The following is a 71,549-nucleotide window of genomic DNA, read 5'->3' as shown; positions in this document are numbered from 1 at the left end:
TGTGCGCGTGCCGCGTGCACGGCTCGTTGGAAGATTTTTACCCTAGCAACACTCGGCGGGTCGGCTGGCGCCCCCTGGAGTGGCGCCGCTATAGCGCTGGATATATACCCCAGCCGACCCGTCCGCTCCTCAGTTCCTTCTTGCCGGCTACTCCGACAGTGGGGAAGGAGGGCGGGTCTGGAATGGATAGGAGCAACACATCTCGAAGAACAACAGTTACAACGGTGAGTAACCATCTTTTCTTCTTCGAGTGATTGTTCCTATGCATTCCATGTAGGTGATTCCCAAGCCTTACCTAGGCGGCGGGGTCGGAGTGAGACGTGGCAGAGTGTAAGACTGCTGAGCCGAAGGCTGCATCGTCTCTAGATTGTTGCACCAATGCATAGTGGGAAGCAAAGGTGTGGACAGAAGACCAGGTAGCCGCCCGACAGATGTCCTGGATGGGGACATGGGCCAGGAAGGCGGCAGAAGAGGCTTGCGCTCTCGTAGAGTGAGCGGTGAGACGGCTAGCTGGCACACGAGCAAGCTCGTAGCATGTCCGGATACATGATGTCACCCAGGAGGAGATCCTCTGAGAGGAGACCGGCTTGCCCTTCATGTGATCGCTGGGGCGAACGCCGGAAGGGTTTCGTTCGCGCTATGTAAAACGCGAGGGCCCTGCGGACGTCGAGGGTGTGAAGCTGTTGTTCACGACGTGAGGCGTGCGGCTTCGGGAAAAAAAACGGGAGGAAAATGTCCTGGTTCACATGGAAGGCCGACACCACCTTAGGGAGGAAGGCCGGGTGTGGCCGAAGCTGCACCTTGTCTCCATGGAAGATGGTATACGGTGGACCAGCCGTTAGGGCATGAAGCTCGGAAACTCATCTTGCTGAAGTTATAGCGACGAGAAAGGCCGTTTTCCATGACAAATAGAGAAGGGAACACGTGGCCAAGGGCTCAAAGGGGGCTCCCATAAGCTTGGCTAAAACTAAGTTCAAATCCCAGGAAGGTGTAGGATGCCGTATCGGCGGGTACAAGCGACTTAGTCCCTTAAGGAAGCGGGAAACCATCTGATTGGAAAAGATGGACCGTTCTCCTACGCCAGGTCGAAAGGCGGAAATGGCCGCCAGGTGCACCTTCAAGGAGGAGACCGCGAGACCTTGCTCCTTGAGAGACCAGAGGTAGTCCAGGATCATAGGAATAGGGACCACGAAAGGATTGAGACCCTTCTGATCGCACCAGAGTGCGAAACGCTTCCATTTCGCGAGGTAGGTCGACCGAGGGGAAGGCTTCCTGCTTTCCATCAGGATTTGCTGCACCGCAGCAGAACAGTTACGCTCCGCTCGGGTCAGCCACGTAGGAACCAAGCTGTAAGGTGTAGGGACTGCAGGTCCGGGTGGCGAAGCCTGCCGAAGTCCTGCGTTATCAGGTCCGGCCATAAGGGGAGGGGAATGGGCTCCTGTACGGAGAGTTCGAGCAGCAGGGTGTACCAGTGCTGTCTCGGCCAGGCCGGAGCGACGAGTATGAGGCGGGCCCTGTCCCTCCGGCGCTTGAGTAGCACTCGGTGTACAAGGGGAAACGGAGGGAAGGCATATAGCAGGTGACCCGTCCAGGAGCGGAAGAATGCGTCCGATAGGGAGCCCTGGGAGCGACCCTGGTAAGAGCAGAACTGGTGGCATTTCCTGTTCTCTTTGGAGGCAAACAGGTCTATTTGGGGAAAACCCCACCTCTGGAAAACTGTGTGGATAACATCTGGGCGAATCGACCACTCGTGGGAGAGGAATGACCTGCTGAGACAGTCGGCCAGCGTGTTCTGCACTCCTGGAAGAAACGATGCTACCAGGTGAATAGAGTGGGTTATGCAGAAGTCCCAAAGGTGCATTGCTTCCGTGCAAAGCAGGGAGGAACGAGCCCCGCCCTGTCTGTTGACGTAAAACATCGCCGTCGTGTTGTCCGTGAAAACGGCCACACAGCGCCCTTGGAGATGGGCGTGGAAGGTTTGACACGCCAAGCGAATCACCTGCAGCTCCCTGACATTGATATGTAGGGAGAGCTCTTGGGGCGACCAGAGACCCTGGGTGTGCAGGTTGTCGAGGTGCGCACCCCACCCCAATGCCGAGGCATCCGTGGTCAGTGTGACGGAGGGGTGGGGTGGGCGGAATGGAACTCCGGCACACACTACCTCTGGGTTCAGCCACCAGTTGAGCGGTTCGAAAGTTGATCTCGGGACTGTGACCACCATATATATGGAGTCGCGGTGTGGGCGGTACACCGACGCAAGCCAAGTTTGAAAAGTGCGAAGACGCAGCCTTGGTCATGAATGTGCATGCCGCCATGTGGCCCAGGAGGCGGAGGCAGGACCGCACCGTTGTTGTCGGAAAGGACTGTAGGTCTCGGACGAGGGAAGCCATAGTCTGGTGCCGAGGTCAAGGGAGGCAGGCCCTGGCTAAATTGGAATCCAGGACCGCACCGATGAACTCCACCCTTTGTGTTGGAGCTAAGGTAGACTTCTCGGCGTTGATCATAAGGCCTAGCCGTTGAAACAGGCCTAGGATCTCGGCCATTTGACTCGTTACAAGTTGGCGGGATGATCCGCGGACCAGCCAGTCGTCGAGATACGGGTAAACATGTATGCGACGACGGCGAAGGGCCGCGGCAACCACTGCCATGCACTTGGTGAAGACCCTCGGTGCTGTGGAGAGGCCGAAGGGGAGCACCGTAAACTGGTAGTGCATGCTGTTGACGACGAAGCGCAGATAGCATCGATGAGGGGGGTAAATCGCGATATGGAAGTATGCGTCCCTCATGTCGAGGGCGGCAAACCAGTCTCCCGGATCCAGGGAGGGAATAAAGGTCCCCAGGGTTACCATGCGGAACTTGAGCTTGAGCAGATATCTGTTGAGCTCTCGGAGGTCTAGTATGGGTCGTAGACCTCCCTTCGCCTTGGGGATTAGGAAATATTGGGAATAAAATCCCCTGCCTCGCATGCCTTCCGGCACCTCCTCGATGGCACCCAAACTCAACAGAGTCTCGACCTCTTGTAAGAGGAACTGCTCGTGAGAGGGGTCCCTGAAGAGGGACGGGAAGGGTGGGTGGGAGGGAGGGGGCGAAACAAACTGGAGTCTATAACCAAACTGCACCGTGTGGAGTACCCAGTTGTCTGTTGTTATCTGGGACCACGCCAGTAGGAAGTGGGAAAGATGGTTGAAAAACAACGGGGAAGGATCCGGTAAAGAAACTGGTGGGCCGTCCTCGGGCGTCCCATCAAAAGTTTTGTTTAGGCCCCGGGGGGGGGGGGCTTGGAGGGCGCTTGGGGCTGATTTCCCCGGTTGCCCGACAGTCTACGCCGATTCACTCTGCCCCTGCGCCTATTATTGGGGCGCGGTCTGGGCTGGTTGAACGGGCGGTATGGCTGTGGCCTGAAGGATCTCCGCTGGGTAACCGGCGTGTGCATGCCCAGGGAGCGGATAGTGACTCGACCATCCTTGAGGGTCTGCAGCCTTGAGTCTGTTTTTTCGGAAAATAGACCCTGGGTATCAAACGGTAAGTCCTGGATAGTGTGTTGGACCTCAGGCGGCAATGTGGAGGCCTGCAGCCATGAAATTCTCCTCATGGTCACCCCAGAGACCAAAGTCCTGGCTCCTGAATCCGCAGAGTCGAGAGAGGCTTGGAGTGCCGACCGGGAGGCTTTCTTACCCTCCTCAATAAGGGCCGTGAATTCAGGCCGGGAGTCTGATGGCACCAGCTCAGTGAACTTTGAGAGAGACACCAAGGTGTTATGGGTGTATCTACTGAGGAGAGCCAGCTGGTTGGCAATCCTCAGTTGGAGGCCACCGGCTGAATAGACCTTCCGTCCCAAAAGATCCATCCGTCGCGCCTCTTTAGATTTCGGTGCTGGAGCTGGCTGTCCATGGCGCTCACGGTCATTAACGGACTGCACTACCAGCGAGTCTGGAGCCAGGTGCGTATACAGATACTCATACCCTCTGGAGGGGACCGAGTATTTCCTTTCCACCCCCCGAGCAGTGGGAGGGATGGAAGCCGGCGACTGCCAAATAGTATCTGCATTTCGCTGGATCGTGCGAATAAAGGGCAAAGCCACCCGAAGAGGCGCATCAGCCCCGATTATGCTGACCACAGGGTCATCATCCTCTGCCACCTCCTCAACGGGCAGGTTAATGTTTTGGGCCACCCGTCGAAGTAAGTCCTGGTGGGCTTGGAGGTCAATCGGGGGAGGGCCCGATGACGACGCCCCCGCCACCGCCTCATCCGGCGAGGAAGACGATGACAGGCCCGGGACTAGGGTGTCCGGTGGGGGCTCGTCAATGTGCTGCGAGGTCTCCGCGACAGGGGGATGTTCCGCAACTACAGGTGGCAGAGGTTCCTCTACCAATGACGAGGGAGGAGGTCGGCTGACCGTAGCCTCAGGCGCCCTGTGGTCGGAAGTTCTGGGGCACTGAGAGGGGGGTACCCCTTGAGCCTCATGATAGGCCCATGTGGTCCAGAAGCCCCATTGGGGGGGACCCTGGTCCTGCCCTTGAGGGTCGGTGCGTGGATTGGCTACACTGTCCGCTTGAGAGGAGACAGACGGCTGACGCGAAGGCCACGGCGGGGTGGAGAGACTGTGGGACTGCGCCATCGACACTGCCGGTCTGTCCCTGGACGGTCACGGTGCCGGGAGCGAGATCGGGACCATCGACCGTGCCGGTGCCGGGAGGTCGACCGGGATCTCGATTCCCGGCGGTGGGAGCGGCTGTGGGATGAACGGTACCGGGAACGGTACTGAGATCCGGATCTGCGTCGTTACCGCCGGTCAGGAGAGCGGGACCGGGATCGTTTCCGGGAGTGCAACTGGTACCGCGATGGAGAGCGGTACCGGGACTGCGACCGGCGCCGAGATCTGGAGCGGCGTGAAGGAGAACGTCTCCGGGATCGGGACCGGGACCTGGAGTACCGTCTCTCTCGTCTGTCAGGGGAAGGAGGCCGCATGATAGCTGGCTTACCCACTGACTTCACAGTCCGCACCGGCTGTGCCGGGGACTGGATACGCGGTGGCTCGGTGAGTGCTATCAGCTCTCTCACCGTCGAAAAAGTTTCAGGTGTCGACGGGAGAGGCAGCTCGACCACGGTTTGCACCGGGGAGCAAGGCGGTACCGGACTCAACGGCTCTTGCGGTGCCGGAGTCGACAGTACAGTGCATGGTTTGGGCGCCGGCTGAGTCGGTGTCGGAGCCAGTGGTTGGGCAAGCGGTCCTGGTGCAGATGCCTTGGAGGCCGTCTGCGCCGGCTTACGCTTCCTCGCAGGAGAGAGGGAACGGTGCCGGGACATCGGCGCCGGTTGCTGTTTTTTCATAGTCTCGGTACCGGACCAGCCAGGAACCGCTGGGGCGCTCCGTACCGAAGAGGACTGTGGAGCGGCTGATGTCGGCACCGCAGGGCTAAGTGCCGACTCCATCAAGAGCTGCTTTAAACGAAAGTCTCGCTCTTTCTTTGTCCTCGGCTTAAAAGACTTGCAAATAGGGCACTTATCTGCACGATGAGACTCTCCTAAGCACCGCAGGCAGGAGTCGTGAGGGTCTCCAATCGGCATGGGCCGCTGACAGGCCGAGCAGGGCTTAAATCCCGATGCCTTGGGCATGAGCCCGCACCGGTTCGGGAAAAGAAGGGCTAGGCCCCCCGATTTCCCCTAACTAACTAACTAATGAACTAATCTAACTATTTTTAAGAACTATATACAATAACTACAAAGAAGAAATCAGAGAGAAGCTAGGGCTGTGGAGGTCAAAGGAGCACTCCACCGTTCCAACGACCGTCACGGGCGCTAAGAAGGAACTGAGGAGCGGATGGGTCGGCTGGGGTATATATCCAGCGCTATAGCGGCGCCACTCCAGGGGGCGCCAGCCGACCCGCCGAGTGTTGCTAGGGTAAAAATCTTCCGACGAGCCGTGCACGCGGCGCGCGCACACCTAACTGGAATGCATAGGAGCAATCACTCGAAGAAGAATAATCATGTTACAATATGTTAGGATTGGTTAGTTAAATTTCAGTAAAATGGTTGGTTAAGGTATAGCTAAGGAGAACTCAAGTTTTACTATATAGTCTGCAGTCAATCAGGAAGTAAGGGACAGAGGGGGCATGGGAACAGGGAATAGGGGTCGGGGAATTGGAATCATGTTTTGCTAAGGGGGGGGAAATGGCAACAGGGATACAGGCAAGGCTCTGTGGTGTCAGAGCTGGGAAGGGGGACACTGAGGAAGGAAACTGGAATCATGCTTGCTGGAAGTTCACCCCAATAAACATCGAATTGTTTGCACCTTTGGACTTCGGGTATTGTTGCTCTCTGTTCATGTGAGAAGGACCAGGGAAGTGAGCAAGTGAAGGAATAAGCCCTCTAACAGGTGATTCAGCAAGACTCTAGCAAGAATCTTCCCAGCGATGGAGAGGAGGTCAATGCCTTGATAGTTGCCCCTGTCTCCCTTTTTGAAAATGGTGATGATGTTAGCGTTACGTAAGTCAGCAGGGATTTCTTCAGTGTGCCAGATTTTGAGGAGCAGCAAGTGAAGCTTGTTAGTCAGTGTTTCTCCCCCCCACTTTCAGTACTTCAGCTGGTTTCCCATCAGGACTTGGTGTTTTATTGTTCTTCATTTGTTTAATTGTTTTGCAGACCTCAGATGTTGGTGGGTTGGCAAGAGTTTCCCAGATTGGGTGCTGAGGGATGGAGTCAATGGTGTTGTGAGTCACAGTCAATTCTTGATTTAGAAGCGTTTGGTAATGTTCCTTCCAGCAGTCTTTGATGGATTTGTTATCTTTAAGAAGGGCACTACCATCTTCTGATCTCAGAGATGTGAGGCTACATGAGTTTGGTCCGTACAGGATTTTTGTCTCACAAGAAAACCTCTGCATATCATGTCTGTCAGCAAATGTTTGGATTTCTTTTGCTTTGTCCTCCCACCATTTGTTTTTGATTTCTCACATCTTCCTTTGAACTTCAGCTTTGAGCTGATGGAAAGAGCTCTGCTTCTGACTGGATAGTGGTTGGTTTTGCCAGTCGCAGAAAGCTTTTCTCTTCTGGATACGGTGGTGGGGAACTGATACGAAAAGAGTGAAAACAAAGCAATCCTGAGAAGGGAAAAAGTCAGGGGGAAGCGGGAGGGGAAGGAATAAGATCAGGGGAGAAAACTGGGAACCCAAGTTGGAATGATCTATGATATTTAGGGGGAGACAGAGAAATAAATGAATGGCAAACACATGCTAGAGATAATGATATACAAAACTGGATTAAACGAAATAAAATGGAGAAGGAAAGAGAATGTGAGGGCGAGAGGAATCTCAGTCCCACCTGACACACATGGGATCCCTGGAAAGGATTTTGCTAATATGGCGGGGGGAAGGAGCCCTGCTGAGCTAAAGGGCTAATTCCATCTCCAATATCTATGTGTCTGTAATTCTTCAAAGAACAATAGTAATTCACATTTCAGGAATGCCCACACTGAGTTACACTGCAATCTCTGACTGTCCTGTCCCTGTGTTGGGATCGTGGATGTTTCAAACACAGTCTCACCTGCAGGAATTTGCCCACTGGCTTCTGATACTTCTCCCTTAGTTCACTGATCAGCTTCCTGAGACAAGAAATCTCCTCAGAGAGTTTCGTGATTTATTTTCATTCTGGATCTTCAGAATGAGCTTGGTCGCTCTTGTTCCTCAAGACACAATCTTTCACCTCTGGTTTGTTTCTGTTTTAGTAAATAAAAATAGGGAAAGGACTGGGCAGGGACATGGAGGGAGCTGGAGTCCTTTCATGGATTGGTGAGTGTTTAACAGGAGAATTTCTTTTCAAACCCTAACATTTCGGATTTTCTCACACCATCCTGTTTGACCCCAAGTGTTTTTTACTCAAATTAGCTAAAACTTGGAAACACAAAGCCATTTCAAACTGGAAAGCTGGGATCTTTGGGTCTGACCAGGTTGAAACAAAACATTTAAACAACGTCAAAACTTAAAAATTGAAATCAGGTGATTTGTCAAACTCAGTCCTATTGTGTGAATAGTTTGGTTTTGATTTATCAGCATTCATTAACAACAAAAAACAAGTTTCATTAAAAAATTCCTGCTCAGCTCTACCCCGATGACTCCTTCCTTGGTCTCTTCCAAGCCCTGTTCCTGGGTTTCAGTGGCTGGGCCTGGACAGACCAAAAGGAGTTACAGAAAAGGGATTCACTTCTCCTCTGATCCACAGTGAGGAGCCCTCACGCAGCCCCTGTACAGCAGCAGCAGGTCAGGACAGGCACTTCTGGCTGTGAGATCTGAGATGATGACAAGCTCCTTGTCTTGTGGGATGAGGGAAGGAGAGAGTTTGACAGCAGGGAGCACAGGTCCCTTGTCAATGAAGGTGACTGTGTGAGAGATGTGGCACTGAGAGGAGGAGGCAGAGTTGGTTCTCAGACATTCACCTCCCTCATCCTCACTCCCAATGTATGGGGTCTCACTGCACATGCTCTGCAATCCAGCCACCCATCTGCTCTCCTTTCTCTGAGTAGGGGATACTGTCCCTGAACTTAGCTGTCTTCTCACCCACAGCTTCCCCAACACAGGCTCTGTCTTTTCACCCCCAGAGGCTGGGTTCTAGGCTATTCATGGCTGCTGTTCCCTCTCCCCTCCCCTCTCCCTCTGGAATGCAGAGTACCCCAGTGCAGCCTGGCAATGGGGAACCATGTCCGTATTGGTGTTTGGGTCATGGATTCCACCCCTGAAATAGATCAGGAGATACAAATGACAGAAAATACCCTCCACATAGAAAGGGAAGTTTTAACTGATTTATTTATGATCATGGAAACTGAGGCCTAACCCAAGTAGACAATGAGTCTTGCCTATTTGTGTGAATTTTGGTGGCTATGACTCAGTTGTTCCTCTCGACACCTTAATCACAGACAATGAGACCATTCTGCATTAACATCTCGCTGCACTGACACAGCGGAAACTGGGCCCACAAGCTGTGTTCGTTGGATTGTTGGACAGCTCCAAGCAAAGGGAGCAGGTCAGTTGAGCTTGGAAGGTTTTTGCTGGATTCTCAGAAGCCCCATTGCAGGGAAGAGAGGAGCTGAGTTTCATTTTCCTCATCCCACAAATGGGCTGCACCTGAACCTTGACCAGCAGCATTTGGAGATTTCTGTGTGAGGGAGGTGGAAAGGGTCAGATTCACAAAGGGGACTCAGACCCAGCATTGCAGCACCTATTTTTAACCTATTTTTAGGCACCCAGGCTCCCTGTAGAATGCACTGGGAGAGCTAGAGGCCTAAGAATGGGATTCCACAAAAGACAGCGCTCTGAGTGGGAAGCTGCCTCAGCCAGACAATAGGACATGCCAAGGACAGCGGTGTGGCCTAAGCCCCGTCCATCAAAGGGACTTAGGTGCCTGGCTGTAAAATGGAGGGAGGCAGTTCTCCCTACTTGGGATTCACAGCCATGAACCCTGTTCCAGGGCGAGGGGCCTACACCAGGTTAACCCCTTCTCATGGGAAATGAGAGGGATGGTACCATTGCCTGCCTTGCAGAGATGAAAGTAAGGTGGTATGGTCCGGTACAGTGTACCAGCAAGAGCCAATACACCGTGCCGGACTGGACCAGCTTCTCCGGCAGTGATTAAAGGGCCCAGGGCTCCAGCCGTTGTGGGGTGCCCCGGGCCCTTTAAATCACTGCCGGAGCTCTGACAGCTGGGTTCAGGCGGGAATTTTAAGGGCCTGGAGATCCAGCCCCTGCGGGGAGCCCCGGGCCCTTTAAAGTGCCGCCTGAGCCCCGCTGCCAGAGGTCCAGTGGCGCTTTAAAGGGCTTGGGGCTCCCCGCAACGATCGGAGCCCCAGGCCCTTTAAATCACTGCTAGAGCCCTGTCCCTGCTCTGGCAGCGATTTAAAGGGCCTGGAGCTCCTCGCAATGGCAGGAGCACTGGGCCCTTTAAATTCCCACCCAAGCCCTGCTGCCCCAGGGTAGCGGCAGCAGGGCTCCTGCAGTGATTTAAAGGGCCCAGAGCGCCGTGGCGGCCAGAGCCCCAGGCCCTTTAATTTTCCCTGGGGCTCCCGGTCACCTCTGCAGCTGGGAGCTCTGGGGTGATTTAAAGGCCCTGGGGCTCCGAGCCACAGCCGGAGCCCCAGGGCCTTTAAATCTTGAAAGGCCCCACCTCTTCCGGTTGAGGCCATGCCCCTGCTCGGGACTCCGGCATACCAGTAAGTCCTTTAAGTTACTTTCACCCCTGCTGCCTTATCATCTATGGCCCAGCAGTGAGGGCACTCAGCCAGGCTGAGGGATGCACAGCCTCAAATCCCTTCTCTGCCTGGCCTGGAGCAGGGGCCTGAGCCCAGGTCTCCCATTTCTGAGGGGAGTTCCCTGGCCACTGGGCTCTGGGAGCTGGGGCTCTCGCAGTCTCTCCTTTTGGAGCTGTTCCACTTTTTATAAAATAGTCATTGGAGCAAGGTCTGGAGCCATGGTCTCCCCAGAGAGAACACTAACCAGTAGGCCGGAAATCGCTTTTATTTGCTTCCTGTTCCACTTATCTCTAGCCACAGGAACCATAAATACCTCAGACATGACAGTAATGAAATACCAGCTGCTCTTCAATTAAAGGCTCAGGTACTGCTAGTGCTAAAGGTGCATGTTAACCCTTTGCTTGCTAAGAATTATTACCCTTGGGGTGCAGAAAGAAAAAATCCAAAATGGCTTTTCTTTCTTTAATCACAGTGATAGAAAACAACAGAGTTTGTTGCTGAAACTTTGTTTGCAAAAAACTCTTTCACCCTAACTGAGAGCCCATCGTCATTGCCCTTAGTATGAGCTGGCCACCAGCAGAGAGCCCTGGAGCCCTGAAGCCTTCACGTGTCCCCTGCATTGCACAAGCCTGCTCCTGAGACTCCTCTCTGTGGGGACACAGGGGCCAGTGCAACCTGCCTCTGAGGTTCTAGCAGCACAGCCTCTGCACAGACCTGCTCCTCAGGTCAGACAGCAGAGCAGAGCAAAGGACCTCAGCAATGATCTCCATTCATTGCCTCCGGCATATCCCTCTTCCCCCAACACAGATCGTGGAAACCATGGGTTTGGGACAGTGGGACAACACCCCTGACATATCCATGGAGTAGAAACTCCCATCTGTAAGAATAATTTCAAGGAAACCCTTTGATGTGAAGTTTGCTGAGTTTCATTTCCCTGCTGTATCTGGGAATAGACCACAGTACTGCTTACATTGTCTCAATGGGCTCTGAAATCTTTGTTCAGGGAGAACTCCCAACATAGCCATTTCTCTCTTACCCCATGTTTAGTGTCAGGGGACAGGAGAGGTGAAAGGGGGCTTTAGCATGTGTGCTGACTCCTGGCTCTGATATGAAGAAAGAATAAATAAATGCAAAGTTGCCAGATGCAAATTCTCATTTTTTTTAAAGTGACCATTCAGTTTCCCCCCTGCAAACCCTTCTCCATGTGCGTAAATTTGAACTCAAAGGGATAACTCACATACACAAAAATCAGCATGTTCTTAAGAGGCTTCAGGATCCTTATCCTCAAAATGAAGCTCCCAACTAACGACTGCAATTTTCAAAAGTACCTAAGGGAGTTAGGAGTACAAATCCCATTGACTTTGAATGTGACGTATGCACCGAACTCACTTAGGTGTTGTTGAAATTCCACCTTAAGTACTTAATTAACCACAGACCAAAATAATAATAATAATAAAAAAAAATAGTCTGGAGTGAAGGTTGTGGCTACATTTCTGTGGTTTGCTTCCTTTACATGAGTTACAGAAGCAGTGAGATTCTTGCTGATTTGGGTGTCCAAAGCCCTTAGGACTGGAGGCTTTGAAAATCTCATTTTGCCACATTGGACATAGAAGACTGACAAACCACCAATGGATCACCACTGAGAACATGCTAGCCCATTGTGAGCTATGAAAAGAAATGGAAATGCTTGGCAGGCCTAGATAACCTATGGAAAGGTTCATGGGATGGCCCTATGAGTAAGGCTGGTTGAAATTTTTGTATAAAAACTGATTTTTGATAAAATTTCGGTTTCAATTAAACAAAAATTTTACATAAAAAGTGTCTGCTTTCCATTACTTTTTTTTATTTTTCATCAAACAAATGTCCCAAAACAGAACTATTTCAGCAGAAAAACAAAATACTTTGATGGGGGCATACCACCATGACTGAGTCTGTTCTATTGTTTCACAGCTATCTCTGATTACATTGGGACTGTCTGGTACGAAAAGAGTCTCCACTGATCTGACTCACGACTGTGTCTTTACTTTCAGATGTAACAGAGTGCATCGACATTAACGTGTTCTCTGAAGGACTTTTCTATGAGGCCACGCTAATCCAGGCAGCCAGGTGCAGGGCCGCGGCTTCTCTCCGGCTTCGAGAGGAGCCGCGGCCCCGTGCCTGCCAGGGACAGAGAGCACCGGCGTCCACAGCCTCGGAGTTCTCTGTCCCCGGCAGACACGGGGCCACGGCTTTTCTCCCCTGCTGGGCACTAGGGGCACTAGGCGGTGCACATCAATGCACCGCGTTGGGGACCACTGACTTAAACTGACCAGCTTGAAACCCCACTATACAGCGACACCGCATTTATCGCGATGGAATTTTTTGGACCCCAAACATCGTGTTATAGTGGGGTTTCACTGTACCTCCAAAATAATGTCTGGTATCTCAGTCTCTCTTCTGGATTCCTTACCACAGAACATAGCGTCTCTCCTGTATTTCTCATGATGACATTTCCTGAGATCACAAATGGGACAGCAGGACTTTCAAATGTTTGTTTTTATTTGAGGTTCAAGTTCATTTGGACAAAAAGTGAACATGCTTCTTTTTCTCATACTGGTCACAAAAGACGCGCTCTGCAGCAAACCAGAATTTTTGTATTTTTTTTTTAATCTTGATTCAAATTCCCCTCCCAGTGCCCCCAATTGCCAGCAGCAATGATGCTGAAGAGGTTGATCACAATGGCTGAATTTCGCCCACTATGTTTATATTATGCCATGCCTTGCTGGGGGTTGGGGGGGGGGAGTTATTGTTAGCTGGAAGTGGTGCTCTCTGGATCTTAAAGCATGAGCCACCACGGCCTGAGCTATGAGATCCAGCTCTGATAGCTAAGGCTGTAGCAGGATCATCAATCTCTCCCGCTACTGCTAGAAGTGGACAGAGCACCATGCTGAATGGAGGTGGGTGACAGTCAGAGCCAGACATGCCAGCTACTAAAAGGCAGAGTGTTAACTGAACTGCCAGAACTTATTTTAACATTAAGATCTGTTGAAATGATACAGACAAAGCAAAGTACAGTGAAGATAAAATTGGCTCAAAGAAGGATTTTCTTTCCTAATTTCTTCTTTAAAACATTTTCCATTCCTTTTTGCAAGAGAATTACATTTATTCCATATTGGTTTCCCCTTCTCCAATGCATGTTAAGGTTTGTGTATTTTGTTCTGCAGGGTAACTGACCCTCCCCTCCTATCTCCTTAGCCAGCTTCACCTCTCCACTCCCAAACATCTTCTCTATCGGTTTGCCCGTCTCCACACTCCACCTTCACACTCCCCACAGCACCTTCTCTCCATGGACTCCACCTCTCTCATTTTCTGCCACTGAAGACTGCTAGAGTCCTCCACCTCGTGACATTCTTGAGTCATTGGGGTATTTTCCCCCATGTCTCAGGGACACACTGTGATATGGGATGGCCCACACAGGTATGAGAAAGATGTGTATATTCCTCTTTCCCCAACTGAGAAGAAAGGGCGGATTTTGTCCCCAGAGAAAGAGGCCGGTGGGAAAGTGAAGATCAAGGCCTCATTATCAACATCAAAAAATGTCACCTGCCCCCGTTCGTAGTCCAGAGAGACCCGGATCCTCCTGGGTTTATCAGCAAAAGGGAGGTGGGTCCCCTCAGGGGAAGTGTAAGCCACCAACCACCCTGCCCCGCTCCGCCGCAAAGCCCAGAAGCCCTGCTCAGGGCTAACACTGATCCTTCCCTTCCTGCTCACAGACTCTCTGGCAACCCCCAAAACCCAGCTTCTTGCTTCCCCCACCTCCACCTCCCAACAATGTCTCCCCGAGGTGAATCCCTCACAACCCAGCACAAAGGGATCATTGTCAAATCTCTCCAGATTGTTGGGCAGATTCTGCCGTGTGAATCCCCATCTCACGCTTTTCTGATCCTCAGAGAGGACGAGTCGGGGATGAGCCGTGTCTGGATCCAGAGTCACATTCACTGAGGAGAGAGAGAATCAGAGCGTTAGAGGCAGAGCTTAGCCCTGGGGGTGGCTGGGGGCCATTTCTCACACTCCCTAGCAGCTCTGTTCCAACTGGAACACTGTCTGATTTTCTCCTTCTGTCACAGGGAGCTGCCTCCCTGGTTGGCTGGGCAGGGATCTCACTGCAGCTTCCATCCCACAATCAATAGGGGTACTGTTGTTGCTGCTGTTATGAGTGCAGAACCCTTCCAAGCTGCTCCTTGTTCCCCTTGTGGGGCTGCCACACCCCTAGCTGCAGAGACAGAGCTGGGAGGTAGCAGAGCTGGAGTTGCCTGCAACATTCAGTGAAGCCACCAGCAATACCTGGGGCAGGGAAAACAGCCGAGGAAATGGCACAGGGGAAAGATCCTTTCCCCACTCCAGAAAGCAGTGACTCCAAGCTTCTCTTCCAATCCTAAGGGAAAGAGAGAGAGAGCAGGGGAGAGTCCAGGAAGGGGACTGAAGGATGTAGCAGACCTTGAGAAGCAAGACTCTGTGCTCATTTGCCCCAATGCTCTGTCAGAAGCAGAGGGACAGAGTTAAGGTTGTTTGGGTGCTAGCTGAGTCTGTTACTGTGGGAATTTAACTGATGATTGCCTTAACATTTAATTTTTTATGTTTTCTTTTTAATTTCAGTGGGGTGTTTTGCTCTGTTTCAGCTTAATTTGTATTTAGGGAATTTATAAATTAATTAGGATTTTTGTGAGAATTTTACCAGATTTTGAAGAAAAAAATCCACATGAGGACTTACCTTTCTCATCTGGTCCCATAGATTGAAATATTTTTTTCTCTAATTCAGTTGTCAGATTGTCTGGAGAAAAAAAATATTGACAGAAATTAGATATTATGTCGATACATTTGTAATTATATCCCCTCTATTAACAAACTTGTCTTTTGGAGGCCCATAGATAGGAGCATAGAAAGAAACAGACAGAGATTGAGAAATGAAGAAAGACAATTTTTTCTAGTGAGGCCGGATTAAAATTAAACAATTTTTCATTTCTATTTCCCCATTCGTCCTAGCATCCCATAGATTTAATATGCCAGAGGGGCCCATTAGAATGATGTGGTCTCACTATCTGCAGAACTCAGGCTAGAGAACATCACCCAGTTATTCCCACTTGGGGTTTAATAACTTGTGGCTGAACTATAGCATTCTCTCTTCTGCTGATGGAGAACCCACCCCACCCCCATGTTAAATTGTTCCACTGAGGAAGAACATTGGATTATTTTTAGGGCTGTCAAGCAATTAAAAAATTAATCACAATTGTGAGATTAAAAAAATAATCGTGATTAATCTCAGTTTTAATTGCACTGTAGAATACCATTTATTTAAATATTTTTGGATGTTTTCTACATTTTCAAATATATTGATTTCAATTACAACACAGAATACATACTGTACAGTGCTCACTTTATATTATTATTTCTGATTAAATATTTGCACTATAAAAAGGAAACAAGAGAAACAGTTTTTTTTCAATTCACCTCATACAAGTACTGTAGTGCAATCTCTTTATGGTGAATTGAAAAATACTATTTCTTTTATCTTTTTACAGTGCAAATAATAATATAAGGTGAGCACTGTACAACTTGTATTCTGTGTGGTAATTGAAATCAATATATTTGAAAATGTAGAAAACATCCAAAAATATTTATAAAATTTAAAGTGGTATTCTATTATTGTTTAACACGGTGAATAAAAGCGATTAATCACAATTAATTTTTTAATCGAGTTAACTCAAAACAAATTAATCCCTTGTGTTAACTGCGATTAATTGACAGCCCTAATTATTTTACAATTATGTCTTATTTTGTTTTATTGTTAGTTATTTGTTAATATAGCAGAAGTGAAGCAAGGCACATTACAGACAGAGAGGAGCAGATAGGGACAAAATACACAGAGAGACTCTGGAGCAAAAATGGAGATAGCTTTGGTGAGGGGAAGCATGGCCCAGTGGTTAGGGCATGAGCCTCGGACTTGGGAGATCTAGGTTTAATTCTCTGCTTCGCCCTAGACTTCCTGTGTAGTCTTGGAATGCTATGGGTACATGTGCACTGCAAACTAAGGTATAACTGTAGCATGAGTAGGCTAGCTAACATGGACAACAAGAGTAATTAAGATGTGGTCGCATGGACTTCAGCATGGGCTCCCCACCCAGTACAAGCCTGCTGGGGATCCTAGGTATGTACTCAGGTTGCTGGTCCATGGTGCTGCGTTTTCACAGCTATTATTACCTGCGCTTGGCAGATTAAAGGTACATGGTGTAGCAATGCACACTACAGGAGCGTAATTTCTAAAGTGTACTAATGTGTGTTGCACAATAACTGGTGTGTGCAGACCCTGCTGGTGCACACTAAACGTTCCCTAGTGTGCTTTAGTGAACTATTGTTTCAAACTGCATTACTTTAGAGTGCTCTAGGGAACATTTACTGTGCACCAGCAGGGTCTGCATGAACCAATTAGTGCACAACAGAGCATTGGTGCGTTTTAGAAATCACAGCCCTCTTCTGTGCATTGCTACAGCATGTAGACATGCCCTGAAGCTAGCACAGGTATGTCCAGGGGCGGCTCCAGGCCCCAGCACGCCAAGCACATGCTTGGGGCGGCATGCCGCGGGGGGCGCTCTGCCGGTCGCCAGGAGGGCGGCAGGCAGGGTGCCTTCGGTGGCATGCCTGCGGAGGGTCCGCTGGTCCCGCGGCTTCGGTGGACGCCTGCGGGAGGTCCACCGGAGCCGCGGGACCGGCGAGCGTTAGAGCACCCCCCGCGGCATGACGCCATGCTTGGAGCAGCGAAATGTCTAGAGCCGCCCCTGGGTATACCTGTCCATGCTACAGTTCCACCTTAGTTTGTGGTGTAGCCATACCCTTAGTCACTCTGTGTCTCAGTTCCCCATCTGTACAGAAGGAGATAAGAGAAAGTTACTCACCTTGCAGTAACTGAGGTTCTTCGAGATGTGTGTCCCTGTGGGTGCTCCACTCTAGGTGACAGTGCGTCCCGGTGCTGTCGATCGGAGATTTTCGGTAGCAGTGCCTGGTTGGGGCGCACGCACCCAGATGGTATCTTCCGTCTAGTTGGAATCTTCCTGAGTGCATGCGCCCCACACCCTCCTCAGTTCCTTCTCTACCGTGGAGAGTAATCTTAGTACTCCAAAGTAGAGGGGAGGAGGGCGGGGAGTGGAGCACCCACAGGGACACACATCTCGAAGAACCTCAGTTACTGCAAGGTGAGGAACTTTCTCTTCTTCTTCGAGTGCTGTCCCTGTGGGTGCTCCACTCTAGGTGAATGTGTAGCAGTACCCACTACGGTTGGTGGGACTTTGGAGATACAGGCAGGGAGTTCTGAAGATAGTACTGTATGACCTACTATTGTGTCTGCCGTGGTGTTTTGCGTTAGAGCATAGTGTTTTGCAAACGTGTGTTCAGATGACCATGTAGCCACTTTGCAGATATCAGGAATGGGAACATTGTGTAAAAAGGCAATGGATGCCGACATGGCTCTAGTGGAATGAGTTCTAATGCCTTCAGGCGGTTGAAGATTCTTCGCACGGTAACAGGATCTGATGCAGTCAGAGATCCACTTGGACAGACGTCCTTTAGAGATAGCCATACCGTTTGATTTTTTCGGTAATGGAAACAAAGAGTCTTGGAGACTTGCGAAATGGTTTAGTCCTGTCTAAATAAAAGGCAATTGCTCGCCTGACATCGAGAGTATGCAGGGTTGCCTCTTGTGGAGTCTTGTGAGGTTCGGGATAGAAAGTAGGTAAGTATATAGGTTGGTTGAGGTGGAAGGTAGATACCACTTTAGGAAGAAATTTAGGATGTGGTCTCAAAGTGACTTTGTCTTTGGAGAAGATTGTGTAGGGAGAGTGGGCCATCGGGGCACTCATTTCACCTACTCTCCTTGCCAATGTTATGGCAACTAAGAAAGCCACCTTCCTGGATATATGGAGATGAGAGGAGGTAGCCAAGGGCTCGAATGGAGGCTTCATGAGAACGTGTAGAACGAGGTTAAGATTCCATGAAGCAGCTATTGGGTGAATTTCAGGGTAGAGGTTTTGCAGGCCTGTGAGAAATCGTTTTATGGTTGGGTGAGTAAAGAGTGAATAACCTGGCTAAGAGGTCATGGAAGGTGGTAAGTGGCACCAGGTGCACTGTGGTGGAGCTGAGCGAATGTCCGTCTTGTTTTAGTTCCAAGAGGTAGTCTAGAATGATAGGGAGGGTTACCATATTGGGCGCTAAGTGATTACGTAAGCACCAGAGGGCGAAATTCTTCCACTTCTGCGGGTAGGTTTTATGAGTGGAGTCTTTCCTACTGTGCAGGAAGACATATCAGACTTGCTCAGAACAGGCTAGTTCATGGGTTTGGAACCATGAAGGAACCACGCTGTGAGGTGGAGCTTGAGGAGCTCAGGGTAAAGAGCCAGTCTATTGTTCTGGAAAAGGAGATCTGGCCTGTTGGGGAGAGCCCGTGGGTGACGGGAGGACATGCAGAGTCCGGTCCTTATGGTCCACAATCTTCCAAAGAACCCCGTGTAGCAGAGGGATTGGTGGAAGGCGTACAGGAGAGAGGTGTTCCGCGGGATGAGGAATGCGTCTCCTGGGGATGCAGTTCTGAGTCCCACTCTGGAGCAAAACTGGGGACATTTTCGGTTCTGGGTTGTGGCAGAGAGGTCTATTGACGGGGTGCCCCAGAGGGAGAAGAGCTGTTGAAGTATTGTGGGGTGCAGTTCCTATTCGTGTTCCGTTGAGAAGTGCCTGCCGAGTGCGTCGGCAGTAGTGTTGTGGCAGTCTGGTAGGTAGGAAGCAGTGATCTGTATTTGACGTTATATACACCAATTCCATAGACGGATGGCTTCCATGCAAAGAGAATGTGAGCATGCTCCCCCTTGTCTGTTGATGTAGTACATACATGCTATGTTGTCTGTTAAGACTCGCAGGTATTTGTTCTTTATGAGGGGAAGAAAATGAAGGCACGCTCATCTCACAGCTCTGAGCAATAAGAGATTTATGTGTAGGTGTGACTCTGATGCAGACCACTAGCCTTGTGCCCTGTGTCCCTCTAAATGCACTCCGCAACCAATTAGGGAAGCGTCCGTGGTGAGCACGAGTGCTGGGGATCAGTTCTGGAAGGAAACCTTAGTGCAGAGGTTCTCTGGTCTTGTCCACCAGTGTAGGGAAGCTAGAAAGTTGGGAGGCGGAGTTAACAGCATTCCTAAGGTGTGTCTGTTGGGTTTGAAATTGGAATTGAGCCAGCCCTGAAGACATCTCATGTGCAGCCTGGCGTACTGGAGTATGAAGGTAGTGGCTGCCATATGACCAAGGAGCTGTAGGCAGAGTCTTGCCTGTGTCCTTGGATGAATAGAGAGCGTGCGTTTGAGTTGCGTGATAGCGAGGAATCTGTGATATGGGAGCAAGGCTCTGCTCTGGATTGAGTTGAGATGAGCTCCGAGGAACTCAATCTGTTGTGTAGGTGTCAGGGTGGATTTTTGGGCGTTTATTTGGAGGCCTAGGCTGTGAAAGAGGGCGATAGTGAAAGAGTAGCTTGGAGTGTCTCGCCATAGGAGTTGCCCTTGATGAGGCAATCGTCCAGGTAGGGGAACTGCGTGACCCATGTTTGTGGAGGTGAGCCACGAGTACAGCTAGAATTTAGGAAAAAACTCCCGGCACTGTGGAGAGGCCGAAAGGAAGAACTCCGTATTGGAAATGGTCGTGACCGATTATGAAGCTTAGAAAGCGTCTGTGAGCTGGATGAATTGATATATGAAAAGAGACGTACTGTGGGTCGAGGGCTGAAAACCAGTCCCCTTGATCTAGTGCAGGAATTAATGTGCCCAGTGTGACCATTTTGAATTTTTGTATCCTCGTGAATTTGTTCAGTTGGCGTAAGTCTAGTATAGGCCTCCAGCCCCCAGTCCTTCTCTGGGTCAGGAAGTAACGGGAGTAGAAATCTTTCCCTGGATGTAGCATTGGCACAGGCTCCACTGCGCCTAGCTGTAGAAGATAAGCAACTTCTGCACGAAGCAGGTGCTCATGAGAGGGGTCCCTGAAGAGGGACGGGGAAGGGGAGGAGGATAGGATATGAATGGGCTAAAGTAACCGGACTGAACTATCTCGAGGACTCAGCAGTCCTGTGTAATTTGCTGACAGGCATGTTGGAAACTCTGGAGGCGGTGGCGAAATGGGCAAATAGGCTGTGGAATCAAGGAGTGGTCGCACAGACCCTGGACTAACCTTTTAAAATTGTTGTTTATTCCCAGAGGGATGGGAAGTGGTTGCTTGAGCTTGATTTTGTCTGCGCTTAGGGGGTCTAGCGCGATTCCTATTTATGTGGTAAGGTTTGGGTTGATATCGTTGACCCCTGGGAAGAGATGGGTGAATGCCCAGGGTGTGCAGTGTCGCTCTAGAATCTTTCATTGTATGAAGTAGTTCATCAGGTTTTTTTTTTTTTTTTTTTAAAGAAAACAGTTTATGTTTATCAAAGGGGAGGTCCTCCACTTTGTTCTGCTGGTCTTTAGGGATGCCAGATGCAGAAAGCCATGAAGATCTGCGCATAACCACAGCCGGTGCAGTTGTACGGGCTGCTGTGTCTGTCGTGTCTAAAGAGGCTTGTAGGGCTGTTCTGGAAATCAATTGGCACTCGCTCAGAATTGATTTAAAGCCCGCTGTCCTGTCCTCTGGAATGTAAGAGGCGAATTCAAAAGTTTATTGTAGTTATCAAAGTCATGCCTGGCAAGGAGTGCAAGGTAGTTTGTGATCCAGAATTGTAGAGTGGAGGATGTGTGAACCTTGCGACACAAGACGTCAAGGCGTTTAAGGTCCATGTCTTGCGGGGTGGACTGATATTGTGGCTGTTTCGTTCTTTGTGCGACTGCATTGATAATGAAAGAGTTCAGTTGTGAAAAAAATAGGAAGTCAGCGTCCTTAGCAGGAACATAGTATCTATGTTCGGCTTTTCTGCAGGTTGGTAATAAAGAAACTGGAGTTTGCAGAGAGCGTCAGCTGGTTCCAAGAGTGCCTCATTTATAGGGAGTGAAGTAGGGAAACTGAGGCTGGTGGCTGCGGACCTTAGCCTGAGGTGGAAAAAGGCTCCAGTGGGGGAGGAGAGGGAGGTGCGGAGAACTCTGCTTGCCATTGTAGATCAGGTTCGCTCTCAGTGAAGGTAGCCAGTTCAGGTGGTGGGACTGCGCTGTGTCATGTTAAGAAGCGAAAGTGAAAGTGTGAGCGGTGCAGTGGGTCGGTTGGAGCTGCCCTGCAGGGGGTCTGCTGTTGGTGCAGGTGCGGAAGGCAGGCTCGGTGCCGATGTCCTTCCTGGCAGAGCACGCGGTCGGAGCCGCGGCTGGGTTTTTTTTTCCTCCTTCTTCTTCCGCCCTGAGGCTTGCGGTGCCGACTGCTTTGTCGGCACCGGGGCAGAGCGCATAGCCGGCTCCGTGGCTATTTTTAGCGCTGAGGCTTGCGGTGCCGACATCCTTGTCGGCACCGGGGCAGAGCGCGCAGCCGGCTTCGCGGCTGTTTTTTTGTTTTGTTTTGTTTTGTTTGTTTTTTGCCCTGAGGCTTGCGGTGCCGACATCCTTGTCTGCACCAGGGCAGAGCACGCAGCCGGCTTCGCGGCTGTTTTTAGCGCTGAGACGCTTGGTGCCACAGAATCCTTCTGTGTTCGGGAGGTTGAATTTCCACCTCTATGGTCTGTGGGAGCCGTTGTTGAGGCGTGATCTGGGGCTGAGGTGCCTAGCTTTGGCGCTGTCAGCACAGAGGGTAGGGATCTCGCAGGAGACCCCTTACCCTTGTTAGAGTCTCTCCTATGAGACTGCTCTGCTTCTTGCCTCCGCTCCAGGGAGGGTGAAGCAACGCTCCCCACCGGTTTCGATCTGGCTGGGGAGGATGTGGGAGTGAGTTTAACTTTCCACATCTCCGAAAGCGGCTGCGGGGATTTCTCCTTGAGAAGCATTTTAAGCCGCAGGTCTCTGTTGTGCCGAGCCCTCGACTCGAGTCTCATACAGTGGAGGCACTTTGCGGGGATATAGGCTTCCGTGAGGTACTTCACACAATGTGAGTGCCCATCCAACCTTGGTATGGAGTCGTGCCAGAAAACACACCTCTTGAATCCTGAAGCCCCTGGCATTGTACATTAGAAATGGCAGGGGAGAGTGTCTCAGTGAGAGACAAGTCTGAAGTGATTTTTTTAAACTAAGTAACTAACTATGTAACTATACTAAAGGAAGGGAAACAACTGGGAAGTAATTAATACTTATTTCTATGTTCTTTGTTACTGTTTCCTATAGATACCAGGGAAGAGAAGGCAGCACTGCTCCGAGTCCCGTCTTCAGCCGAGGACGGTTGAGAAGGAACTGAGGAGGGTGTGGGGCGCACGCACTCAGGAAGATTCCAACTAGACGGCAAATACCATCTGGGTGCGTGCGCCCCAACCAGGCACTGCTACCGAAAATCTCCGATCGACAGCACCGGGACGCACCGTCACCTAGAGTGGAGCACCCACAGGGACAGCACTCGAAGAAGAATAGCATTTCCCTATCTCACAGGAGTGCTGTGAGGATACATACACTGAACTGTGAGGGGCTCAGACACCAGGATAATGCGGGGCAGACAAGCGTTAACTACCCTGACTGTGAGTAGCCAGAAAAGAAAGAGAACCTAGAACATAAAAAAAGAACGGCCTTACTGGGTCATACCAAAGTTCCATCTAACCCAGTTTCCTGTCTTCTGACAATGGCCAATGCCAGGTGCTTCAGAGGGAATGAACAGAACAGTCAATCAGCAAGCGATCCATCCCCTGTGGTCCATTCCCAGCTTTTGGCAAACAGAGGTTAGGAACACAATCCCTGCCCATCCTGGCTAATAGCCTTTGATAGACCTATCCTCCATGAATTTATCTAGTTATTTTGTGAACCCTGTTATAGTTTTGGCCTTCACAACATCCTCTGGCAAAGAGTTCCACAGAGGCTGACTGTGCATTGTGTGAAGAAATACTTCCTTTTGTTTGCTTTAAACCTTCTGCCTATTAATTTCATTTGGTGACTCCTAGTTCTTGTGTTATGAGAAGGAGTAAATAACACTTCCTTATTTACTTTCTCCACACCAGTCATGATTTTATAGACCTCAGTCATATTCCCCCTTAGTCATCTCTTTTCCAAGCTGAAAATTCCCAGTCTTATTAATCTCTCCTCATATGGAAGCCGTTCCATCACCCTAATAATTTTTCTTGTCCTTTTCTGAACCTTTTCCAATTCCAGTATAACTTTTTTGAGATGGGGCGACCACATCTGCATGCAGTATTCAAGATGTGGGTGTACCATGGATTTATATAGAGGCAATATGATATTTTCTGTCTTATTATCTTTTTCTTTCTTAATGATTCCCAACATTCTGTTCCCCTTTTTGACTGCTGCTGCACATTGAGTGGATGTTTTCAGGGAACTATCCACAATACCTCCAAGATCTCTTTCTTGTGTGGTAACAGCTAATTTAGACCCCATCATTAGATTCTAACCTGTTAGAATCACCATTAAATACTGTGAATATATAATCCAGCTTCTTTCCAAATAAAGAACAGAAGTATTTACTGAATACATCTTCCTTGTCTGTATCATAGAATCATAGAAATGTAAGTCAGGAAGGGACCTCAAGAAGTCATATTGTGCTGAGGAAAAATTAATCAATACCTAGACTATCCCTGACAAGTGTTTGTCTAACACGTTCTTAAAAACCTCCAGTGATGGGAATTCCACAACCTCCCTAGGTAACCTGTTCCAGTACTTGTCATGAAGTATTTTACCATATCCATTTGGTTATAGATTTACACCATTGTTATTATCTCATTTGTTTCTACTTCATTTTTTTAAAATCCTTCGTATTGTCATTATTGTCATAGATTTTTCATGAATATTTGTAGCTTCCCTTATCAAATGTCAGTTCCTTCCCACATCCCATTTGTTATATGTTCTTTTCTTTAACTTGTTGCTTTCACTTGCCCTCTTAAATGGATCTTCTGTTTTCTTTTTAAGCTCATGACATTATAACCAACATTCTTTAAGGGCTTCTCTACACAGAGTTAGTACACATTGAAATGGCTGACACGCAAAATGCAAACCCTTAACGCGCACGAAATCTCCATTAGCTGCACAGTCTGTACTACTGTGCTACTTTCATGATATTATCATCACTGATTTTAAGATGTGGGCATCAAGATTCCAAGGTTTCAAGATTCAGCACAGAGAGGCTAAGGTCCAAAATTTCCAGCATAATTTCTAAAGAGGAGATCTTGCTAACTTGTGCATGTGCCTAACTTTAAGGAAATGAGTAGTCCCACTGAATCCTTCTAGCTCCCCTTCTCGGTACCTTTGAATTCCCTCTGAGTCTCCATTAGAGCATCACTTTGGTTATAAGTATTGAGGCTGTCAGACAGTTCAGCAGAAATCTCCACTTGGTGCTGAAGCTTCGCCTCCACATGCCTAGAGAAAATAATAAGATTGTTATTCATGATAGGGAAAGTTACTGGCCTAAGGAGCCTAGGGAATGAATTACTTTGTTTATGCCAGCCTCAGAGCGAGTATAGCTCAGGCAACTGCAGTGTAAGCTTCCCCCAGGTGTCCCATCATGATGCTTCAACCTTACCCATGAGAATCCAGCTCTAGGGATAAGAAAGAAATTCAGTCTCCAAAGCCAATTTACTTTCGAGCTCTGTGTTTTTCCGGATAATATGAGAGGACCTCTTCAAAGGCAGCAAAGACAATTTGGTGCCTATCTCCCCCATTTTATCCTTAAAAATCTCTCACTCTTTGTTATCATATTTCTGGTGCTCTTTTTTTCCATGGACACCTGCCCACCAGGAACTGGAGTAAGACCCCCCAGCTCTGCTCGCTAGTATACTTCACAATTCTCTGAACACTCATCAGATGGTAAACATTCTGGATCCCTGCTGACTTGGGCAGGATCCAGTGGCCTATAGGTGAAAAGCCCATATTCCATCCCTGGACTCCCAAGGAAGACAGTCCTCCAAGGATGGACTTTACTGGGAAAATATTTCATATTAATAACCCTTCCCATCCTATTGACATTTAAGGAGATGACACCTACCTGCTCAAGACGCTGCTGTCCTCCTAGAGGAGAGAGAAAGAGAGAGGGAAGCTCAATGTATATGCTGTAGTTAGCAAAAATTTAGTTCTTAAAAATCAGATCTTTGTGGTTATTGTTATGGTGAAGTTTTGTTATGGATGGATACAGTGCTCCGAGTCTCTCAAGACATTATGAAAAGTGCAGAGTTAAAGTCGTTTGTGTTTGCTATGACTTTCCAGACTGAGTAGCTTCTTTACATTTAACACTGTAATTCTGGTTGTTTAATGTTTTTGTTTGTTTCTTACTTACAATGTTATTGAAGGATTTTTACTCTTAATTGAGAAATTTGTAATATCAACCATGACTTCACCTTAACACATATATTTGTTTGAGGATCATTGGTTGAATTAATAATGAAGTCTGATAGAAGGTCAGATCTTCAACATAACTGCTCATTGCCTTTTCTATTTGGTGATTTTATCCATGGAAAAAGAGTATCATTGACTCCGGGCTACAGCAGATTTGGGGGGGCCTCACAGGTCTGTTTCACATTTGGAGCAGAAATGGGTGATGTGGAGCCAGGTATTTTTGGGATGTTATTTATTTACCAAATGTACACAAGCCCTGTTTCTTCAAGCACAGGTGGTGACAGGCTATATCTACACTTAAAATACTACAGTGGCACAGCTGCAGCTCTGCAGCTGCATTGACATAGTGCTTCAGAGTAGACATTTACTACAGTGATGAAAGGCTTTCTCCTGTCACTGTTGTTAATTCACCTTCCTGAGAGGTGGTAGCTAGGTTGATGGAAGAATTCTTACATCTATCTTGCACTGTCTACACTGGGGGTTAAGTCAGTTGTGGATTTTTCACACCCCTGAGAGATGTAGCTATGCCAATGTAACTTTTCAGGTGTAGACCAGCCCACAGAATGCGCACAGACACCTTCCTTTAGAAAGAAAGACAACTCTGCCCTGCCTCCATCAGCAGTTCCCTTGCCTTTCTCTCTTTCAAGTCTCACCTGAGAGCCAGCCAAACTTTAGCTATGTCTATACTACAGAGTCTATCCCGGAATAGCCCCCTCTTGTAGACTCAGCATACAATGACAGAAGCAGTTTTCCCACCAATATATGAATACCACCTCCCTGAACAACATGAGCTACGCTGACAGCAGCACTCTTTTGTTGGCATATCTGTATCTACACGGGAGGCTTGTTGACATAGTTATGTTGGCTAGGGCTGTTGCCCTGGATTGGAGGGAGCGGGTGTAACCCAGTATGTGATCAAGCTAATTGGAACCATATTATGTGCATTCAGCCACCATGAATTAATAAAATAGAACACCACATAGTTAAGGGTTAATCTGAAACAGGCTTTTAGAGGCAAGGTCAAAGGAGAGGAGAAAAGTAAATAATTGAGCCTGAAGGAAGATAAGTGGATGGAAGACCTTGAGTCTGGGTGCCTCTGATATTAGAAGTTTATTGAAAGTTAGGAAAAGTGATGATCCCTTAGGGGTCATTATGATCTATGTGTTTTGTAGAAGTTACTTATAAAAAGTCTAGATAATAGAGTGTACTTTGGAACAGCCCTCTGAAGCCATCCTAAGAGAGATGATTTTCCTGACACTTTTACTCCCCGGCAGGTGAGCAACTGGCCACTGCGTATCTGCCGTTAATGACTCAATACCATTCCAGACTTTAGGTAAGTATTTGGATGTTCTAAACCTATTGCTTATGTCTGTGCTTAAAACTAATAAACTGTAATTTTAGATAGAGCACACTTACTTGCATTAATCTTTCATTCCACAAGTCCATGGGTCTAGATCTAATGCATCCAAGGGTGCTGAGGGAGTTGGCTGATGTGATTGCAGAGCCATTGGCCATTATCTTTGAAAATTCGTAGCGATCTGGGGAGGTCCCGGACGATTGGAAAAAGGCAAATACGGTGCCCATATTTAAAAAAGGGAAGAAAGAGAACCTGGGGAACTACAGACCAGTCAGCCTCACTACAGTCCCTGGAAAAATCATGGATCAGGTCCTCAAGGAATCCATTCTGAAGCACTTGGAGGAGGGAAAGGTGATCAGGAACAGTCAACATGGATTCACCAAGGGCAAGCTATGCCTGACTAACCTGATTGCCTTCTATGAGGAGATAACTGGGACTGTGGATACGGGGAAAGCAATAGATGTGATATAGCTTGATTTTAGCAAAGCTTTTGATACGGTCTCCCACAGTATTCTTGCCAGCAAGTTAAAGAAGTATGGATTGGATAAATGGACTATAAGGTGGATAGAAAGCTGGCTAGATTGTCAGGCGCAATGGGTAGTGATCAACGGCTCCATGTCTAGTTGGCAGCTGGTATCAAGCGGAGTGCCCCAGAAGTTGGACCTGGGGCCGGCTTTGTTCAACATCTTTAATGATCTGGATGATGGGATGAATTACACCCTCAGCAAGTTCGCAGATGACACTAAGATGGGGGGAGAGATAGGGATAGGGTCCCGAGTGACCTAGACAAATTGGAGGATTGGGCCAAAAGAAATCTGATGAGGTTCAACAAGGACAAGTGCAGAGTCCTGCACTTAGGAAGGAAGAATCCCATGTGACTCTACAGGCTGGGGACCGACTAGCTAAGCAGCAGTGCTGCAGAAGAGGACCTGGGGATTACAGTGAGCGAGACGCTGGATATGAGTCAACAGTGTGCCCTTGTTGCCAAGAAGGTCAATGGAATATTGGGCTGTATTAGTAGGAGCATTGCCAGCAGATCGAGGGAAGTGATTATTCCCCTCTATTCGGCACCTGGAGTATTGTGTCCCGTTTTAGTCCTCCCACTACAGAAGGGATGTGGACAAACTGGAGAGAGTCCAGCAGAGGGCAACAAAAATGATTAGGGGGCTGGGGCACATGACTTATGAGGAGAGGCTGAGGGTATTGGGGTTATTTTGTCTTCAGAAGAGAAGAATGTGGGGGGATTTGATAGAAGCCTTCAACTACCTGAACGGGGGTTCCAAAGAGGATGGAGCTCGGCTGTTCTCAGTGGTGGCAGATGACAGAACAAGGAGCAATGGTCTCATGTTGCAGTGTGGGAGGTCTAGAGTGGATATTAGGAAACACTATTTCACTAGGAGGGTGGTGAAGCACTGGAATGAGTTACCTAGGGAGGTGGTGGAATCTCCATCCTTAGAGGTTTTTAAAGCCCAGCTTGACAAAGCCCTGTCTGGGATGATTTAGTTGGTGTTGGTCCTGCTTTCATAGAATCATAGAATCTCAGGGTTGGAAGGGACCTCAGGAGGTCATCTAGTCCAACCCCCTGCTCAAAGCAGGACCAAACCCAACTAAATCATCCCAGCCAGGGCTTTGTCAAGCCTGACCTTAAAAACCTCTAAGGAAGGAGATTCCACCACCTCCCTAGGTAACCCATTCCAGTTCTTCACCACCCTACTAGTGAAAAAGTTTTTCCTAATGTCCAACCTAAACCTCCCCCTCTGCAACTTGAGACCATTACTCCTTGTTCTGTGATTCATCACACAGAACTGCTGTGTTCCCATTGTTTTATTCCTGACACCACCTGGAGTGAAATAGTTAAGTTACCCCTGCTGTGGGTTTTTTCGCATCCCTGACTGACATAGCTATGCCGTTATAAGTTTTAAGTGTAAACCATTGCTTAACTCACAGTAATTTTATCCCAACCACATAAGGAAAGCCTGAGTCTCAGGTTTGGTCTCACTTAAAAGTTGTGTGCGCATAGACTGTCAGCTGGAGAATGAAAGGAAAAAAACACACCCCTAATGAACACAGCTAAGCCCCCAGTGTAGATACAGCTATGCTGATAGAGTGCTTTTCTCAATGTAGCTAATGTATTGGGGAAGTTGCATTCCTACCCTGTCAGAAAAACTCCTTCTGTTGGTGTACGCTGCACCTACATCAGGGAACTTTACTGGCATAGGTATGCTGATATTGCTATGCCAGCATAATCTCTGTAGTATAGACATAGCCCAAAACTCCTTCTCTGGGGCCACATGGCCTTTTCTTTACACTCACTCTGGGAATCTTTTACAACATAAAGAAGCCTCAAAAGTGTTTACTGCATGGGCTTGTGTATATGGGGAAGTTAATCAGGAGTTATGTAGGTTGTGAATTTAAAGTGCAATAGATATTCAAATAGCACCCTGTGTGGATATTCATATTCTGGAATCAGAGTGCCTTTTTCTGTTTTAACTTATTCCACTCTTATTCTAGGGCCTGGTCTACACTACGAGTTTATGTCGAATTTAGCAGAGTTAAATCGAATTAACCCTGCACCCGTCCACACAACGAAGCCCTTTACTTGGATATAAAGGGCTCTTAAAATCAATTTCTGTACTCCTCCCCGACAAAGGGAGTAGCGCTGAAATCGACATTGCCATTTCGAATTAGGGTTAGTGTGGCCGCAATTCGATGGTATTGGCCTCCGGGAGATATCCCAGGTTACCATGAATGATATCACTCTCCTGAGGATAACACAGCGAGATAAAGAACGGATGTTGCTTGAATGCCAGCAAACACTGGGACCATACGCTGCCAGGCTTTGTCATGCCAGGATGCAGACACTCAATATTAAGATGCAAAATGCGACCTTGTACCGAAATCACATGTGCTATGTAATGTGAATAGTCTTGTTCACTGTGAAAGAGTATAAGCATTGTTCTGTAAAATGTATCTTTTTAAATAGTTCTCTCCCTTTTTTCCCTCCCTCCCACAGCTGCAAATTTTTCAAGCCTCCCTCCTCCATCCCGAAGACTATCTCAGATAAGGTGGTGAAAAAAACGGACGCGAAACAAAATGTTCTCTGAAATCATGGAATTGACCTGTAATGAAAGAGCTCATCTGAATGAGTGGAAGGACATGGTATCACAGTACTCGAAAGATGCCAGTGAACGTAAGGACAGGAGGGACCAACGTGAGGACAGACGGGACCAACGTGAGGAGAGGAGAGACACTCGAGATGAGAGGTGGTGACAAGAAGATCAGAGGAGGCAGGATGCAATGCTGGGGCTGCTGCGTGAGCAAACAAACATGCTCCAGCGTCTGGTGGAGCTTCAGGAACGGCAGCAGGATCACAGAGTGCCACTGCAGCCCCTGTATAACCACCCTCCCCCCTCCCCAAGTTCCATAGCCTCCTCACTCAGACATGTAAGAACATGGGGAGTGAGGCTCCGTGCACTCTCCCACTCCACCTCAGTGGACAGCCCAAGCAAAAGGCTATTATTTTGAACTTTTTTAGTGGCCTTTTCCTTCCCTCCTATCCTCCTCCCAAACCCCACCCAGGCTACCTTGTCAGTTCTCTCCCTCTTTTTATAATCAATTAATAAAGAATACATGATTTTTAAATGATAGTGACTTTATTTCCTTTGAAAACAAGCTGTGATCGAAGGGGGAGGATGGGTTGCTTACAGAGAATGAGACAATCAAGGGGGTGGGTTTTCATCAAAGAGAAACAAACAGAACTTTCACACCGTAGCCTGGCCAGTCATGAAACTGGTTTTCAAAGCTTCTCTAATGTGCAGCACTTCCTGGTATGCTCTTCTAATCACCCTGGTGTCTTGCTGCGTGTAATCAGCGGCCAGGCGATTTGTCTCAGCCTCCCACCCCACCATAAACGTCTCCCCCTTACTCTCACAGAGATTGTGGAGCACACAGCAAGCAGCAATAACCATGGGTATATTGGTTTGGCTGATGTCTGAGCGAGTCAGTAACGTGTGCCAGCGTCCCTTTAAATGTCCAAATGCACATTCTACCACCATTCTGCACTTGCTCAGGCTGTAGTTGAGCAGCTCCTGACTACTGTCAAGGCTGCCTGTGTATGGCTTCATGAGCCATGGCATCAAGGGGTAGGCTGGGTCCCCCAGGATAACTACAGGCATTTCAACATCCCCAACTGTTATTTTCTGGTCTGGGAAGTAAATCCCTTGCTGCAGCCGTTTAAACAAATTAGTGTTCCTGAAGACGTGAGCGTCATGAACCCTTTTTGGCCATCCCACGTTGATGTTGGTGAAACGTTCCTTGTGATCCACCAGTGCTTGCAGCACCATTGAAAAGTACCCCTTGCGGTTTGCCCACTCCAAATTGATTCCCAACTGACCAGTAGCTGTCTGGCATTGCAAGCTTCCACAGGGCTATCGCCACTCGCTTCTCAACTGTGAGGGCTGCTCTCATTTTGGTATTCTGGCACTTCAGAGCAGGGGAAAGCAAATCACAAAGTTCCATGAAAGTGCCCTTATGCATGCGAAAGTTTTGCAGCCACTGGGAATCATCCCAGACCTGCAACACTATGTGATCCTACCAGTCTGTGCTTGTTTCCAGAATCGGCGTTCCACGGCTATAACCTGCCCCATTAACAGCATGATCTCCAAAGCACCGGGGCCTGCGGTTTGAGAGAATTCTGTGTCTGTGTCCATGTCCTCATCACTCTCGTCACCGCACTGCCGTCGCCGCCTCCTCCTCGCCTGGTTTTTCAGGTCCTGGTTCAGCATAGACTGCACGATAATGCACGAGGTGTTTACAATGCTCATGACTGCTGTCTTGAGCTGAGCGGGCTCCATGCTTACCGTGGTATGGCGTCTGCACAGTTCACCCAGGAAAAAAGGTGTGAAACGGTTGTCTGTCATTGCTTTCACGGAGGGAGAGGGAGGATGTACCTATAACCATCAGCGACAATGTTTTTTGCCCCATCAGGCACTGGGATCTCAACCCAGAATTCCAATGGGCGGGGGAGACTGCGGGAACTATGGGATAGCTACCCACAGTGCAATGCTCCGGAAGTTGATGCTAGCCTCAGTACATAATAATAATTGTAGATATACCAATCTCCTAGAACTGGAAGGGACCTTGAAAGGTCATTGAGTCCAGCCCCCTGCCTTCACTAGCAGGACCAATTTTTGCCCCAGATCCCTAAGTGGCCCCATCAAGGATTGAACTCACAACCCTGGGTTTAGCAGGCCAATGCTCAAACCACTGAGCTCTCCCTTCCCCCCATGGACACTGTAAACGGGCTACTCACCGCCGCGGCGCCTCCTGCTGGTTTTTCTGGGGAATTAGCTCTTTTTCAGCCCGGAGCGCCCTCTGCAGGCCGGTGATCCCCCTTTTTCCTATCGGCCCCGTGTCCCTCCCAGGACCCGGTGCCCCTTTAACTATAATTGGGTCTCCCCCTCCCAGGGGAACCCCCACCCTGCTATCCCCACTTTGCCTCAGTAGTGGCCACTGACAGTCATGGTCTAGCCCCACACCCTGGGGCAGACTGCAGCATCGGCCCACTCATCACAGGCAATAGGGGTTTGGACCTGCTGCTTTACCTACTCCTGGGTTGTCCCTTGCAACCCCCAGTACCTCTTGCCCTTTACTAGGCCGCAGCCTGGGGCTTTCCAGGCTGGAGCTTCCCTAGCTCCTCAGCCTGTTCCCAGCCCTGCTTCACCCAGGTACTTTACCTCTGCTCATAAGCAGCCAGGCCCATCCCTCTCTGAAGGCAGAGAGAGACTGTCTGTGCTCTGGCTTCCCTGCCTTCTTATAAGCCCCAGGGCTTCAGTTTGGGGCGTGGCCGCAGCTGCAGCCACTTCCTTAATCAGCCCAGCTTCCAGAGCCACCGCTCTCAAGCCCTGGCAGGCAGCATTTCAAGCGCCTCCGGGCAGGAGCAGGGTCCACCCTGCTACAGACACATACCACCAAATTAACGTGCTTAGTGTGGCCGCGTGCACTTGACTTTATACAATCTGTTTCCCATAGTGTAGACATACCCTAGAAGAAGTATGTCTGTACATGGAGTTATTCTGATCTTGCACTTTAAATCCACATCCTACATACCTACCTTAATCTGAATGAACTTGTAATCATAGACAAGGCCTCTGAGTTAACCATTCATTCTCACTAACAACCTTCTGAGTGTGGTTATTGTGTGGCACATTAACTCTTAGTACAGGGAGTTTTGTCCTGAATGCTGAGACAGAGGTTTCGAAGGATTAGATTTGTATTGGTAAATACTGATTTCGCTGTACACACACAAACTACAAAAATATTTCCATCAATGATAATTGACATTTAGATATAGGCAAAGTAAGAAAAATGCTGCTTGAGAATGTATTTTATTTTAGAATATTACTTTGTATATTTTGACATGTGATGGAAAAATCATGGAACAGGTCCTCAAGGAATCAATCCTGAACCACTTAAAGGAGGGGAAAGTGATCAGGAACAGTCAGCATGGATTCACCAAGGGCAAGTCATGCCTGACTAACCTAATTGCCTTCTATGATGAGATAACCGGCTCTGTGGATGAGGGGAAAGCAGTGGATGTGCTATTTCTGGACTTTAGCAAAGCTTTTGATACAGTCTCCCACAGTATTCTTGCCAGCAAGTTAAAGAAGTATGGGCTGGATGAATGGACGGTAAGGTGGATAGAAAACTGGCTAGATGGTCGGGCTCAACGGGTAGTGATCAATGGTTCCATGTCTAGTTGGCAGCCGGTATCAAGTGGAGTGCCCCAAGGGTCGGTGCTGGGGCCGGTTTTATTCAATATCTTCATTAACGATCTGGAGGATGGTGTGGACTGCACCCTTAGCAAGTTTGCAGATGACACTAAACTGGGAGGAGTGGTTGATACGCTGGAGGGTAGGGATAGGATACAGAGGGACCTAGACACATTAGAGGATTGGGCCAAAAAAATATGATGACGTTCAACAAGGACAAGTGCAGAGTCCTGCACTTAGGACGGAAGAATCCCATGCACTGTTACAGACTAGGGACCGAATGGCTGGGCAGCAGTTCTGCAGAAAAGGACCTAGGGGTTACGGTGGACGAAAAGCTGAATATGAGTCAACAGTGTGCCCTTGTTGCCAAGAAGGCTAATGGCATTTTGGGTTGTATAAGTAGGGGCATTTCCAGCAGATCGAGGGATGTGATCATTCCCCTCTACTCAGCACTGGTGAGGCCTCATTTGGAGTACTGTGTCCAGTTTTGGGCCCCACACTACAAGAAGGATGTGGATAAATTGGAGAGAGTCCAGCGGAGGGCAACAAAAATGATTAGGGGGCTGGAGCACATGACTTATGAGGAGAGGCTGAGGGAACTGGGATTGTTTAGTCTGAAGAAGAGAAGAATGAGGGGGGATTTGATAGCTGCTTTCAACTACCTGAAAGGGGGTTCCAAAGAGGATGGATCTAGACTGTTCTCAGTGGTAGAAGATGACAGAACAAGGAGTAATGGTCTCAAGTTGCAGAGGGGGAGGTTTAGGTTGGACATTAGGAAAAACTTTTTCACTAGTAGGGTGGTGAAGAACTGGAATGGGTTACCTAGGGAGGTAGTGGAATCTCCTTCCTTAGAGGTTTTTAAGGTCAGGCTTGACAAAGCCCTGGCTGGGATGATTTAGTTGGGTTTGGTCCTACTTTGAGCAGGGGGTTGGACTAGATGACCTCCTGAGGTCCCTTCCAACCCTGAGATTCTATGATTCTATGATGTTGAAAATTTTTATTTGAATGGTTATAATGCTTTACATTTTTTAATCTATATGTTGACTGTCATTAAATAATTCTTGTCTAACCTTTCATTGTTTGATCCCTCTATCATTCCCAAAACTTTGAAAATTGAAATTAATAAAAGAATTTAAAATTCTTAAAACATAATTTTGCACAACTGTGAAAATTTAAATCGATAACAGAAAAATACTTTAAAATAAACACCGAAATTACAAAATAATAAAAATTGAATTCTGCCAAGCCTAGTTATACTTCAAAGATCCCCAGTCAGCAAGCCGTTAGCACCAATGACCCCCTAACAGACAGGAGAGGACCATATGTTTGCAACTTTATGCCCAAGTTATCTGTTAGCAGTGTTTTTATGGATCGTCTTTCCTGCTGTGTTTTCTACTTGTGCCATTTCCCACAGGTCTCTGATATTAATCTACATGCCGATGGGCGCCAGGTGAAGCTTCCCCTTGGGGAGACTAGCCCCCTGTCCCACCTCTTCCAGTGGAGGCCCCGCCTCTTCGCTCTCAGCCCCCGTGTCCCTAGCCAGGGCAGGCAGGGGGACTGAGAGCTTGGCCCCTCCCTTCCATGGCCCCGGCAGGGGGCTGAGAGCTCGGCTGGGGCTACGGAGAGGGGCTGAGAGCTCAGCCCCTGGTCAGTCCTGCCTGGGACTGTGGCAGAGCTCTCTCAGCCCTGGCTGGAGCTCTGAGCCCAGAGCCCCTCCCTCATTCCGCCTCTTCCACCTGTGGCCCTGCCCATGTCCCCAGTCCATTCCATCCCTTCCCCGCGGCCTCATCCTCATTCCACCCATGGCCCCACTCCTGTTCCGCTGCTTCCCCCACAGCCCCGCCCCCATTCCGCCCCCACTCCACCTTTTCCCCCCAAACTCCCCCCCCAGCTCACTCCTTTCCACCTCCGAGACTGGAAAAACTCTGTGACCCCACCACAGCTCTGGGTGTGCGGCGTGGAGCAAGAGCTCCTCCAACCCCGGGGCTGTGGTATTACACACCACCCATGTACACACCCAAGGCAGGAGAATGTTGGATACTGTTGTTCTTTTTCATCTGAATGCCCTGTCTGCCTGAAGCAGGCACATTCCTTGCATTCATGGCCTGGTAGCACCATGTACCAATCATGATCTTTAGGGGACAAGTGCTACCCATTCTCCCCCAGGGATTGCTGAGCGTAGTTAACTGTAGGGTGCTGACAGTCTAGGGTGGCAGTGCTGAAAAGAGGTCAGTCCGTAATTCAGGACTATGGTTGAAGCCAGCTTCCAGGAGAAGAAATCTGTGAAACTGGGAGAATCTGGTGTTTCTGAGAAATACTCAGAGAAATTCCAGCTCCCTGGGGGGAAGAGTGTATCATTAAAAGGTTAAATCAGCCAAGCTTGTTTGTTTCCTACCTTGTCCTCCTGGGCAGAATCCTCTATGGGAACCACAGTGTGAGCTCTGTGTTCCTTGGACTCTCTGCAGATCACACAAATGGCTTCTCTGTCATCCTCACAGAACAACTTCAGCTCTTCCTTGTGTCTTGCGCACAGATTCACTTTCTGTTCTCTCTCTGCTTCAACATGCAAGTGTTTAACTTGCTCTACTCTATTTGCCAGCTGCCAGTTCAGCTGGAAATTCTGTCTCCGGATCTGAGCTCTGCAGCTGGGGCAGCACAAAGGGTCATAGTCCCCCTCTGTACATGTCTCACTGTGCTTAGTGATGCAGGCGAGGCAGAAGTTGTGCCCACAGTCTAGAGTCACAGGCTCCGTCAGGTACTCCAGGCAGATAGGACATATGGCTTCATCTTGCACCCTCCCTGTTGAAGTTCTTGAGGCCATGGCTGCTGGACTGACCAGTGTTTTGCTGATTGCTTATTTTAGTCTGTATGGGGAAGACAGAATGAGAAAAAAATCAGTGAGAACTAAAAGGGGAAAATGAAGACTAAATGGCTGGGGGAAGGTGTGGAAATGCAACGTGAGGATGGAGAAAGGATGGCAGAGGAGATGTGGACTCCAGCCAGGCTTTGGACGGTGTAGACGTATTGTAAGCTATTTGTACTCCCAGGTACTTCCAACTCAGCGCCTCAGTGAGCTAGCTCTGATATTGGACTTGCTCTCCTACTCTAGCTAACAGCACTTTCCCTCTAGATGCCCTTCTTCAGTTCACACTTGACTGAGTGATTTCTGTTCTTTTGCTTCTGCTCTTTAAGACTGTGGCCAGACCATGTGGAGGATCAGGGATTTATTCACTTCTTAAAAGCCACACTGCTTGCAAATAATCAATCATTCTGTTACAAGCAGGCGGCGGTTCTGCTTTACCCTGGCTTGACCACACCCATTGGGCCAGAGTGTCTGGGCCTGTCAATGATTCATAGTCCATAGCGAGGTGAGGGATTTATAGAGAGAAGAATCCATTCTGCCTTATATCAAAGAACAGCAGACAGGTATATTAGAATTCAATCACCTAGACCTATGAGGATTGTCTAAGGCTGTGGAGATCACAGTGGCCTTTGAAATGCTTGACTTGGAGCTAGGAAGGTGGGGGCCTTTCCAAAGCTAGATGAAGAGGCATTATCAGAATAAGAGTGACACTCCCAGAACAGAAGTCACTGTTTTACCCCTCTGCCTCAGCAAGAGGGAGCTTTGCTGGAGCTTAAGCTGTGTCAGCTCCCTGACACACCAGTCTGTTCACCTCACTAGCAAACTCCTTGAGACTCTGTCAGTCTTACCCCTGCCTCACAGGTAACATTCCCTGAACCACAGTTTCTGAACCCCCTGGAAAAGTGTTCCTCTGCAGTATTCAGCCCCTATCACTGGATATTCACAGAAATTACCAAGACCACCACTTCCAAAGAGCCAGGGCACACCCAGCCAGTTAGGTTAGCTGAGGATCCACACTTTACCTCAATACATGGCACTGAGGTGAGTTTATTAATAAATTAGTTTTTTTATTTTACCATAAGGAACTGAGATTTAAGCCATAGTGAACAAGGATAATAGAACCAGGAAATGGCTACAAAGAAAACCCACTTTCCAGTATCTTGAACTGAACAGATCACAATCCTGGTCTCACACAATTTCTCATTCACAGTCAGTTCTCAGAGTCCTCAGCCCTCATGGCTGGGGGACCCACTTTTCACGGATAGCAAGGGCACTGGCCTCTTTGTCCCTTCAGAGATGGATCCACAATATCTTTTCCCTTTTGCTTAGAGTTCAGAAAGCCTTTGAAATGCATTTTTTTAAAGTAACCACAGACAAAGTTCTTCTCTCCTGCTACTTATTCCTCAGGGAGCAGAAGTCATGTACCTTTTTGTCCTCTTGTTAATTAGCTTTTTCTGTGGGTTTGATCACTTTGTTTACCTTAGATACAAATGTATTTTCAGTGTATCTGCCTTACAAACTTGACTCAGGCAGAGTGGTAAATTCACATGCCTTTGTCTGAGACAAACCTGTTTATCCGCTCTATTCAAATTGCTCGGTCTGAATATATTTTAGGAACATATTTCCAGCACATATACATAACTCTTTACAAGCTAACCGTACATATGTCAAGTACTAATATAATTGACCAGTGGATAACCATTTTTCATATGGTACCTCACAAGATACTTTGTGGATAAGTATAGGTTTCAGAGTAGCAGCTGTGTTAGTCTGTATCCGCAACAGTGGGTTAGGTGTAGTTGGTTTGTCAGGCCTGATAACAGTTGTATTTACAGAGCTGTGAGCCCTTTGCCATTTGACACTGAGAGGCTCTTAGTGTCCCACAGGGGACATTAATCATGGTATGGAGAACAAAGAACCAATCATAACAAATACAATGATGTCTGCCTGAGCCTGCAGAAAGCCTGAGACCATAGGCCTGGAAGGTATGAACTGCCCCATGCATCTCCACAGGGTGTTAACTCCAAGATGCCCTGTAGCAAGTCAAGCACCCACCAGCATGGCACATCCTGCTGGTCAGTCCCGGAATTAGCTCTTTTCCAGCACTGAGAGCACGTCCTGCTGGCTGGTGTCTTGGCTGCCTCCGGCCCCATGTCCCTCCCAAGCCCTGGTGCCCTTTACCTTGGGGTTCTGCCCACAGCAGTCCCCATGCTCTGGGTCTCCCCTCCCAGGGGAACCCCCACTCTCTATGCCCACCTTGCCTCAGTGGCTACTGACAGTTGTCAGCTAGCCCCCTTTCTCTGGGGCATACTACAGTCTGTAATGGCCACTCACCATTGGCAAGGGGGTTGGATTAACTGCCTCTGCCTATCCCCGGGCTGCTCCTTGGCAGCCCCAGTACCTGCTTGGGCCTTAAACAAGGCTTCAGCCTGGGGAGTTGCCAGGCTGGAGCTCCCCAGCTCCTCTTGCCCTTCCCCAGCACTGCTGTGCTTCCGGTACCCTGAGCTCCCAGGCAGCCAGGTCCTTCTCACTCCAAGGCTGGAGAGAGACTGTTTGCCATCTGGCCCAGCAGCTCTTTAATAGGGCCCAGCCTGGCCCTGATTGGCTGCTTCCCAGCCTCTTCTTATTGGCTCTCAGCCCCAGCCCTCTCCAAGGGCTGGCTTTTAACCCTTTCAGGGCCAGAGCGGGGTGACTACCCCACTACATTCCCCTAGATTGTGAGTCTGGCTGCAAGGAGTCCTGTATCACAGAACACCAAGGGCATTTTGCTGAATAACAGCACAAAATGTTACCCTTTATCTTAAAAGATTCTTTAAAAAAAATCTGCAGTGAACCAGGTCTAGTCAAGATTCATCTCTGTTTTGTTTCATTTTGTTTTTATAGATACACATTGTTTTAAAAATAAAAGTGCACAAAAAAGTGAAGCTACCATGAATGAATTTCAGCAAGACCTCAATTTCAGACACTTCCTATTAATAATGTATGAAAGGGAACCAAACAAGAACTACACAGACAATGTAAAGGACATAAAAACATGTGTGTGAAGTTTCATATTGAAAGGACACGTACACAAGAATTTGTAACCTATTTCAGCACATTTGAGAACATATCCTTAATGATGGAGCCATGACCATCATCTCTAATAATGGTAATAATATTTTTAAATAATTGTTGCTGTAAAGAATTAACTAATGAATCCTTACAATTGCCTGGAGAGATATGGGAGTATTAATAACAGAGCTAGTCAATTCTTTGACTTCACATTTTTTGAACCGCCACCCCTCAAAAAAAGGCTTTTCCTGGAAGCAAAAAATTTCATCTTGATTGAAATTTACTAGGTTTTGACCAAACAACAAAAAGATGTAAGTAAAATGTTTCAAAAAATCAAACAGTTTTTTTCAATGAAAAAACAAACCAAAAAAATTGCAGGAAGTTTTTGAAAAGTGTCTATATTTATTTCCTGAATAATAATTGGCATTTTGCAACCCTCTCTATTAATAAGCTGTTATGGATTATGGGGATGTGCTATGCCTCTGACCTTTGTACAGTCTTTCAGGGAGCATTGTAAGGCCCTGGACCGCCACTTTTGACAAGGAAGAGCCCCACAGCTCTGCTACTCTGAGACTGGATCCTGGCTTCAACACCTCTGTTTCTCACCACAGCTCCTTCAGTGTGTCCAAAAGAGCCCTGATGGAAATACACCCTCTTGGGAGCGATGGAACCTGCAGATGTTTGCAGAGACGCAGCACGCCCTTTTCAAAACAAGCCATTATTTATCAGTGAGGTGGAATACGGTGTTTATGGACATTGGGTTAGAATGGAAAGCAAAGCCTGAACATACTTCTGTCACACAACTTGCCAGCTTCCCCTTGTTCCATTAAGCAGGCCTCACTGTAAGCTCTGGCCTGGAAGGCCAACTGCCGGCTTGCAGCAACCTCCCTGCCTTGCAGAGTCATCCTTGACTGACTTCCCATCTGCTGGGAAACAGGTTTTTAAGCAGTCAGCTCACACCTCAGGCCTTTTGTTTCCAGTTCCAGTTATGGTTTTTTCACATGTAGAGCCCCCCTCTCCTCCCTTGCCAGCAGTCATTAACAGTGAATGGTCTGGTTTTTGGTCTCCATTGTGTCCCCAGGACAGCTCTGTTCACATGTTGACAGTTTTTGACAGTCCCTTCCTACCAATCCCAGCCAGATCCATGCGATACCCACCCAGATACTCATCATTTCCCCCTAGCTCTGGAAAGAGATTAACCCCTTCATACCTAGTGAGTAGCAATACAAAAGTGAGGAAACTGAGTCACACATTTTTTCATAAATACAGGCTTTCTCCACATTCTCCACAGAAACCGTTTTGCAAGGATGGCACAAAGAGGTCCAGTGATCACAAATCTCAAGTCACTGGGCTCTACACTGTCAAAATGAGGAGTCTGAGGTCAGTAAATGCACCTCTATCCTGTGGCCTGGGCTACATCTGGCAGCCATTCATTCAGTTTGGGATCTAGAATAACAGCTGGAGTCCCACTGTACTACCTGGTGTTACTGGACACCCCTTCCATGGTGGTTGAGTGCAGTCACTGCTGCTGAGCTGTGTCGCCTCACCACTGCCCCAGATCGAGGCCTTCACTTTGTGAAGCACTTGGTAAATATACCCTCCCAGTGATGGCTGGTAATCATCCAGAGCAGGAACAAGTATTGGCAAGAGATCCTTGCTCCTTAGTCCTGTGCTCAGACCACTATGACATGTCACCTCCTAAATGTAAAACACTGACACATGCTCCGGACGCACCCACACATGCACAGAGGAAAGACTCACACTTTAAATACAGATCAAAGGTAGGGTGACCAGATAGCAAGGGTTAAAAATCGGGACTGGGGTGGGGGTAATAGATATCTATATAAGAAAAAGCCCCAAATATCAGGACTGTCCCTATAAAATCGGGACATCTGGTCACCCTAATCAAAGGCCAAAACAAAAATTCTTCTCTTACCTTATGTGTCTGCAAACCTCAGGGTCTCTGGGAAGCTCCCAGCTCCCTCTTTGAGTTACAGTGAGTCCAAGAGAGGCCATTTTTAATAAAAATATTTTATTGTAAAATATAAATCCATTCATCTGAGTGTCTGGTGTAATTCTAGTAGTTTCAAATGACTGATTGAGTTCTTCCCCCTCTCTGTGCTGTGAGTGGTTCTGACTGCTAAAGGGAAGGGAAGGGAAGGAAATATCAAGTAATCGCATGATGGTTTTGGCATGAAGAAAACAACTCACCATTTTTATAATGCAATACATCTGTGATTTCTGCCAAATCATCAGCCTCTCAACCAGCTTCTGGTTCAAGCAGAGTCACAAAAGAGTTTTATTTTAGTTTTTGGAATCCTTCCCAGCAATAAAGAGGGGAAGAGGAAAGACTAGTTGAAGCTACAAGGATAGAGATAACAGTATGGGGTCATTTTAATTGTGCGGTTCTTTGCATTCAAATGTGTCTTTGTGTTGCAAGTTCAACCCTCACCTATAATAATTTAGTGAGTTTTGTGTAACTTTAACTCTGGATTTGTGAGTTTTCTCAAATTGCTTAGTAGTTGCTTATTGGTTGTTTGTTTCAATAGCTGATGGCTTAATGAAACTTCCTACTGCAAGCACAAAATTTATCAGTGCAGGAGACAGAGCTTTCTTGGCAGTACATCAAAGACTGTGGGATGAATTCCTGCTATTCTAAGAACCAGAAAAGTAATAATAAAAAAATCAAAAAAACTTCTCCATGTGCCAGCTGCACTGCTTTGTCTTGCCTCTGTTAACCATATAGAGCAGAGAAGCAATTAACTTTAAAAAAAAAAAAGAATTTTCTCTCTGGAAAAGGGAGGAGATAAAGTAGAAACATACCACACATACACACGGCAGTCATGCCGCTGAATGCAGGACTGGGAGGTGCTCAGATAGTTCAGTGATGGACACAGGATACATTCTGGTTGACACACACTTTCTATACCAGTATAACTGTCAGTTGGAGGTGTGATTTTTTTTAACTGATATAGTCATAGCAGTACAACCTCTAGAGTGGACACAGTTATACTGGTGTAAATGTATTTATACCAGTATAGGTGTGGGGGGAGAAGCAAAGGGGTAGAGTAAGAGAGGAAGGAAACGGTGGGGAAAAACCCAAAATGTTACCATAGAATCATAGAAATGTAGGACTGGAAAGGACTTGGAGAAGTCATCAAGTACATCCCCCTGCGCTAAGGCAGGACCAAGTAAAAGTAGACCACCCGATTTCGCCAACCTGTTTTTAAAAACGTCCAGTGATGGGGATTCCACAGCATCCCTTGGAAGCCTATTCCAGAGTTTAACTACTCTGAGAGTTAGGAAGTAAATCTCCTTTGCTGCAGATTAAGCCCATTACTTCTTGCCTACCTTCAGTGGACGTGGAGAACAACTGATCACAGTCCTCTTTATAACAGCCCTTAACATAGCTGAAGACTATCAGTTTCCCCCTCAGTTTTGTTTTTTTAAGACTAAACATGCCCAGTTTTTATAACCTTTCCTCATAGGTCACGTTTTCTAAACCTTTGATCATTTTTGTTGCTCTCCTGTGCCTCCCTCCCCCCCCACAATTGTCTACATCTTTCTTAAAATGTGGTGGCCAGAACTGGACACAGTACTCCAACTGAGACCTCACCCGCGCTGGGCAAAGTGATACTCCTGTTAATACACCCCAGAATGATATTAGCTTTTTTTGCAACTGTATCACATTGTTGACTCACATTCAATTTGTGATCCACTATAACCCACAAATACTTTTCAGCAGCACTACCACCTAGCCAGTTATTCCACATTTTGTAGTTGTGCATTTCATTTTTCCTTCCTAAGTGAAGTATTTTGCACTTGCTTTACTGAATTTCATCTTGTTGATTTCAGACCAATTCTCCAATTCATCAAGGTTGTTTTGAATTCTAATTCTGTCCTTCAATGTGCTTGCAACCCCTCTCAGCTTGGTGTCATCTACAAATTTTATAAGCATATTCTCTACTCAATTATCCAAGTCATTCATGAAAATATTGAACAGTACCAGATCCAGTAATGACCTCTGAACAACCCCGTAAATACACACTCCCAGTTTTACAGCGAACCATTGATAACTACTCATAGAGTACAGTCTTTCAAACAGTTTTGCACCCACCAGATAGTCAGTTCATCTAGACCACATTTTTCTAGTTTGCTTATGAGAACATCATGTGAGACTGTGTCAAAAGCCATCCTAAAATCAAGTTATATCACGTCTACTGTATCACCCCTATCAACTAGGCCAGAAACACTATCAAAGAAAGAAATTTGGTTGGTTTGGCATGATGTTCTTGACAAAATCCATCCTGGTTTTTCCTTATAACCCTATTATCTACTAGGTGCTTACAAATTGATTAATAATTTGTTCCAATATTTTTCCAGGTATCAAAGTTAGGCTGACTGGTCTATAATTTCCCAGGTCCTCTTTGTTCCCCTTTTGAAAAATAGATACTATGTTTGCCCTTCATTAGTCCTCTGGGACCTCACCTGTCCTCCATGAGCTCTCAAAGATAATCACTAATTGTTCTGAGATTCAGCTAGTGATGAACTTCAGCAAGTCCTCAGCTGTTCTTCCACATTCCATCAGTACTGGTCAGGGACTGTAAGGGGTATGGTTCCCTATTCAATACCGGGGAGAAAGCTTGCCCTAGTAACGGCAATAAGAAATATATTTGGTACCAGCAGACTTCTCTGCACCACTGTTGGTTCTGGATCCAACATTGATCCAGATGTAGGTTTCAGTACTGATGCTGGTCTTACTGTTGGTGCCAGTGGAGTTTGTTGCAGCACAGACTGCTTCCACACACCCAGTTTCGATACCTGGTGAGATTTGGAAGATTTCTCTTTCAAGGTCATAAGAAGATAAGGACATAAGAATGGCCATACTGGGTCAGACTATAGGTCCATCTAGCCCAGTATCCTGTCTTCCAACAGTGGCCAATGCTAGGTGCTTCAGAGGGAATGAACAGAACAGGCAATCATCAAGTGCTCCATTCCATCGCCCATACTGAGTTTCTGGCAAAGAGAGGCTAGGGACACCGTCCCTGCCCATCCTGGCTAGTAGCCATTAATGGACCTATCCTCCATGAACTTATCTAGTTCTTTTTTGAACCCTGTTATAGTCTTGGCCTTCACAACATCCTCTGGCAAAGCATTCCACAGGTTGACACAGGTCTTCCCATATCTATGCATGTTTGGGATACGGATCTTTTTTGCAAGCTTTGATCCCAGTGTTCTATGCAGAATCTATCAGTATCCTTTACTTTTCTCAGAATAGACAGCTGAGACAACTGTTTCATCCCAGCCAGGACTCTTGTACCAGCCTGTCTGGGCCATTTCCAATGGACAAGCTAGACCCTCCCACATCAACCTGGCCCCACATCAGTGTACTGTGCTATTTCCCTCACAGCACTGCCCACCAGACTGTCCCAGGGATGGACCAGGGCACACAGGCAAATGCCCTTGTGGGTGCAAATAATGTCAGGATATGGAATAATCGCATGGTGCCCCTTATGCACCCAGCCCCCCCACCCAGAGACTTCCCCCCAGCCAGAGAATTCCTCCCCATCACCCAACCCCTCTGGGTCTGTCCCTCCAGCATCCAGATCCCCCCCCCAAAAAACTGGGCTGCCAGATGTGCCTGCCCTTCAGAGAGGGACTGCCCCCTCCAGCATCCAGTCCCGCATCCAGGGACTACCCCCCATGCACCCAGTCCCCCACTTAGGGACTGCCCCTCAGCACCTGCACCCAGCCCCCACAAGGACTCCCCCCAGCACCCAATCTCCCCATCCAAGCTTGGAAGGATAAATTTTTATTGGTAAATGTCAGTAATTGTTGATTTCACCGCGCACACACACACACACACACACACAGAGCAATGAAAAAAATATTTACATTGTTAATCATCAGAATTTACAGATAGGCAAAATAAGAAAAATGCTGCTTGAGAACTAGTTATAGTTTGATGCAAGGATATTTACTTTGTGTATTTTGTCATGCAATGTTGACAATTTGTGCTTTAATGGTTATAAAACTTTAACTTTTTTGAATCTCAACGTTTACTGCCATTAAATAATTATTGTCTGACCACCCCTTATTTACAGACTCTCCTGCAACTGTGGACATTTCACTAGATAAAAATTGGAAAAACATGTTTAAAACCCACAATTTTGCACAACTGTGAACAATTTGAACAAATAAAAATAGAGAAAAATGCTTAAAAAAAACCATCAAATGTTATCGATCAAAATTATTAAAAAACCACTGAATTCTGCCAAGCCTGCCTATAAGGAGTAGGGAAGAGTGTAAAGTCCCATGGGGGAAGAGGGGAAGTGTGTAGGGCTGTGCGAGGAAGTGGGGCTTTGAGGATATTGGGAGGCAAGAGGGAGAGGGGTTAAGCTGTACATTTTGTTGCATAAGAAATGTCACCTTGACTCTGTACGTCCCAGTTTTTTAACATTTGTTGTTTGGTTTTTGTTCTACAATTAATATTCCTGTTGCCCCTTTGCCCTGTGGTAGCAGATTTTGCAGCAGGTCATTTTCCCACTGCAGGAGAATTTGGTGACCCAGAGTCAGGGTATTTTCTAGTGTAATATAATAATCTTTTATAGTGTGTGCATGGGTCCTATTTCCTTCTGTGTTCTCATCATATTACCATGCAACATCTGCTCCTACTGGTGTTTGGTCAGCAGGGAACGATCCTGGTCCTGTCTGCTCCCTCCAGGAAAAACAAAATGGAACCAAAAAAAAAAAGTATTAATGTGGGGAAAAAAATCCACAAAAATCACTTAATATTTTTTTTAAATATTTGGTCTCCCATCACTGTGAGGGCTTCAGCAGTGTTGGGAGTGGTCATTTAATAATCAGAATAGGAACAAGAAACACTTCAACAATTTTTTTAAGGCACTGAAATAACTCCACTTCTCATGAACAAATGCATAAAATGGGTGAGCTATGCCATGAATCACACCCTGACTTTGAATAGCACTTACCAATCTCACTGTCACACTGACTTCTCTCCTTCAATGTCACTGCCCTTCACTCTCCCTGCCCATCACCTGTGTGTGTGTGACAATTAGTGCTGCCCACTCTTCCATGTTGGTAAGGTGTGTGCACCAAGCACCAGGTTATAGTTATTCTCACACTCACGCTGAGGCCCAATGGCTATGGAAGTATTTCTATATAATGGAACAGCTTCTACAGGGGAGACTGAGAGAACTCGCATTAGAATAGCCCAGAGCTCAGTGGTGAACGCCTGCTGGTGAGTGGTGGGAGACCACCTGTTCAAATCCTTTTCCCCCTGAGGCGGGCAGGAAGGGGGGAATTGAGCCAGGATGTGGGAGACCCAGGTTAAGTGCTTGTTCTAACCACAAGGCTAAGAGTTATAAGGTAGGCAGCTGCAGAAGCTTCTCCTCCTGACAGATTTTGAATGGGACCCGAGTGGGCAGGAGGTCTCTGAGCACACCTTCTGGACTAGACCCTGCAGGCATGGTCTAGGTATATGGATGTCTGTCTGCCCCTGCTCTGTGGATTGCACTGGGGCTCTCGGTGGGATACAGGCATCCGGCTGCCAAGAGTGAGGCAGAACTCAGGCACTTAGGACCTTTCACCAAGAAAATTCAGGTGCCTACACAGTTAGGTAGGTGGGGGTGAACTGCAATGATACCAAAACTGGGATTTAGGCACCTAAATTGACTTGTGAATCTGGCCTCAGATACTCTGGTGATGGACACAGGATAAGGCCTGATGGACACACAGCATCTATACCAGTATAACGATGCCAGTTTTGGATGGGATTTTTTTTTACTGATACAGTTATACTGGTACAACCTCCAGAGTGGACACAGTTACAGCAGTGTCAATATATTTATACAAGTTCAGCTGTGTGAGGAGAAGGGCAGCGGAAGAAAGGGAAAGCAAACTAACAAAAATGTTATGAAATTTTTATATAATGAAAAACCACATGAAAATTTTTTTTCATTAAAAGTCTTTTTAACACTTGTTTCTCTAGATCCTCACATCCAGGCTAGGTATAAATTGTGCTGATTCTTTCTCCACAACATCGCTAAGACACAGCCTCTTCCATCCACACACACAGCTGAAATGCTTATCCAAGCTCTCATTACTGTGTATCTCAATTGCTGCAACATCCTTTTCTTTGGCCTTGACAATGCCACCTTGCCTGCTCATGTCCACTCAGAATGCTGCTGCAAAGTCATTCTCTTAACCCACCACTTTGCCCATGTCACCCCTCTCTTTGCATCCCTCCACTGACTCCCCCTTCTCTACCACATCAAACATAACCTGCTTGTCTTCATTTTCAAGGCCCTTTCTGACTTATCTCCACCCAATTATCATCTCCCATTCACTATCAAAAGGTCGACTCCCACCTCCAATCAGCCCATGGGACCAGCCTCCATCACCCCCTTGTTACATTGCAAATAAGCATCTTCATGCTTCCTCCCAGGCTGCCCCATAGGCCTCAGAGGAACTACCCATAAACATCCACAAAGCTCCCTCATTCTTCTCCTTCAAATCCCTCCTTACAACTCTTCTTTACCCTGATGTCTACAAAAGGCTGGACAACAGTTAGGCCACAGGTGTTCTCCAAGACCACCACCTTTCCTGCTGAGCAGTGCTGTCTCGGTTTCCTTGTGCTACCCTATCTGGCTGGCTGTACCCAGCTGTTGGCTTAGACTGTACACGCTCTCAGGTGCAGGGACCATCATTTCATTCTGTGTTTGTACAGCACCTAGCACAGTGGAGTCCTGGTCCATAAGTTGGACTCCTAGACACTATGCTAATAAAAATAACAGAGAAATAATAAAATAATAATGTAGCTAATACCCACTTCCAGGCCCCTTTATGCTGCCAGAGTGGTATGAAGGGGCTTCAGTGCAACTGACAACCAGCCCCTTTTCAACTCAATGTTCTTTGAGGTGGGTCAATGGCCAGGTATAAGGGACCACTGAAATTGAAAAGGTATCCATTAAAATGTGGTCATCTAGCCCACATGAAGCCTATAAGCTTTGGCAGACAAGCTGTTGGGGGATGAGAGGGGAGCTGAAGAGCTAGAAGCCAGACAAACAAGGGATTCTTTATGCAGAGATCTTTAGTCAGCTTTCTCTGAATATCTAGAAAAGCTTATACTGTACATCTGGGATTTTCAATGGAGTCTGAGGGAGGGAGGTACCAACTCTGATGGAATTTCAATATTTATAAAGAAATCCCCACTCTTATCTGGCTTATCATGACAAATCCCAAAGGGAAATGGCTGCCTTGCAGATTGAACTCTACCACATCAATCTTTACCTAAATCTTTAACATGGCCCAGCTGGATATTCAGTTTATGTCCATCAGTGGTAATCTTATTACACCACTTTTGTTGGCCATGTGATCACTGGCTGTGTTGCAGCATTCTATCGGAAACATGTGTTGGAATTCCTCAATATTCCAGTCTAATAATATATCCATGCCTTGAAAGCCATCAAAACCCATGGAGATGATTATTGGATTCAGCTTTAAACATCCTTCAATACTTTATTGACATAACTGTTTTAATTATGACTGAGAAAAAGGCAGAGAGGGAAGAAACACACAAAGATCTTTAATAAAACATAGTTGGGAAATCCTATGAGTTGAGATTAGGTGTATGGGGGCTGGTCAGTGACAATGTTTCTGATTATTAGTGTGAGTTTGAGTGGTGTGTTCACGTTACTTTAATAAAGAGGTTTTCATATGTGAATTTTCTCTTAATTTTAATAAAGCTCACCCTTTGTATATGACAACAATCACTTCCAATACTCACTCTCCATTTCAGATGGCAGAGCATCTGGAGGGAATAACAGAATAAGTGAGATGAGATTTTACTCTGTCATATTTTCAATGGCATTGCCCCTATTAACTGACAAATGTTTTTATTATGACAGAGGAATACACACACACAGATCTTTCTAAAGAGGCCAGATAAAAATTAATCTGAAGCCTTGCACTTTTATTTCCTCTTTCATTCAGGCATATCAAAGCTGTTGAATCAACAGCCACTCAACATCACAACCATCTTAAGAAATAAGAAAATCAGTAGAAGAGTATAAGAACAACCATACTGAGTCAGACCAATGGTCCATCTAGCCCAGTATCCTGTCTTCTGACAGTTGCCCATTGTGACAGGATCCCCTGGGTACAACTTGGAATTGGGATACCACTGTGCCCCCTTAACTCCCCAGCCTGGGCGACCTCTCACAATGCGTTGCCAGTGACAAACAGCAAACCCCTCCAGGCACTGTTATCACTCAGTACAACAGCATGTGCAGCTCCACACCCAGCTAAATTGTGTGAAAGGCACCAGCAAATCTCCCAAGCCCTGAGCCTTGCACCCCAGATCTGTATCAGCTTGCCCTAGTCAGAAGCCTGACCAGTGTTAGTTTATTATCCAGTCCACCCCTCCCTTGATGTGGAGAGGACACACACTGGCCTTTGTAACTGGAGCTGAGATTTTCCAAGCACTTCAACCAAAATATATTGTTTTCAGTAAAATATAAAGCAGATTTAACAACTACGGAAAGATAGATTTTGAGTGATTATAAGTGGTAGGCACAAAAGGTCAGAAATAGATACCAAAGAAAATAAAAGGTAAAGCGCATAGTCTAAATCTTAAACCTTATTAGACTAGGCAGTATTTAGATCAAGCAGTTTTCTCACCACACTAGATGCTGTAGGTAGATTTCAGTTCTTAATACACAGGCTTCCCCCTTAAGCCCAGGGCCAGTCTCTCCAGTTCAAATCTTTGTCTTCCCAGCGTTCTTGTTGCTTCCAGCATAGGTGGGGGAGGAGAAAGGCCAAAGAATGATGCCACTGTCCTCTATTTTATATCTCAGTTCATGTGCCTGGAAAACACTAGCCCACACATGTCCTAGTGGGCTTTGCTGAGTCACAGGGTTGAGCAAACCCCAATTGGGCAGCCCTCTTACAATATTATAAATCCCTTGTTTACAACTCCCCTGCTGATTATTGGTCACTTACCACCCTCCTGGGAGTGGATCACCACCCAGCAGTAGAGACTCACAGAAATATGTTGTAAGTTTGATACAACCATACAGCAGTCATAACTTCATACACACTAACAATATACATATTTGGACAGAACAATGGGTTCCAGCAGATCATGTCCTTTCATATGATATCTTACATGGCATGCTTTGTATGAAATATATCATAATTATATGACAAGGTGAATATGGGGGTTCCAGGGTGCTGCTTTGAGGTACAGAGTGCCACATCCATGTCAGTTGCTTTTGGCAGTTGAAGGTTTATGAACACCAAGCAGATAGGATTGCATCCTTCATCATCTTGATTAATACCCATTGATAGACCTATCCTCCATAAAATTATCTTAGTCTTTTTGGAAGAGTTAAACTTTTGGCTTTCACAAGAAGTTCCACAGGTTGACTATGTGTTCTGTGAAGAAGTATTCATTTTGTTTGCTTTAAACCTGTTGCCTATATATTTTATATGGTGACCCCTGGTTCTTGTGTTATGTAAAGGGGTATAAAACACTTCCCTATTTATTTTCTCCATGACACTCATGATTTTAATAGACCTCTATGATATCTCCCCTTAATTGTCTCTTTTCTAAACTGATCAGTTCCAGTTATTTAAATCTCTACTCATATGGAAGTGGTTCCACAATCACTCTTTTGCTCATTTTCTGTACCCTTTCCAATTCTAATATATCTTTATTGAGATGAGGTAACCAGAACTGCATGAAGTATTCAAGATGTGGACATATCATGGAATTATATAGTGGCATTATGATATTTTGTTTTACTATATATCCCTTTCCTAATAAATAGTTCCTAACATTGTTAGTTTTTGTGACTGTAACTGTATGTCAAGCACATGTTTTCAGATCTCTTTCTTGAGTGTAACAGCTAATTTAGACCCCATCATTTTGTATGTATAGTTGGGATTATTTTTTCCATTGGTCATCACTCTGCATTTATCAACACTGAATATCATCTGCCATTTTGTTGCCTAGTCATCCAGTTCTGGGAGATTCCTTTGTAACTCTTCCCAGTCAGCTTTGGATTGAACTATTTTGAATCATCTGCAAAATTTTCTACCTCACTGTTCACCCCCTTTTTCTGATCATTTATGAATATGTTGAACAGAACAGATCTTTGAGAGATCCTGCTAATTACCTCTCTCCACTGTGAAAACTGACCATTTATTCCTGCCCTTTGTTTCCTATTTTTTAACCAGTTACTGATTCATGAGAGGACCTTCCCTTTTATCTCATGACTGCTTATTTTGCGAAGAGCCTTTGGTGAGGGACTGTGCCAAAGACTTTCTGAGAGTCCAAGTAAACTATATCCACTGGATCACTCTTGTCCACATGCTTGTTGACACCCTCAATGAATTAGATTGCTGAGGCATGATTTCCCTTTCCCACCAGTTTGTCTGGTTCTAAATTTAGGCTTACCAGCATATACTTTCAAGAATCGCCTCTGGAGCTTTTTTTTTTTTTTTTAAATCAGTATTATGTTAGATTCCCTCCAGTCATCTGGTACAGAGTGATAGGGTACATACCACAGTGATATTTCTGTAATTTTGTATTTGAGTTCCTTCAGAACTCATCTGATCCTGATGACTTATTACTGTTTAATTTAACACCTCAGTCTGGGGCAGTTCCTTAGATCTGTCACCTAAAAAGAATGGCTTGGGTGGGGGGCTCTCCCCCACATCCGCTGCATTGAAATCCATCTCCACCTATTCCCTCCACTCCTCTGCACCCTAATCCTCCTCCCAGGAAGCATTCAAATTTTATTTTCTGAAATAACCTGAACACCTTCTGAATTTTCTGCTGTACTTGGATTACATTTCTCCAACATAAAAAGCCCCTTTGGACAGAAGCAAAGGCAACAGGCCAACAACTCATTTCCAGATTTCTGCCTAGAATGGGTTCTCAACTTACAATGCCTGGATGTTGTTCTGGAATGTGCACAGCACATTCCTTGAGCCATGCAGGTCACAGCAAAGCCTGGTGGCTAGTTACCCTCTTGGGTACTCTGCACATGTGCAGGGTAATCCATTCTGTGCATGAGCATTAGGCTCCAGCCAGTCTGAAGAGTGTAACTCTTTATTGAACAGAACATTTTAAATGTTGCTCCTCCTAAGACAGAGGTCTCCAAACTAGAGGGTCAAGGAGGAATGTTCAGGGAGTGCGGCATGCTCGGGTCAGCCCCCACGGGGGATGGGGAGGAGCACCACCCAACCCGACAGCACCCCCAGCTCTGCTCCAATCCCAGTTGCAGCCCCATCTCCTGGCCCCATCCTCAGCCTCAGTGCGGCTTCACACCCAGATGTGGTCCCAGCTGTTGGCCCCCACCATGGCCCAGCTGCAACTTCAATCCCGCCTCTGCCCCCAGTCTCAGCCCATGGCCACGGTCCATTCCCGGTCCTGGCCCCGGCCTCAGACCCACCCTCAGCTGCAGCTCCAGCCTCAGCCCCCTTATCTCTGTTCACACATTTGACCCCCTCAGGAACTGCAGCCCCATTCCGAGCAGCAGCTCGGGAGAGGGCTAGGGAGAGGGAAGCAGACAGGGGTAAGGCAGGGGCACAACTGTCAAAAGTTTGGGGCCACTGTCCTAAGAGGTAATGGGTGTCAGGCACATGGGGGGATTAATGCTAGTGAGATCCTTTGGGGTCTGAACAGAGCCATGACTTGATTCCCCAAGCGCGCACAAAAATTTGTTGGAAAATCCATCAATTTAAAGAAAAACGGTTGGGGGGAAGCTATATCTTAGAACCCCTTTGTCAAATGACCCCTAATTTGGTCATTAACCCTATTCCTTGCTCCCATAAGGCACAGCAACTTACAAGGCAATCCAAGTATCTATGCAGATTTGAGAGCACTAAGAAATGTCATCCTTAAAACAGAAAGAGCTTCTCAATTTTAACTACAGTGGAGCTGGTGCTCCCACACAACTTGCCAGCTCTGCTGGCCTGAGGTTTCTCTCTTGCAGAGCTTGTCTGCACTGAGGGCAGGAGACATCTGTATGCGATTCCTTTCAACACGGGGAGATGCAGGCTAGACAGAAACTGCGCCTACAGCCTAGAGTGACAGGTTCTGATGTCGCAAGTAGCTTCACTCTGGAGACTTTTCCTAGGCTTCCCTGAGGCCCCGGCTCCCTCTGGACAGTGGAAAAGGGCAAGTCTCACTTTCCTGAGCTCAGAGATATGCTCCACCTGCACAGCAACTGGGAGGTTCCCTTCCAGAAACTGATTCATGCGGTTTGCTGAGATGCTAGGAAGCCATTCAGAGAGTCACAGCCCTGGAGTCTTATGTGAAAATGTAGCATTGCCGACCTCCATGAGTCACCCCCTCAAAATAATGAAATTACCCCCCAAATCGTGTGGTGGTGGGGTTTTTTTTAAAGATATCATGTTTTTGGTCTCTTTAGATGTCTGGGGAACCCCCCCCCCCCCGTCATCCCCAGCGTGTGAGAGACAATTAGCTGCCCCCTCACCCACATCTACGGAGTGAATTGATGTCTGCCACACTGCACAAGCTCCCACCCCCTCATTTGCCCGGCCCCCAGTCCAGCAATTAATCTGCCCCCAACCCTCAAATCAATCCACTCCCCCACAACCCCCGCATCAGTTCTGCCCCCCAGATCTGACTGACCCTTCAATCCTGCCCAGCCCCCACGTCAATTCCCCCCCACATCTGCCCCTCCCTCAGCCCCCATATCAGTTCCACCCTCATATCCGCCCCCCAGCCTCACCTCTGCTCCTCCGGCAGCCCCTGGGGCTCTTCATGTCCCTCTCCCAGGCCTGGGGGCTGCCATGGGGTCCCCTCTCTCCCCTTCCCGGCCGGGTGGTGCGGGGAGAAGCAGAGGAGATGAGCTGGCTGCTATTCAGAGGAGGAGGAGACAGCGCAGAGCTCGCCACCCTCGCGTGGGATCACAGAATCCGCTTCCCATCACGATTTGCTACTTTGCTGTTACTGAGCAGGCTGGAGAGACCGGAACATGCTCAGTCACATCTGCTGAAGCCGCTGCCCTCACTTGCATCCCAGCCAGCTCACTGTAATCAAAGTGAGCGGGGGGGCGGGGGGTGGAATTTGTGCAGGAGCCAGATAGGGGCGCCAGCCATCCAGTTTTCCACCAGAACTCATGGTCGAAAAGGGACCCTGGCGGCTCTGGTCAGCAGGGCCGCCCAGAGGATTCAGGGGGCCTGGGGCAAAGCGGGGGAGCTGCAGCGCTTGTACTCACCCGGCGGTGGTCCAGGTCTTCTGCGGCATTTCAGCGGTGGGGGGCCCTTCAGTCGCTCTGCGTCTTTAGCAGCACTGAAGGGCCCCCTGCCGCCAAAGACCCAGACCGCTGCTGGGCCAGGGCAAATTGCCCCACTTGCACCACCCCCTCCCCCAGGCTGCCCTGCTGGTCAGCGCCGGGGCCCGGGTCTAAGGCAGGCTCCCTACCTGCTCTGGCTCTGCACTGCTCCCAGGTCCCTGCAGCCCCTAGGCAGTGGTCCCCAACCTTTTTGTCTGGCGGGCACCAGATGAAGGACCGTGGCGGTGGTCGAGCATCTGCCAAAATGCCACCAAAATTCAGCGGCAACACCTCTCGATGACATCATTGAGACCCCTGTCCTAGGCACTGGGGCAGCCAGGGACTGGGAGGCTCCGTGCACTTCCCCTGCCCCAAGTACTGGCTCTACAGCTCCCATTGGCTAGGAACCGCAATAAATGGGAGCTGTGGGGGGCAGTACCTGTGGGCATGAAGGCACTACACACTGCTGCTTGGATGCAAATGCGCTCAGAGGCTGCAGGGACCTGGTGGCTGCTTCCTTGGAGCCACAGTAAGCACCACTGGGACCCTGCACACACATTCCCGCACTCAACCCCCTGGCCCTGCCTGGAGCCCCCTCCCACATCCCAAACCCCTTTTCCCTGGCCCCACCCCAGCCGGAGCCCTCACTGCCCCCAGCACCCCAAACCCCTGGGTCAGCCCAGAGTCCCCTCCCACACCCCAAAACCCTCATTCCCAGCCCAACCCCAGAGCCCACACCCCCAGCCAGAGCTCTCACCTCCCTGGTACCCCAACCCCCTGGGTCAGCCCAGAGCCCCCTCCTGCACCCCAAACACCTCATCCCCAGCCCCACTCCCAGCTGGAGCCCTCACTCCCCGACACATCCTAACCTTAGGGTGACCAGATGTCCTGATTTTATAGGGACAGTCCAGATTTTTGTGTCTTTTTCTTATATAGGCTCCTATTAGTCCCCATCCTGATTTTTCACACTTGCTGTCTGGTCACCCTACCTAACCTCCTGCCCCAACCCAGAGTCACCTCCTACACCCTAAACCCCCCATCCCTGGGCCCATCCCAGAGCCTGCACCCCCAGCCCAGAGCCCACACCTTCTTCTGCACCCCAACCTCCTGCCCCAGCCCAGTGAAAGTGAGTGAGGATGGGGGAAGAGCAAGTGACAGAGGGAGGGGGGAATGGAGTAAGGGGGGCAGGGGTGTTCGGTTTTGTGTGATTAGAAAGTAGGCAATACTAGGACCAACGCGTGTCCAGAGAAGGGTAAAACAGGGGAAGGAGATGGACTGATGAACAAATTGAGGAACAGGGTGCAGAAGCTAGGGGTCAGAAAAGAGAAGATGCACTGCCAGACAGTGGGAACCCCAGGACAGAGAGGGGCACATGGGATAAAAGTTACCACAAATGGGGTGAGCCATCTGCTGTGGTTGCCAAAATAGGGTGTGGGTGGCTTTGTGTTCCTGGCTTGTCCATCCCAGCACCCCCACCCCACTACCACACAGCCCCACCCCTACCTACAGCAGCTCTTCTCTATCTGCAGTGATGGACTGAGCTCCCACTGGAGACTTATTCAGGGAGATATTTTACACAGACACATACACTACCATACACAAAAAGTATCAATTTGTTTTGTGTTTCTGATGCTTCAAAGAATTCCTGCTCTGTTTCTGTAGGTGTCAAACTTCTGCACAAGGCCTCACAGCAATTCACCAAATGGCCTTATCTGCTATCCTAGGGTACGGCTACACTTGCAACTTCAAAGTGCTGCTGCAGGAGTGCTCCCGCCGTAGAACTTTGAAGTTGCAAGTGTGGTCACGGCACCAGCGCTGGGAGAGAGCTCTCCCAGCGCTGCAGGTACTGCACCTCCCCGTGGGGATTAGCTTACAGCGCTGGGAGCATGGCTCCCAGCGCTGGGGCACTGTTTACACTGGCGCTTTACAGCGCTGTAACTTGCTGCACTCAGGGGGGTGTTTTGTCCCACCCAAGCAAGAAAGTTGCAGCGCTGTAAAGCACCAGTGTAGCCAAGGCCCTAGATTGCCTGTTTCAGACTCTGCAAATGTGTGTGACTCACCCCTGCAGCACCTCCTGCTGATCATCTCAGGGAATTAGCTCTTTTCCAGCCTGGGCACCCTCTGCAGGCCAGTGGGCCACTTTTCCTAGACCCCTGTATCCCTCCCAGACCCCAGTGCCCCTTCACCCTGGGGCTGCCCCCTGGCAATACCCCCAGTCTCTATGGATCTCCCCTCTCTGGGGAACCCCCAATCCTCTAATCCCCACTTTACCTCAGTCTAGGCTACTGCCAGTCATCACCAAGCCCCCACTCCCTGGAGCAGACTGCAGTTTAAAAGCCACTCATCATAGGCAAAGAGTTTCAGACCTGCTGCCTTTCTCTGCCTCCTAGTACCTCTGTGGGCCTAGGACCAGGCCCTGTAGCCTGGGGAGTTGCCAGCCTAGAGCTCCCCTGGCTCTTTCCAGCCCTACTTCACTGTCAGTACCCTTGCTACAGGCAGCCAGGCCCTGCTCTCTCCCAGCCTAGGAAGAGACTCCTCTCAGGAGTATGCCTCACAGCCTTTTTATACAGGCCAGCTGTGGCCTGACTGGGGCATGGCCCAGCTGTGGCTGCTTCCCCATTCAGCCCAGCTTAGCAGCTGTCAGCCACAACCTTCTCCCAGGGCTGACTTTAACCCTTTTTCCACTGGAGTGGGGGAGCAGCCCCACTACAGACTCCCTTTCCTGTCATCCACTGGAAATGCAGTTTCACTCCTTTTAATTTATTTTAAAAATACAATTTTAAATATGATGTTTGCTACCGTACAAAGAAGAGGGTCAACGTGATAGCTACCCTAAGGCGATTGCAGGCTAAGTCCAGCTGGGATTTCTCCGTTCATTTATCCATCCATCTGTAATATATGTTTTTCTCTCCATCCTGTGTCTATAAAATGGCTAAGAGTTATAGCCAGTCCAAATCCTTACAGGGTCTATTTCTGTAGAACATAGAGGCTCTCCTTCTATGTTTTATGGGCTAGATTCTGCTCTCCTACATCAGTGCAAATCTGGAATAAGGAGGAGAAACTTCAGATATGGATTTATTTCAGTTTTACAACATTGTAAATGAGATCAGAACTTGATTCTTTTTGTCTAGTGTGTAAATCTCCTCAGCACTGATGGACAGCATGCTGTCTACAAAATTATCTAGCAGAGAGAGCAGTGCATATGGGGTGAGAACTTTTGGGTTTGATTCCTGGTTCTGCTACTGTGTATGGAGAGCAAGTTGCTTACCTCAGTTTCCCCATCTTTAAAACACCCTGACCACTAGACCATAGGCTGTTTTGGACTATACAATGATTTGTGCTTGTTCTCTGACCCAATTAATGGTTAATTATTTAAATGAAGTGGAATGGCTTCTAAAAGAGCTATTGAGAGACACCCCTGTGAGTGTATCCTGTAGGTCAGTGGTCAGTGCATACTCCTAAGACCTGGGAGCTCCTGTTAAATCCTTTCTCTGTGTCAGTTGGAGGCCAGATTCTCAGGTGGGGTAAATTATCCTAACCCACTGAAGTCAATGAAGCTTTGCTGATTTAAACCAGCTGAAAGTCTGACCCAAAACTACTATTTAAGCTCATTTTGTTAGATACACTACACAGTTACAGCTGTGTAGCAAGAACTGGCTATTTACTGCATAATTTGCTTTCCCAGCCCTTGATATGCCTTAGCAGCCAGAGGCCGTCTCCTAATAATTTAAATAGGAAGCCACAGAAAACAAAGTCAGGGCCCTGGAGTGGGTGTCTCAAGCTTTTTCACCCTTGAGCTCCCATTGTTTAGGCCTTGTCTATGCTGGCTATAGGGTGTGTTTTTTTTTACAATGTGTAGCCCAAGGTTCAGTATGCTTCAACAGCAGCCCTGGGAACTAATACAAACTGCAGCAAGTTGGGAGAACTTCCTGGTTCCTGCCAGGATGTACCCTCAACCCTACCCTCTTCTCCCCCTCCCAGCCCCCCAGCAGGAGGTGTCAGCACTGACTGAGCTGGGAGCACATACCAGGCAAGCAGAGAGGAGGCTGATGGACTGTAATCTTGTTCTATGTTCTTTACAGAATAAAGTCTTGATCTGCTCTGAGGTGAACACACAATGCAGAGCACACAGAGGAGCCTCCAGCAAAGTTTCCCAAAGTTGTGTAAAAGGTCGCAACACCTATCTTGAACAACCTCCTCCTACTGGGCCACTGAACAGGACATGTGAGTGTGTGTGTTAGAGCAGGGGTCCCCAACCCCCGGTCCGCGGCCCGGTACCGGTCCGCGGCCTCTTAGAAACCGGGCCGCGAACCGACCCAGTGGAGCTTCCGCAGGCATGCCTGCGGGAGGTCCAGCTGAGCCGCGGGACGAGCGCTCCCTCCGCAGTCGTGCCTGCGGGAGGTCCGCTGCTCCCGGGGCTCAGCTGGAGCTTCCGCAGGCACGCCTGCGGAAGCTCCACTGGAGCCGGTGGACCTCCCGCAGGCGTGCCTGCGGAAGCTCCAGCTGAGCCCCGGGAGCAGCGGACCTCCCGCAGGCACGACTGCGGAGGGAGCGCTCGTCCCGCGGCTCAGCTGGACCTCCCGCAGGCACGCCTGCGGAGGGTCCGGCAAACGAAACCGGTCCCTGGACCTAAAAAGGTTGGGGACCCCTGTGTTAGAGAGTTTATTCCTTCACTCTCACCCTTCTCGCATGAACAGAGAGCAACAATTCCTGAAGTCCAAAGGTGCAAACAATTCGATGTTTATTGGGGTGAACTTCCAGCAAGCTTAAATTTAAGTTCCTTTTCCTTATTTTCGAATCCCAACTTACTTCCTGTTTGCCCCTAATTTATATAGTAATATTCTCAGCTATACCTTAATCAATCATTCTACTAAAATTTACCTAACCAATCCTAACGTATTGTAACATGATTAGCTAACCAATTATATCTCACCATCTTAATTAGTTTACACTCAGCAAAATTAATTATACAGCAGACAGAAACAATCACAGAACCAGACAGAGACCATGCAAATAAACATACAAAACAATACAGAAGTGAGGATTTCACAACTACATCTATACAGACTTAGTGTCTATTAATAAGTGAGTTCTTACCAGACAGAAAACTATCAAACTAAATTTCCTTTTACATCTCCTAGGCTCTTCCCTTTCTCTGGAGGTGATGAATCAAATCACCTTCCTAACAGCCCCAGATTGCCTTATTTTAATATGACTAGTTTGGAATGTGAGGATGTGACCATACATTTCCCAGTTTATGGCTGCTTAGCTAAAGAACCAGGCCTCAGACTGTCACAGTAAGAAAAGGCCATTTCACAGACAGTGATTTTTTATTCTTTCTTTTATACCTCTATAACTAGCTAAGTGATAAGAATACACCTAAATTCTTAAAGTATACGCCTTTGCAGACAGGCCTGAATATCTATATCCTAACAGGGGGCTACATTTTTTTTATTATTGGTGCTGTGACTCAGATAGGGGAAATTTAATTTTTTGCACAGTAGGGAAGCTGCCACACAAGAGAACCAGGATAGCATGGATTCACAGTTTGGAACCCAGGGGGGTTGGCCTAACCCTGATTTGGTGTCAGTAAGAATAGAGACCCCCAATGGGTGTTGTAGCCTTGAAACTCCTGCTATTAAGGGTGAAGCTATTGGGGGGGAAATCTTGGGGAGGAACACAGTAATGTCATACCTCCCTGCACAGCACCAAATCCGTGGGGTTCCTGTGTTCAATGGTGGTGCAGATTGCAGGGTAGACGTAGAGCACTGGTTAAAAGATATACAGTACCTGCTAGCAGCCACTGACATTCCTGAGCCTTTGAAGTTCCCCACTCTTGTCGATACACCTCTACCCCGATATAACGCGATCCGATATAACACGAATTCTGACATAACGTGGTAAAGCAGTGGTCCAGGGGGCGGGGGGGGGGGTGGTCTACACACTCTGGCAGATCAAAGCAAGTTCGATATAATGGTTTCACCTATAACATGGTAAGATTTTTTGGCTCCCAAGGACAGTGTTATGTTGAGGTAGAGGTGTACAGGCGGGAGGGGGGAAAGAGGAGAGCATAAATTAGTTCTTAACCTGCCACCTCAGGAGCAGTTTCCAACCCGAGCTATTGAAGAGCTTAGAGCAGAGTACAGTGACTACCATTTATCGCTGGACCCCATCGCAGACTTTTATGAGAGATGCCAATGTTCTAGAGCAAGAGTGGGCAAACTTTTTGGCTTGAAGGCCACATCTGAGAATAGAAATTGTATGGCAGGCCATGAAGGCTGACAAAATTGGGGTTGGGGTGTGAGAGGGGGTGAGGGTTCTGGTTGGGGGTGTGGGGCAGAAATGAGGAGTTTAAGGTACAGGAGGGGGCTACAGGCTAGGATGTGGGGGAGTGAGGGCTCTGGCTGGGGTGCGGGCTCTGGTGTGGGCCTGAGGATGAGGGGTTTGTGGTGCAGGAGGGTGATCTGGCTGGGATCGAGGGGTTCAGAGGGCGGGACGGGGATCAGGGCTGGTGTAGGGGGTTGGGACATGGAGAGGCTCAGGGGTGCAGGCTCCGGGCGGCGCTTACCTCAAGCAGCAACTGGAAGCAGCAGCATGTCCCTTCTCCAGCTCCTACGCGGAGGCACAGCCAGGTGGATCTGCACACTGCCCCATCTGCAGGCACCACCCCTGCAGCTCCCATTGGCTGTGGTTCCTGGCCAATGGGACCTACAGGGGCAGTGCTTGGGGAGGGGGCAGCTTGCAGCTTGCACATAGGAGCCAGAGGGGGGCCCTGCCACTGCTTTCAGGAGCCACGTGGAGCGGCCCCTGCACCCCAGCTGGAGCACCGGGGTGTGGCAAACCCCAGACCCCTCTCCTCAGCGGGAGCTCAAGGGCCATCTTAAAATGGCTGGTGGGCCAGATTTGCCCACCCCTGCTCTAGAGAGACAGTTTCATCCTGTGCCATTGAGTTAGAGGCCCTACTGCGGGTAGTAGAGGAGAAGCTCTAAAGGGGCCATCCTTTCCCTGATCAGGACTATAAGTTGTGTCAGGGTTCCTTCCCCACTCTGAACTTTAGGGTACAGATGTGGGGGACCTGCACGAGAAGCTCTAAGCTCAATTAACAGCTTAGATCTGATTTGGCTGCCACCACTCACAAGCACTACTTCCCTTCCCTAGGTAGCCTTGAGAGACTTCACCAATTTCCTGGTGAACACAGATCCAAACCCCTTGGATCTTAAAACAAGGAGAAATTAACCATCTCCCCTCCTTTTTCCCACCAACTCCTGGTGGATCCAGATCCAACCCCCTTGGATCTAAAAACAAGGAAAAATCAATCAGGTTATTTAAAAAAGGCTTTTAATTAAAGAAAAGAAAGGTAAAAGAAAAACCTCTGGGAGAGATTAGCATACCAGCTACTCCCACAGACAACAGATACCAAACACAGAGGATGTTCCCCTGGGCAAAACCTTAGTTATACCAAAAAAATACCCAAATACCCAATTTGATTCTTCCTCTAATTGCACAAGAAAAGTTACAAAGAAATAAACATCAACCTATTTATTCCTTTCTAAAACTTACTACTCTGATAAGAGGCTGGTTCCTTGATCTTTTTTTCTCTGGCTGAAACTGAAACTGTCTAAACAAAGGAAAAAAACCCTCCTTCCTTTTGAAACATCTTGTTCCCCCATTGGTTCCTCTGGTCAGGTGTCAGCTAGGCTAGGTGAACTTCTTAACCCTTTACAGGTAAAAGAGGCATTTACCCTTAACTACCTGTTTATGACAAGTTGACACAGCAGTTCATGCGGGCCATCCGGGAGCGAGAAGTGTGGGATAGGCTGGCACCTATGCAGCCTCCCTACATGACATTCTGACAGCTGCAAGAAGAACTGTGTCAGCTGGCCCAGCAGAGGAACATAGAGGGTGGAATGGATATGCCAACCCAGAGGATAAACAGCATGCAACAAGCTGCCCTATCAGATGGTGCTGTGCAGGCTGCCTCCACCCCAGATCATGTGATGCTGAAGGCAGTAAAGGGCCTAACTGGGCTAGTCCAAGAACTGACTGTCCTCCAGAGACAGAGCCATGAGAGAATGGGACAACTGGAGGAACAAATACTGCAGCAGGGTGCAGTAGCGAGGACGACACCCCAAAATTCTAGATGGGGAAATGGTCAAGGTTCCCCTGATGTTAGTGTTCATGGCACCAGAGGCCATTTCATATGGCACTGTTGTGGACAAGAAGACCACTGTGACGAAGTGGGACTGGTCTTACTGGGGGCTGGGTACAGAAACTAAGTTCCAGCAGCACAAATGCCTGACACTCTATCTCCTAGCAACTGATGGCCGGGCCCCTCCCTGCAAAGGTGCATCTAAAGGTGTGGGAGACAAAGGGGTCAGGTGACCTCCTGGCCCGGGAAGGAAGCGGAGGAGAGAGGAGGGGCCGGAGGGGGTGGGGCAGACTGTGGTTGGCTGGGGAAACAGGGGAGCAGGGAGAAAGGGCTCTGATCCCCGAGGGGGGCTGCAAGGCCCCCAAAATGGACCTAACCGGGGGGATCCTGTTATCTGTGCCTGCAAAACCTGTGTTGGACTGTGTTCCTGTCGTCTAAATAAACCTTCTGCTTTACTGGCTGGCTGAGAGTCCTGGTGAATCGGCAGGGAGCCCGGGGGTGCAGGACCTGACTCCCCTATACTCCGTGACAACCACATAGCCCGGGGCTGCCATCAACCCCTCAGCTTCACCTCATGGGGCCAGGGCAAGGTGAGGCTCCCTCTTCTTTAAACTGCTAAAGCCTGACAATGAGGGGCAGGTGAAGGGCATAGAGCTGGTGAGAAGTCCTCCAGTAGCATTAGTGTTCACAGCTTCCCAGCATACTCTACCAGTTGCAACCTGGCATCCTGGCCTGGTGGGGCCCTTGAACAAAGAAATTGTGGAAGTGAATGGTATCTTGTGCAAGGCTCTAATTGATTCAGGGACTCAGGTCACAACCATCATAGAGGATTTCTGGAGAAACCACCCTAACCTGGGCAAGTTGCATCCCATGCCTGTAGATACCCTAATAGAGGGAGCCGGTGGCCAAGGAGTCTCCCATCAAGGAGCAATCAAATTAGATGTATCTTTTCTTGGCCGATCCTGCAAGGGAGTCCCTGCCCTTGTGGTGCCTGGAACAAAGTACCGCCAGGGAGTCTCCATGTTGTTAGGGACAAATGTCTTCTGTTCCAGTTGGCAGGATTTAGCTAACCAGTGGGGGATCCAATTCCCGGCCTGCCTAAAAGGGAAATCATCAGCAAATGATCTTAGCAAATGATCTCTGGCCAAGATAGGCCATTCTTGAGATACACTGGCAAGTGGCCCATCTTGTTAAGAGCTGGAGAAGAAAGAAGTATACCTGTGAAGGCCCCCTAGGGTACAGGATGTTATGCTTATAAGAAGCGCACGGAATCTTTTTAAAAGGGCATAAGGCAATATGCCACGTTTATTGAGAGTACAATTTAAGCATTGAAATCAGTATATGTTTTCATTCACATACATATCCCAAAAGATTCTGCTGCTGGATCTTATAGTTACCAGTCTGTAGCAATGAATGAAGCCAAGTCCGTCAGTCTGTTCCCGTGGAGCGCCCCCTGCGGGGGTTTTCCACGTCCTTTTATTATAATGGTTACATAAATCATTCTATTATGCGCATGTGCAACCTCAATCCAACTACTTCGCCCCCTCCCCTGATTGGTGCTTTATGCACTGCGTACTCCAGTGGTATGCACCTGGTCGGCGCTTAATCAGTGTGTCTCCTGACCGGAAATGTGGGGGGGTGGGAACCACTTCAGCCGCTCTAAATCCGGGGGCGGTCTTCCAACCCCCTTAGTGCTTGAGAAGTGTAACGTTCCTACATCCCCTCCTTTTCTGTTTTATCAACCCGTGCCTGGTCCGCATGTTTCATGATTCTATGGGCATACATGACGGCTTGGAATGTAGGCAGGGGTTTGCGCCGACCGGGTGTAAAACACATCCTAATTATATTAGGGATACACTGAGCAAAGCAACAAAAACCAATCAAGCAGGCGATAACAATCAAAGCATATTGCAAAACAGTTCGGTCCCATCCCATGGATGGCAGCCAAAAAAATGTACTCAGCCCAACTAAAACGGCTGACATTGGCATTACAATCTGATCTCATGGGGATTAAGCTTCGCCGGCATCGGGTGCGGGTCTCATTAATTTGGGAGCCAGTCAACATTGACCTCATGGGGAGCATCAATGTGAGCCTGCTTAGGCAACATTGAGCTTCTGAAATATTGGCCGAAATATAATTAAAGGTCCTCTGACCACAAATAAAAAACCAACCCTCCGGTAACAAGATGTGCCCGTAATTGCTGGACACATTTTGAAAGCGCGTACAGTTCCATCCCGGGGTACCCACCCGCAAACATCCTTTTGGGGGCTTGTGAAGTGTGCAATTAACCATCCGTACACAGGTCAAATTGGCGTGATTGGCTACCCATGGGGTAAAGAGGGACAAGGCACTCGCGGATTTCACATAAGTGGCCTGACCCCATAGGCTCATAAAAAAATATTGGATCTCGGTGACATTCATAAAATTTGACATCCCCATTGCATCTGCAGCATCGCCTGGTGCCTTACATACTGGGACCAGGCAGGTGCCCAACAGGCCATGCATCTCAGGGGCCTGCTGTAAACAAAAGGAAAATTGATTGGCAAGGACCGCAAATGAAGCCCATATATTATAACACATGCGGCTATACAATTCGGGTTCGGCCCTAGCCGGTAACACACAAAAACACCACCACAATATGGTAAAAGAATTAGCAGTCAAACAGGCAAAGATAGCAACAGTGAGCTTTCGGGGGTAGGCTCGGCCTTGTTATTCTCCAGCGTTTGCTGAGCCTGCTGCGCCAGTCGCTTCACCGGCCCCCAGGTAACCCTCGGTGCCGTCGTCGTGGCTCGGCACGCTGGAAAGGTCTCGATTAGATTCAGATTAAAGTTGGGTATCGGGTTCTTGAGGCTTTAATGCCACATCATCGTGCCACGGTCGCACGTTTTTGGCAGGGACCCACAACGGACCTGTGGGAGTAAGCACAGCGGCATGCCCCCGTCCCCAGATTCTCAATGGAACGGGGCCATACCAATTAGGGTCCGGGCTCTGCCTATATTTGACAGATGGGCGTGGGAGCGGGGTTTCCGTCTTAAAATGTCATTCAGTGGCCGTAAAATTCTGAAAAATATTTAAAGTATTTAGGATAAACAATACTAACGCTAATTAATTTTGCTTGGCGCCCAGGGATGGCCCATCATCCCCCACTGTTTTATTTTGCTTTATCAGGTACTCTTTAAATGTACAATTGGTCCATTCCACAATGGCTTGACCTGTGGAATTGTACGGAATACCAAAGACGTGGTTAATTTGCCACTGCGTGCAAAAATCCGCAAATCTGTGAGAAATGTAGGCGGGGCCATTATCGGTTTTTATCTGTCGGGGGCGGCCCATAACGGCCACCGCAGCAAGAACGTGATTAATCACGTGTTTGGCCTGTTCGCCCCGTTGGGGGGTGGCCCAAATGTAATGAGAGTAGATATCAATGGTAACATGTAAATATTTCCAAGGAGAAAAAAAAGGGGGATAAAGCGTGACATCCATTTGCCAAATTTGGTTGGATAAAAGGCTGCGGGGGTTAACACCCAGTTCGGGATAATGAAGAAAACTTGCACAATGATTACAGATTTGAACAATACATTGGGCCTGAATAAGGGGGATCATAAAATGCTTCGCCAAGAATTTAGCATTTTGATGAAAAAATGCATGACTATCAATGGGATCCAAAAAGAACAGAATGAGTTAACTGAAAAAGTTAAAGAAAAAAAACTGGCCACAGTCAAGGACACCTCTTGCAACTAAAACTTGGCAAACAGCCAAGAAAAAGGGAGGGCTTGGCGAATAGCCAAAAAAAGCAGCGATGAGAGCGACAGAACTTGGCCAGGCACTAACAAAATGTGTTAGCCAAAAAGGGAAGGGAAGGATCACCATCTGGGCCCATGAGTCCCCTAGGTGTAGCTGTTTTGGCATATGAGCCCAGATTTGAACATAAATTCTTCCCACATAATCACTATCTATTACCCTGGGGACTATCTAAATGCCATATTATCCGGCATGGGAACGAGGGAGGATCAGCCCCATAGTGCCCAGGGGCAGGGGTCCAAAAAATTAAATAAAAACCACCACCACCTCCCCGGGGAAAATAAGCTCCCTATCTTTGAGACAAGGAAAAATTATTAAAAAAACAATCTTCAAAATCTATTATCATAAACTGATAATCATATTGGATAAAATTGGGATTTGGGGTTCCACACCGCAGGGGTCCCATGGATAGAATGCAGGCATTAGTCGCTCTAAAATCATGGAGCATTCGCCATTACTAGATTTTTACTTGATGACAAAAACTGGCGAATTCCAGGGGCTAGTGGATTTTTCCACATGGCCCACCTGGTATTGTTCCTCACATAAGTGATACAATGCAAAAAGCTTCTCCTGGGGCAGTGGCCACTATTCCACCCACACAGGGGTACTGGTTAGCCATACAAGGGGAAGGGCAGTAAACTCAGTCATGAATAGTAAAATGTGAACAAAATGAATTAACTGAAAAAGGCTGAAGATAAAACACTGGCCTCAATCAAAAACACCACTAGCTACTAAAACTTGGCGAACAACCAAGAGAAAGGGGGACCTAACTACACCCAAGCAAAAGCGGCAAAACTTGGCCAGGCACTAACAGCACTGGCCTCAGTCATAAATGGTAAGATGTGATCCAAATTTGCTTAACAAGTCTCTTCCCCATAGGGATACAGCAATATCCATAATATAGGGCTTAAGGAGAATCTCCTTTCCCCCTTCTCGCGGAGTTATAGCAATCCATCGGGTGCTTTGTTGAGCAGCCTGCAATCCGCCCACTCCCCAAATGGCTGGCACTTCGGATTTGTCCCAGGTGGACGGCTACTGCTGAGCGGAGATGACTGTAACGTCAGCTCCAGTATCTGCCAGTCCCTCAAGGGGGATACCGATAAGCGAGCTTCCTCATTAATTCCCTCTGGGCATCAGGATCATCTACCTGCCTCTGAATAGCCTCCTGTAGTCTGTTAATAAATTCCACATACGACTCTTGAGGGCTCTGGCGGATGGCGGTAAAGGACCGGGGGGGTTTCCCCGTCACCGGTACTTTAAACAGGGCTCTTAAAACACAACACCCCACAACTTGGAGCGTTACGAGAGGGATATTCGCAGCCTGCTCTTGTATACTGGCAAATTGTCCTGCTCCATACAGCTGCTCGGGAGTATAGGCCCCCACAATGCCCGCCCCTGTTGTAATGCTTCCTGTTGAAATTCACTGTCCCAAATAACATACTGCGCGGGGCTTAAAAGCATCCTACAAAAATCCTTCCAATCTTGGGGGAGCATGCTATATCCATTTGCAATCCCTTCTAACATGCCTCGGGTAAAGGTGGATTTCAATCCAGACTCAGTAACTGCTCGTCTCGCCTCTCGGAGAACAGAATAGGGGAGGGCTGTAATCTCCACTACAACCTCTCCCTCTGCGTTGCCAGGGCGATGTGTCACTGGGAACGCAGCCAATAACTCCCTTATCTCTTCGGAGCTCAGGCTTCCCTCCCCCCTTTCCCTCTGTATCATTGCCTGAAAAGGGGACAGCCAAAAATTCGGCTGTGAAGAGCCATCCGTACCCGGACATGCATCATGGCATTCGGGTACCGCCTCAGGCGGCCTAGGGGGCAAGATCCGAGGGTAAGGAGGGGGGGTCCAAGGTGCGGGGACGAGAAGGATAGCCCTGGATGACGCTCCAACCCTGATTGTTTCCAGAGCCTCTGTACATCGCTGCCAAAGCAGGAGCCACTGCACCGCGGCTCTAGGCTCCGCGTGCAGTGTCGCCCCTATCTTTATCCAATCATCTACCGACAGTGACCCGTGATCCGGGTACCAAGGACATTGGCGATTGATTTCAGCTAGTAACTGTTCTAACTGACCCAGGGAGGCTGGCCTGCCAGCCTGTTGCATGATAACCTGCAGCTCTTTCGCATGAACTTTCTGCCGAGCTGACAGTTTCCCCCCCATACTCACGAAACGGGGCTATTCAGCGAGGGTCGATGCATCGAAGGCTATTCCAGCCGGTGAGCAGGGGGAATCACGTCGGGGTCACCAGATGTAGCAATAAATGAAGCCAAGTCCGTCAGTCTGTTCCCGTGGAGCGCCCCCTGCGGGGGTTTTCCACGTCCTTTTATTATAATGGTTACATAAATCATTCTATTATGTGCATGTGCAACCTCAATCCAACTACTTCGCCCCCTCCCCTGATTGGTGCTTTATGCACTGCGTACTCCAGTGGTATGCACCTGGTTGGCGCTTAATCAGTGTGTCTCCTGACCGGAAGTGTGGGGGGGGGGACCACTTCAGCCGCTCTAAATCCGGGGGCGGTCTTCCAACCCCCTTAGTGCTTGAGAAGTGTAACGTTCCTACACCAGTCCTTAGTGTTGCTCAGTCAGTTCCAGTGGCCAGCTGAAACTACACATGAGGGAGGGGAGCTGGGGCTCTGTCAAACGCGTTTGAAGCTCCAGTGTTGCTGCAGAACAAACCCAAAGTCCCATGGCAATACACCCAGTGATGAGCTGGAGCTGGTTCGCACCGGTTCGCAAGAACCGGTTGTTAAATTTAGAAGCCGGTTATTAAAGGGGCCGGCGAGTGGGCGAACTCCGGTCTGCAGGCCACATCCAGCCTGTGGGACTGTCCTGTCCAGCCTGCCTGAGCTCCCAGCTGGGGAGGCTCCCCCGGCCCCTCCCCCGCTTCTCCCCGCCCTCTCAGAGCCCCAGTGCACCGCGCCGCCGACGCCAGTGCTCTGGGCAGCTCTGCAGCTCCTTCTGCTTTGAGCAGCATGGTAAGGGGGGTGGGCCGGGGTTGGAAGGATGGGTTGGATAAGGGGCGAGGAACAATAGGAGGGGGCAGAGGTTCTGGGGGGCAGTCAGGGGACAGGGAATGGGGGGGTAGATGTGGGCGTTCTGGGGACCTTTCAGGATGGTGGTGGATGGGGTCAGGGCAGCCAGGGGACAGGGAGTGGGGAGAGTTGGGTAGGGGGTGGGCTCCGGTGGCTATTTAAAGGGATGGGGCAGTAGAAGCAGGGAAATCCTGCCCTTTAAATAGCCCCCGGAGCCCAGGGGCAGCGAGGGGCTCCAGGGGCTATTTAAATAGCTGTGGGAGCATCACCACTTCCCCAGTGCTCCAAAAACCTGGAGCAAGTGAAGACACACACACACACACACACCCCGCTGAAGTGCCACCAAGGACCCGGCAGGGAACCAGTTATTAGGATTCTGGGAGCTCATCACTGAATACACCCTTCTTTTATAATGATAAGTTCCCATACAAGTCTATGGACCTTGCTGTGTCACACCAGAGCTGTCAATCATGAGGTATTTAAGGTTGCTCTCAATTATCATTATTTTGAGTTGTTACCAGGAGTATTCGCTGCTGTTTCTTATTTGTCTCTTTGGCTCAACTCCTTATCTCGTCTTTGGGGTGTATGCCTTTGCTTTACAGTTGTTAATCTGCCATCTGGGTGATTGATAATAAAGTTGGTGCCTCTTGACTCCTCCACTCCCTTCTTGACCATCTGGCCCAGTTGTCCTTTTTCAGTTAATTACCATACATTCGTCACTCACACCAAACAGTAGATAAGGCAGTTACAGCCATAAAACTTTTATTCTTTTAAGAACAAATGTTAACACACTCAGCAAAGAATAAACTTAGAACAATTTCTTCTTTCTAATTTAAGTCTACAATTTCTTTTTACTAATTCAAAGCTAGCAAAATGGAGTATAAGGCAAAATAAGCAAAATGGAGGACAATTTTACTCAAGACAATTTCTTTCCATTAGGCTTTTGGCCTACATGGATGGGGACCATACACTATTCTGGAAAAACCTAATGCTAAAGCTCACTTGCCAGAAGATGTCGAACATGGGAAGGCTTATGTTTATCTGCAGAATGTAGGACAAACAACAGCTGTAATAAAGAGGAACCAGCATCTAGCTTCAGTTTCAGTAGTCTACGGCATGACTAGCATGCACACCAACTTAAAATATTCTTCAGGACAAGAACTGAGGGAAGTGGCACAGGCTAATGCTGCTGTGCCAGAAGTGGACCTGAGTCAGGTAGCTGTGCAGGACCCAACTCAACTGAAGATATTGGCAGGAGCGCCAACTTATATGGGCTCGAGGGGCTTAAGCCCCAGGAATATTCAAGGCTGAGGGCTCTGCTCCACCAATATTTGGAGCTGGCTTTCTCCCCTGCCCCACCTCAGAGCTTCCCTGCCTGAAAGAAAACAGCCAGTGACTCTCTCCTTTGTTTGTGCTGCTTCTGCCTAAGGCTATAGAGATCAGCAGCCGGCAGCCTCTTGGAGCACCGGGGGAGGGGAAGAGGGAGAGAGGAGTAGGAAGGAAGCACACAGGTG

General features: G+C 48.2%; 1 protein-coding gene across 2 annotated transcripts; it reads right to left on the bottom strand.

Moving 5' to 3' along the window:
• Positions 1–12,104: 12,104 nt before the first annotated feature.
• LOC123375196 (E3 ubiquitin-protein ligase TRIM39-like) lies at positions 12,105–54,716 on the bottom strand. Of its 2 annotated transcripts, none has more exons than XM_045025934.1 (6): positions 54,502–54,716; positions 36,197–36,665; positions 25,328–25,350; positions 24,590–24,702; positions 14,985–15,044; positions 12,105–14,211 (listed from the first exon to the last, which is right to left on the bottom strand). In XM_045025934.1, exons 2-6 carry the CDS (start codon positions 36,620–36,622, stop codon positions 13,655–13,657), a joined length of 1,179 nt encoding a protein of 392 aa, XP_044881869.1. In that variant the 5' UTR covers positions 36,623–36,665; positions 54,502–54,716; the 3' UTR covers positions 12,105–13,654. The 2 variants fall into 2 exon arrangements, with proteins under 2 accessions (XP_044881869.1, XP_044881870.1); XM_045025935.1 differs by lacking the exon at positions 54,502–54,716 and adding an exon at positions 38,999–39,146.
• Positions 54,717–71,549: the final 16,833 nt, after the last annotated feature.

This window comes from Mauremys mutica, chromosome 7 (genome assembly GCF_020497125.1).
Source record: "Mauremys mutica isolate MM-2020 ecotype Southern chromosome 7, ASM2049712v1, whole genome shotgun sequence".
Taxonomy (NCBI): domain Eukaryota; kingdom Metazoa; phylum Chordata; order Testudines; family Geoemydidae; genus Mauremys; species Mauremys mutica.
This window is presented reverse-complemented; position numbering and strand designations above follow the sequence as displayed.

What these genes read in the sequence shown, in the direction of transcription:
- LOC123375196 (XM_045025934.1), bottom strand. Translation starts at nt 36,622, where the DNA reads ATGGCCTCAAGAACTTCAACAGGGAGGGTGCAAGATGAAGCCATATGT. An exon ending in ATTCTGCCCAGGAGGACAAG is followed by an intron (nt 25,351 to 36,196) that starts GTAGGAAACAAA and finishes TCTCTCCTCTAG; the next exon opens with GAGGACAGCAGCGTCTTGAG. An exon ending in GACAGCAGCGTCTTGAGCAG is followed by an intron (nt 24,703 to 25,327) that starts GTAGGTGTCATC and finishes TATTTTCTCTAG; the next exon opens with GCATGTGGAGGCGAAGCTTC.